Source organism: Oncorhynchus nerka, linkage group LG15 (genome assembly GCF_034236695.1).
Source record: "Oncorhynchus nerka isolate Pitt River linkage group LG15, Oner_Uvic_2.0, whole genome shotgun sequence".
NCBI classification, from domain to species: domain Eukaryota; kingdom Metazoa; phylum Chordata; class Actinopteri; order Salmoniformes; family Salmonidae; genus Oncorhynchus; species Oncorhynchus nerka.
This window is the reverse complement of record NC_088410.1, coordinates 2,614,087-2,686,175: the sequence shown is the minus strand read 5'-3', so window position 1 is coordinate 2,686,175 and position 72,089 is coordinate 2,614,087. Positions and strand designations below refer to the sequence as shown.

The following is a 72,089-nucleotide window of genomic DNA, read 5'->3' as shown; positions in this document are numbered from 1 at the left end:
ACACTGACGATGGCCTGTGACATGTAATTATCACTGAAATAGAAGCCTGGGGCCTATTCACACTGACGATGGCCTGAGATAATGTGACCTGTAATTATCACTGAAATAGAAGCCTGGGTTCTATTCACACTGATGATGGCCCGAGATCATGTGACATGTAATTATCACTGAAATAGAAGCCTGGGGCCTATTCACACTGACGATGGCCTGAGATCATGTGACCTGTAATTATCACTGAAATAGAAGCCTGGGTTCTATTCACACTGATGATGGCCTGAGATCATGTGACATGTAATTATCACTGAAATAGAAGCCTGGGGCCTATTCACACTGACGATGGCCTGAGATCATGTGACCTGTAATTATCATTGAAATAGAAGCCTGGGGCCTATACACACTGATGATGGCCTGAGATCATGTGACATGTAATTATCATTGAAATAGAAGCCTGGGGCCTATTCACACTGACGATGGCCTGAGATCATGTGACATGTAATTATCACTGAAATAGAAGCCTGGGGCCTATTCACACTGATGAGGGCCTGAGATCATGTGACATGGGGCGGCAGAGTAGCCTAGTGGTTAGAGCGTTGGACTAGTAACTGAAAGATTGCAAGTTCGAATCCCCGAGCTGACAAGGTACAAATCTGCCGTTCTGCCCCTGAATAGGCAGTTAACCCACTGTTCCTAGGCCGTCATTGAAAATAAGAATTTGTTCTTAACTGACTTGCCTAGTAAAATAAAGGTAAAATAAATTTTAAAAAATTAAAAAATGTAATTATCATTGAAATAGAAGCCTGGGGCCTATTCACACTGATGATGGCCTGAGATCATGTGACCTGTAATTATCATTGAAATAGAAGCCTGGTGCCTATTCACACTGATGATGGCCTGAGATCATGTGACATGTAATTATCACTGAAATAGAAGCCTGGGGCCTATTCACACTGACGATGGCCTGAGATCATGTAATTATCACTGAAATAGAAGCCTGGGGCCTATTCACACTGATGATGGCCTGAGATCATGTGACATGTAATTATCACTGAAATAGAAGCCTGGTGCCTATTCACACTGATGATGGCCTGAGATCATGTGACATGTATTTATCACTGAAATAGAAGCCTGGGGCCTATTCACAGTGACGGTGGCCTGAGATCATGTATTTATCACTGAAATAGAAGCCTGGGGCCTATTCACACTGACGATGGCCTGAGATCATGTGACCTGTAATTATCACAGAAATAGAAGCCTGGGGCCTATTCACACTGACGGTGGCCTGAGATCATGTAATTATCACTGAAATAGAAGCCTGGGGCCTATTCACACTGACGATGGCCTGAGATCATGTGATTATCACTGAAATAGAAGCCTGGGGCCTATTCACACTGACGATGGCCTGAGATCATGTAATTATCACAGAAATAGAAGCCTGGTGCCTATTCACACTGACGATGGCCTGAGATCATGTAATTATCATTGAAATAGAAGCCTGGGGCCTATTCACACTGACGATAGCCTAGGATCATGTAATTATCACTGAAATAGAAGCCTGGGTTCTATTCACACTGACGGTGGCCTGAGATCATGTAATTATCACTGAAATAGAAGCCTGGGGCCTATTCACAGTGATGATGGCCTGAGATCATGTAATTATCACTGAAATAGAAGCCTGGGGCCCATTCACACTGACGATGGCCTGAGATCATGTGACATGTAATTATCACTGAAATAGAAGCCTGGGGCCTATTCACACTGACGATGGCCTGAGATCATGTAATTATCACTGAAATAGAAACCTGGGGCCTATTCACACTGACGATGGCCTGAGATCATGTGACATGTAATTATCACTGAAATAGAAGCCTGGGGCCTATTCACACTGACGATGGCCTGTGACATGTAATTATCACTGAAATAGAAGCCTGGGGCCTATTCACACTGATGATGGCCTGAGATCATGTAATTATTACTGAAATAGAAGCCTGGGGCCTATTCACAGTCATTCACTGAAATAGAAGCCTGGGATGGCCTGAGATCATGTAATTATCACTGAAATAGAAGCCTGGGGCCTATTCACTGACGATGGCCTGAGATCATGTAATTATCACTGAAATAGAAGCCTGGGGCCTATTCACACTGGCGATGGCCTGAGATCATGTGACATGTAATTATCACTGAATAGAAGCCTGGGTTCTATTCATTCATGGCCTGAGATCATGTAATTATTACTGAAATTAGAAGCCTGGGGCCTATTCACACTGATGATGGCCTGAGATCATGTAATTATCATTGAAATAGAAGCCTGGGTTCTATTTCACACTGATGATGGCCTGAGATCATGTAATTATCACTGAAATAGAAGCCTGGGGCCTATTCACAGTCATTATGGCCTGAGATCATGTAATTATCATTGAAATAGAAGCCTGGGGCCTATTCACACTGACGATGGCCTGAGATCATGTAATTATCACTGAAATAGAAGCCTGGTGCCTATTCACACTGACGATGGCCTGAGATCATGTAATTATCACTGAAATAGAAGCCTGGTGCCTATTCACACTGACGATGGCCTGAGATCATGTAATTATCACAGAAATAGAAGCCTGGGGCCTATTCATACTGACGATGGCCTGAGATCATGTAATTATCACTGAAATAGAAGCCTGGGGCCTATTCACACTGACGATGGCCTGAGATCATGTAATTATCACTGAAATAGAAACCTGGGGCCTATTCACACTGACGATGGCCTGAGATCATGTAATTATCATTGAAATAGAAGCCTGGGGCCTATTCACACTGACGATGGCCTGAGATCATGTGACCTGTAATTATCATTGAAATAGAAGCCTGGTGCCTATTCACACTGACGATGGCCTGAGATCATGTAATTATCACTGAAATAGAAACGTGGGGCCTATTCACACTGACGATGGCCTGAGATCATGTGATTATCAATGAAATAGAAGCCTGGGGCCTATTCACAGTGACGATGGCCTGAGATCATGTAATTATCACTGAAATAGAAGCCTGGGGCCTATTCACACTGACGATGGCCTGAGATCATGTAATTATCACAGAAATAGAAGCCTGGGGCCTATTCACACTGACGATGGCCTGAGATCATGTAATTATCACTGAAATAGAAGCCTGGTGCCTATTCACACTGACGATGGCCTGAGATCATGTAATTATCACAGAAATAGAAGCCTGGTGCCTATTCACACTGACGATGGCCTGAGATCATGTAATTATCACAGAAATAGAAGCCTGGGCCTGAGATCATGTAATTATCACTGAAATAGAAGCCTGGGGCCTATTCACACTGACGATGGCCTGAGATCATGTGACATGTAATTATCACTGAAATAGAAGCCTGGTGCCTATTCACACTGACGATGGCCTGAGATCATGTAATTATCACTGAAATAGAAGCCTGGGGCCTATTCACACTGACGATGGCCTGAGATCATGTGACCTGTAATTATCACTGAAATAGAAGCCTGGGGCCTATTCACACTGACGATGGCCTGAGATCCTGTAATTATCATGTGCCTATTCACACTGACGATGGCCTGAGATATGTGATGTAATTATCACTGAAATAGAAGCCTGGGGCCTATTCACACTGACGATGGCCTGAGATCATGTAATTATCATTGAAATAGAAGCCTGGGGCCTATTCACACTGATGATGGCCTGAGATCATGTGACATGTAATTATCACTGAAATAGAAGCCTGGGGCCTATTCACACTGACGATGGCCTGAGATCATGTAATTATCACTGAAATAGAAGCCTGGGGCCTATTCACACTGACGATGGCCTGAGATCATGTGACCTGTAATTATCCTGAAATAGAAGCCTCATCACAGTGAATGTAATTATAGAAATAGAAGCCTGGTGCCTATTCACACTGACGATGGCCTGAGATCATGTAATTATCAGCCTGAAATAGTAATTATCACTGAAATAGAAGCCTGGGGCCTATTCACACTGACGATGGCCTGAGATCATGTGACCTGTAATTATCACTGAAATAGAAGCCTGGGGCCTATTCACACTGATGATGGCCTGAGATCATGTAATTATCACACTGAAATAGAAGCCTGGGGCCTATTCACACTGACGATGGCCTGAGATCATGTAATTATCACAGAAATAGAAGCCTGGGGCCTATTCACACTGACGATGGCCTGAGATCATGTGACCTGTAATTATCACTGAAATAGAAGCCTGGGGCCTATTCACACTGACGATGGCCTGAGATCATGTAATTATCACTGAAATAGAAGCCTGGTGCCTATTCACACTGACGATGGCCTGAGATCATGTAATTATCACAGAAATAGAAGCCTGGGGCCTATTCACACTGACGATGGCCTGTGATCACTGAAATAGAAATTGACGATGGCCTGAGATCATGTAATTATCACTGAAATAGAAGCCTGGGGCCTATTCACACTGACGATGGCCTGAGATCATGTGACATGTAATTATCACTGAAATAGAAGCCTGGGGCCTATTCACACTGACGATGGCCTGAGATCATGTAATTATCACTGAAATAGAAGCCTGGGGCCTATTCACACTGACGATGGCCTGAGATCATGTGACATGTAATTATCACTGAAATAGAAGCCTGGGGCCTATTCACAGTGACGGTGGCCTGAGATCATGTAATTATCACAGAAATAGAAGCCTGGTGCCTATTCACACTGACGATGGCCTGAGATCATGTAATTATCACTGAAATAGAAGCCTGGGGCCTATCCATACTGATGGCCTGTGACATGTAATTATCACTGAAATAGAAGCCTGGGGCCTATTCACACTGACGATGGCCTGAGATCATGTGACATGTAATTATCACAGAAATAGAAGCCTGGTGCCTATTCACACTAACGATGGCCTGAGATCATGTAATTATCACTGAAATAGAAGCCTGGGGCCTATTCATACTGGCGATGGCCTGAGATCATGTGACATGTAATTATCATTGAAATAGAAGCCTGGGGCCTATTCACACTGACGATGGCCTGAGATCATGTAATTATCACAGAAATAGAAGCCTGGGGCCTATTCACACTGACGATGGCCTGAGATCATGTGACCTGTAATTATCATTGAAATAGAAGCCTGGGGCCTATTCACACTGATGATGGCCTGTGATCATGTGACCTCTAATTATCACAGAAATAGAAGCCTGGTGCCTATTCACACTGACGATGGCCTGAGATCATGTAATTATCACTGAAATAGAAGCCTGGGGCCTATTCACAGTGATGATGGCCTGAGATCATGTGACCTGTAATTATCACAGAAATAGAAGCCTGGGGCCTATTCACACTGATGATGGCCTGAGATCATGTGACCTGTAATTATCACTGAAATAGAAGCCTGGTGCCTATTCACAGTGACGATGATCATGCCTGAAATAGAAGATCATGGCCTGAGTAATTATCACTGAAATAGAAGCCTGGGGCCTATTCACAGTGATGATGGCCTGAGATCATGTGACCTGTAATTATCACAGAAATAGAAGCCTGGGGCCTATTCACACTGATGATGGCCTGAGATCATGTGATGTAATTATCACTGAAATAGAAGCCTGGGGCCTATTCACACTGATGGCCTGAGATCATGTGACCTCTAATTATCACTGAAATAGAAGCCTGGGGCCTATTCACACTCGATGGCCTGAGATCATGTAATTATCACTGAAATAGAAGCCTGGGGCCTATTCACACTGATGATGGCCTGAGATCATGTAATTATCACTGAAATAGAAGCCTGGGGCCTATTCACACTGACGATGGCCTGAGATCATGTGACCTGTAATTATCACTGAAATAGAAGCCTGGGGCCTATTCACACTGACGATGGCCTGAGATCATGTAATTATCACTGAAATAGAAGCCTGGGGCCTATTCACACTGATGATGGCCTGAGATCATGTGACCTGTAATTATCACTGAAATCACAGAGCCTGGGTGCCTATTCAATTGACGATGGCCTGAGATCATGAAATCACTGAAATAGAAGCCTGGGGCCTATTCACACTGACGATGGCCTGAGATCATGTAATTATCACTGAAATAGAAGCCTGGGGCCTATTCACACTGATGATGGCCTGAGATCATGTAATTATCACTGAAATAGAAGCCTGGGGCCTATTCACACTGACGATGGCCTGAGATCATGTAATTATCACTGAAATAGAAGCCTGGGGCCTATTCACACTGACGATGGCCTGAGATCATGTGACATGTAATTATCACTGAAATAGAAGCCTGGGGCCTATTCACACTGACGATGGCCTGAGATCATGTAATTATCACTGAAATAGAAGCCTGGGGCCTATTCACACTGATGATGGCCTGAGATCATGTAATTATTACTGAAATAGAAGCCTGGGGCCTATTCACATTGACGATGGCCTGAGATCATGTAATTATCACTGAAATAGAAGCCTGGGGCCTATTCACAGTGATGATGGCCTGAGATCATGTAATTATCACTGAAATAGAAGCCTGGGGCCCATTCACACTGACGATGGCCTGAGATCATGTGACATGTAATTATCACTGAAATAGAAGCCTGGGGCCTATTCACACTGACGATGGCCTGAGATCATGTAATTATCACTGAAATAGAAACCTGGGGCCTATTCACACTGACGATGGCCTGAGATCATGTGACATGTAATTATCACTGAAATAGAAGCCTGGGGCCTATTCACACTGACGATGGCCTGTGACATGTAATTATCACTGAAATAGAAGCCTGGGGCCTATTCACACTGATGATGGCCTGAGATCATGTAATTATCACTGAAATAGAAGCCTGGGGCCTATTCACACTGACGATGGCCTGAGATCATGTAATTATCACAGAAATAGAAGCCTGGGTTCTATTCACACTGATGATGGCCTGAGATCATGTAATTATCACTGAAATAGAAGCCTGGGGCCTATTCACACTGACGGTGGCCTGAGATCATGTGACCTGTAATTATCATTGAAATAGAAGCCTGGGGCCTATTCACACTGACGATGGCCTGAGATCATGTGACATGTAATTATCACTGAAATAGAAGCCTGGGGCCTATTCACAGTGACGGTGGCCTGAGATCATGTAATTATCACAGAAATAGAAGCCTGGTGCCTATTCACACTGATGATGGCCGGAGATCATGTAATTATCACTGAAATAGAAGCCTGGGGCCTATCCATACTGATGATGGCCTGTGACATGTAATTATCACTGAAATAGAAGCCTGGGGCCTATTCACACTGACGATGGCCTGAGATCATGTGACATGTAATTATCACAGAAATAGAAGCCTGGTGCCTATTCACACTGACGATGGCCTGAGATCATGTAATTATCACTGAAATGAAGCCTGGGGCCTATTCATACTGACGATGGCCTGAGATCATGTGACATGTAATTATCATTGAAATAGAAGCCTGGGGCCTATTCACACTGACGATGGCCTGAGATCATGTAATTATCACAGAAATAGAAGCCTGGGGCCTATTCACACTGACGATGGCCTGAGATCATGTGACCTGTAATTATCATTGAAATAGAAGCCTGGGGCCTATTCACACTGATGATGGCCTGTGATCATGTGACCTCTAATTATCACAGAAATAGAAGCCTGGTGCCTATTCACACTGACGATGGCCTGAGATCATGTAATTATCACTGAAATAGAAGCCTGGGGCCTATTCACAGTGATGATGGCCTGAGATCATGTGACCTGTAATTATCACAGAAATAGAAGCCTGGGGCCTATTCACACTGATGATGGCCTGAGATCATGTGACCTGTAATTATCACTGAAATAGAAGCCTGGTGCCTATTCACACTGACGATGGCCTGAGATCATGTGGCATGTAATTATCACTGAAATAGAAGCCTGGGGCCTATTCACACTGAGGATGGCCTGAGATCATGTAATTATCACTGAAATAGAAGCCTGGGTCCTATTCACACTGACGATGGCCTGTAATTATCACTGAAATAGAAGCCTGGGGCCTATTCACAGTGACGGTGGCCTGAGATCATGTAATTATCACTGAAATAGAAGCCTGGTGCCTATTCACACTGACGATGGCCTGAGATCATGTGAAGCCTCATGTAATTATCACATGTAATTATCACTGAAATAGAAGCCTGGGGCCTATTCACACTGACGATGGCCTGAGATGTGACATGTAATTATCACAGAAATAGAAGCCTGGTGCCTATTCACACTGACGATGGCCTGAGATCATGTAATTATCACTGAAATTGAAGCCTGGGGCCTATTCATACTGACGATGGCCTGAGATCATGTGACATGTAATTATCATTGAAATAGAAGCCTGGGGCCTATTCACACTGACGATGGCCTGAGATCATGTAATTATCACAGAAATAGAAGCCTGGGGCCTATTCACACTGACGATGGCCTGAGATCATGTGACCTGTAATTATCATTGAAATAGAAGCCTGGGGCCTATTCACACTGATGATGGCCTGTGATCATGTGACCTCTAATTATCATTGAAATAGAAGCCTGGTGCCTATTCACACTGACGATGGCCTGAGATCATGTAATTATCACTGAAATAGAAGCCTGGGGCCTATTCACACTGATGATGGCCTGAGATCATGTGACCTGTAATTATCACTGAAATAGAAGCCTGGGGCCTATTCACACTGATGATGGCCTGAGATCATGTGACCTGTAATTATCACTGAAATAGAAGCCTGGTGCCTATTCACACTGACGATGGCCTGAGATCATGTAATTATCACTGAAATAGAAGCCTGGGGCCTATTCACACTGACGATGGCCTGAGATCATGTAATTATCACTGAAATAGAGATGATGCCTGAGCATGTAATTATCACTGAAATAGAAGCCTGGGGCCTATTCACACTGACGATGGCCTGAGATCATGTGACCTGTAATTATCATTGAAATAGAAGCCTGGGGCCTATTCACACTGATGATGGCCTGAGATCATGTGACCTGTAATTATCACTGAAATAGAAGCCTGGTGCCTATTCACACTGACGATGGCCTGAGATCATGTAATTATCACTGAAATAGAAGCCTATTCACACTGACGATGGCCTGAGATCATGTAATTATCACTGAAATAGAAGCCTGGGGCCTATTCACACTGACGATGGCCTGTGCCTATTCACACTGACGATGGCCGGAGATCATGTAATTATCACTGAAATAGAAGCCTGGGGCCTATTCACACTGATGATGGCCTGAGACATGTAATTATCACTGAAATAGAAGCCTGGGGCCTATTCACACTGACGATGGCCTGAGATCATGTGACATGTAATTATCACAGAAATAGAAGCCTGGTGCCTATTCACACTGACGATGGCCTGAGATCATGTAATTATCACTGAAATAGAAGCCTGGGGCCTATTCATACTGACGATGGCCTGAGATCATGTGACATGTAATTATCATTGAAATAGAAGCCTGGGGCCTATTCACACTGACGATGGCCTGAGATCATGTAATTATCACAGAAATAGAAGCCTGGGGCCTATTCACACTGACGATGGCCTGAGATCATGTGACCTGTAATTATCATTGAAATAGAAGCCTGGGGCCTATTCACACTGATGATGGCCTGTGATCATGTGACCTCTAATTATCACAGAAATAGAAGCCTGGTGCCTATTCACACTGACGATGGCCTGAGATCATGTAATTATCACTGAAATAGAAGCCTGGGGCCTATTCACAGTGATGATGGCCTGAGATCATGTGACCTGTAATTATCACAGAAATAGAAGCCTGGGGCCTATTCACACTGATGATGGCCTGAGATCATGTGACCTGTAATTATCACTGAAATAGAAGCCTGGTGCCTATTCACAGTGACGATGGCCTGAGATCATGTAATTATCACTGAAATAGAAGCCTGGGGCCTATTCACACTGACGATGGCCTGAGATCATGTGACATGTAATTATCACTGAAATAGAAGCCTGGGGCCTATTCACACTGAGGATGGCCTGAGATCATGTAATTATCACTGAAATAGAAGCCTGGGGCCTATTCACACTGACGATGGCCTGAGATCATGTAATTATCACTGAAATAGAAGCCTGGGGCCTATTCACACTGACGATGGCCTGAGATCATGTAATTATCACTGAAATAGAAGCCTGGGGCCTATTCACACTGACGATGGCCTGAGATCATGTAATTATCACAGAAATAGAAGCCTGGGGCCTATTCACACTGACGATGGCCTGAGATCATGTGACCTGTAATTATCATTGAAATAGAAGCCTGGGGCCTATTCACACTGATGATGGCCTGTGATCATGTGACCTCTAATTATCACAGAAATAGAAGCCTGGTGCCTATTCACACTGACGATGGCCTGAGATCATGTAATTATCACTGAAATAGAAGCCTGGGGCCTATTCACAGTGATGATGGCCTGAGATCATGTGACCTGTAATTATCACAGAAATAGAAGCCTGGGGCCTATTCACACTGACGATGGCCTGAGATCATGTGACCTGTAATTATCATTGAAATAGAAGCCTGGGGCCTATTCACACTGATGATGGCCTGTGATCATGTGACCTCTAATTATCACTGAAATAGAAGCCTGGTGCCTATTCACACTGACGATGGCCTGAGATCATGTAATTATCACTGAAATAGAAGCCTGGGGCCTATTCACAGTGATGATGGCCTGAGATCATGTGACCTGTAATTATCATTGAAATAGAAGCCTGGGGCCTATTCACACTGATGATGGCCTGAGATCATGTGACCTGTAATTATCACTGAAATAGAAGCCTGGTGCCTATTCACAGTGACGATGGCCTGAGATCATGTAATTATCACTGAAATAGAAGCCTGGGGCCTATTCACACTGACGATGGCCTGAGATCATGTGGCATGTAATTATCACTGAAATAGAAGCCTGGGGCCTATTCACACTGATGATGGCCTGAGATCATGTAATTATCACTGAAATAGAAGCCTGGGGCCTATTCACCTGACGATGGCCTGAGATCATGTAATTATCACTGAAATAGAAGCCTGGGGCCTATTCAGATGACGATGGCCTGAGATCATGTAATTATCACTGAAATAGAAACCTGGGGCCTATTCACACTGACGATGGCCTGAGATCATGTGACATGTAATTATCACTGAAATAGAAGCCTGGGGCCTATTCACACTGACGATGGCCTGTGACATGTAATTATCACTGAAATAGAAGCCTGGGGCCTATTCACACTGATGATGGCCTGAGATCATGTAATTATTACTGAAATAGAAGCCTGGGGCCTATTCACACTGACGGTGGCCTGAGATCATGTGACCTGTAATTATCATTGAAATAGAAGCCTGGGGCCTATTCACACTGACGATGGCCTGAGATCATGTGACATGTAATTATCACTGAAATAGAAGCCTGGGGCCTATTCACAGTGACGGTGGCCTGAGATCATGTAATTATCACAGAAATAGAAGCCTGGTGCCTATTCACACTGACGATGGCCTGAGATCATGTAATTATCACTGAAATAGAAGCCTGGGGCCTATCCATACTGATGATGGCCTGTGACATGTAATTATCACTGAAATAGAAGCCTGGGGCCTATTCACACTGACGATGGCCTGAGATCATGTGACATGTAATTATCACAGAAATAGAAGCCTGGTGCCTATTCACACTGACGATGGCCTGAGATCATGTAATTATCACTGAAATAGAAGCCTGGGGCCTATTCATACTGACGATGGCCTGAGATCATTCATGTAATTATCATTGAAATAGAAGCCTGGGGACTGACGATGGCCTGAGATCATGTAATTATCACAGAAATAGAAGCCTGGGGCCTATTCACACTGACGATGGCCTGAGATCATGTGACCTGTAATTATCATTGAAATAGAAGCCTGGGGCCTATTCACACTGATGATGGCCTGTGATCATGTGACCTCTAATTATCACAGAAATAGAAGCCTGGTGCCTATTCACACTGGATGGCCTGAGATCATGTAATTATCACTGAAATAGAAGCCTGGGGATGATGATGGCCTGAGATCATGTGACCTGTAATTATCATTGAAATAGAAGCCTGGGGCCTATTCACACTGATGATGGCCTGTGATCATGTGACCTCTAATTATCACAGAAATAGAAGCCTGGTGCCTATTCACACTGACGATGGCCTGAGATCATGTGACATGTAATTATCACTGAAATAGAAGCCTGGGGCCTATTCACACTGACGATGGCCTGAGATCATGTAATTATCACTGAAATAGAAACCTGGGGCCTATTCACACTGACGATGGCCTGAGATCATGTGACATGTAATTATCACTGAAATAGAAGCCTGGGGCCTATTCACACTGACGATGGCCTGTGACATGTAATTATCACTGAAATAGAAGCCTGGGGCCTATTCACACTGATGATGGCCTGAGATCATGTAATTATCACTGAAATAGAAGCCTGGGGCCTATTCACACTGACGATGGCCTGAGATCATGTGACATGTAATTATCACTGAAATAGAAGCCTGGGGCCTATTCACACTGACGATGGCCTGTGACATGTAATTATCACTGAAATAGAAGCCTGGGGCCTATTCACACTGATGATGGCCTGAGATCATGTAATTATCACTGAAATAGAAGCCTGGTGCCTATTCACACTGACGATGGCCTGAGATCATGCCAGGGCTGGGTTCTATTCACACTGATGATGGCCTGAGATCATGTAATTATCACTGAAATAGAAGCCTGGGGCCTATTCACACTGACATGGCCTGAGATCATGTGACCTGTAATTATCATTGAAATAGAAGCCTGGGGCCTATTCACACTGACGATGGCCTGAGATCATGTGACATGTAATTATCACTGAAATAGAAGCCTGGGGCCTATTCACAGTGACGGTGGCCTGAGATCATGTAATTATCACAGAAATAGAAGCCTGGTGCCTATTCACACTGACGATGGCCGGAGATCATGTAATTATCACTGAAATAGAAGCCTGGGGCCTATCCATACTGATGATGGCCTGTGACATGTAATTATCACTGAAATAGAAGCCTGGGGCCTATTCACACTCGATGGCCTGAGATCATGTGACATGTAATTATCACAGAAATAGAAGCCTGGTGCCTATTCACACTGACGATGGCCTGAGATCATGTAATTATCACTGAAATTGAAGCCTGGGGCCTATTCATACTGACGATGGCCTGAGATCATGTGACATGTAATTATCATTGAAATAGAAGCCTGGGGCCTATTCACACTGACGATGGCCTGAGATCATGTAATTATCACAGAAATAGAAGCCTGGGGCCTATTCACACTGACGATGGCCTGAGATCATGTGACCTGTAATTATCATTGAAATAGAAGCCTGGGGCCTATTCACACTGATGATGGCCTGTGATCATGTGACCTCTAATTATCACAGAAATAGAAGCCTGGTGCCTATTCACACTGACGATGGCCTGAGATCATGTAATTATCACTGAAATAGAAGCCTGGGGCCTATTCACAGTGATGATGGCCTGAGATCATGTGACCTGTAATTATCACAGAAATAGAAGCCTGGGGCCTATTCACACTGATGATGGCCTGAGATCATGTGACCTGTAATTATCACTGAAATAGAAGCCTGGTGCCATTCACAGTGACGATGGCCTGAGATCATGTAATTATCACTGAAATAGAAGCCTGGGGCCTATTCACACTGACGATGGCCTGAGATCATGTGGCATGTAATTATCACTGAAATAGAAGCCTGGGGCCTATTCACACTGAGGATGGCCTGAGATCATGTAATTATCACTGAAATAGAAGCCTGGGGCCTATTCACACTGACGATGGCCTGAGATCTGAAATAGAAGCCTGGGGCCTATTCACACTGACGATGGCCTGAGATCATGTAATTATCACTGAAATAGAAGCCTGGGGCCTATTCACACTGACGATGGCCTGAGATCATGTAATTATCACAGAAATAGAAGCCTGGGGCCTATTCACAGTGATGATGGCCTGAGATCATGTGACCTGTAATTATCATTGAAATAGAAGCCTGGGGCCTATTCACACTGATGATGGCCTGTGATCATGTGATCTAATTATCACAGAAATAGAAGCCTGGTGCCTATTCACACTGACGATGGCCTGAGATCATGTAATTATCACTGAAATAGAAGCCTGGGGCCTATTCACACTGATGATGGCCTGAGATCATGTGACCTGTAATTATCACTGAAATAGAAGCCTGGGGCCTATTCACACTGACGATGGCCTGAGATCATGTGACCTGTAATTATCATTGAAATAGAAGCCTGGGGCCTATTCACACTGATGATGGCCTGTGATCATGTGACCTCTAATTATCACAGAAATAGAAGCCTGGTGCCTATTCACACTGACGATGGCCTGAGATCACTGAAATAGAAGCCTGTAATTATCACTGTAATTATCACAGAAATAGAAGCCTGGGGCCTATTCACACTGACGATGGCCTGAGATCATGTGACCTGTAATTATCACTGAAATAGAAGCCTGGGGCCTATTCACAGTGATGATGGCCTGAGATCATGTGCCTGTAATTATCACTGAAATAGAAGCCTGGGGCCTATTCACACTGATGATGGCCTGAGATCATGTAATTATTACTGAAATAGAAGCCTGGGGCCTATTCACACTGACGATGGCCTGAGATCATGTGACCTGTAATTATCATTGAAATAGAAGCCTGGGGCCTATTCACACTGACGATGGCCTGAGATCATGTGACATGTAATTATCACTGAAATAGAAGCCTGGGGCCTATTCACAGTGACGGTGGCCTGAGATCATGTAATTATCACAGAAATAGAAGCCTGGTGCCTATTCACACTGACGATGGCCTGAGATCATGTAATTATCACTGAAATAGAAGCCTGGGGCCTATCCATACTGATGATGGCCTGTGACATGTAATTATCACTGAAATAGAAGCCTGGGGCCTATTCACACTGACGATGGCCTGAGATCATGTGACATGTAATTATCACAGAAATAGAAGCCTGGTGCCTATTCACACTGACGATGGCCTGAGATCATGTAATTATCACTGAAATAGAAGCCTGGGGCCTATTCATACTGACGATGGCCTGAGATCATGTGACATGTAATTATCATTGAAATAGAAGCCTGGGGCCTATTCACACTGACGATGGCCTGAGATCATGTAATTATCACAGAAATAGAAGCCTGGGGCCTATTCACACTGACGATGGCCTGAGATCATGTGACCTGTAATTATCATTGAAATAGAAGCCTGGGGCCTATTCACACTGATGATGGCCTGTGATCATGTGTAATTATCACAGAAATAGAAGCCTGGGGCCTATTCACACTGACGATGGCCTGAGATCATGCCTGAAATAGAAGCCTGGGGCCTATTCACATCATGCCTGAGATCATGTAATTATCACTGAAATAGAAGCCTGGGGCCTATTCACACTGACGATGGCCTGAGATCATGTAATTATCACTGAAATAGAAACCTGGGGCCTATTCACACTGACGATGGCCTGAGATCATGTGACATGTAATTATCACTGAAATAGAAACCTGGGGCCTATTCACACTGACGATGGCCTGAGATCATGTAATTATCACAGAAATAGAAGCCTGGGGCCTATTCACACTGACGATGGCCTGAGATCATGTGACCTGTAATTATCATTGAAATAGAAGCCTGGGGCCTATTCACACTGATGATGGCCTGTGATCATGTGACCTCTAATTATCACAGAAATAGAAGCCTGGTGCCTATTCACACTGACGATGGCCTGAGATCATGTAATTATCACTGAAATAGAAGCCTGGGGCCTATTCACAGTGATGATGGCCTGAGATCATGTGACCTGTAATTATCACAGAAATAGAAGCCTGGGGCCTATTCACACTGATGATGGCCTGAGATCATGTGACCTGTAATTATCACTGAAATAGAAGCCTGGTGCCTATTCACAGTGACGATGGCCTGAGATCATGTAATTATCACTGAAATAGAAGCCTGGGGCCTATTCACACTGACGATGGCCTGAGATCATGTGGCATGTAATTATCACTGAAATAGAAGCCTGGGGCCTATTCACACTGACGATGGCCTGAGATCATGTAATTATCACTGAAATAGAAGCCTGGGGCCTATTCACACTGACGATGGCCTGAGATCATGTAATTATCACTGAAATAGAAGCCTGGGGCCTATTCACACTGACGATGGCCTGAGATCATGTAATTATCACTGAAATAGAAACCTGGGGCCTATTCACACTGACGATGGCCTGAGATCATGTGACATGTAATTATCACTGAAATAGAAACCTGGGGCCTATTCACACTGACGATGGCCTGAGATCATGTGACATGTAATTATCACTGAAATAGAAGCCTGGGGCCTATTCACACTGACGATGGCCTGTGACATGTAATTATCACTGAAATAGAAGCCTGGGGCCTATTCACACTGATGATGGCCTGAGATCATGTAATTATTACTGAAATAGAAGCCTGGGGCCTATTCACATTGACGATGGCCTGAGATCATGTAATTATCACTGAAATAGAAGCCTGGGGCCTATTCACACTGACGATGGCCTGAGATGACATGTAATTATCACTGAATAGAAGCCTGGGTTCTATTCATACTGACGATGGCCTGAGATCATGTAATTATTACTGAAATTAGAAGCCTGGGGCCTATTCACACTGATGATGGCCTGAGATCATGTAATTATCATTGAAATAGAAGCCTGGGTTCTATTCACACTGATGATGGCCTGAGATCATGTAATTATCACTGAAATAGAAGCCTGGGGCCTATTCACAGTGATGATGGCCTGAGATCATGTAATTATCACTGAAATAGAAGCCTGGGGCCCATTCACACTGACGATGGCCTGAGATCATGTGACATGTAATTATTACTGAAATAGAAGCCTGGGGCCTATTCACACTGACGATGGCCTGAGATCATGTAATTATCACTGAAATAGAAACCTGGGGCCTATTCACACTGACGATGGCCTGAGATCATGTGACATGTAATTATCACTGAAATAGAAGCCTGGGGCCTATTCACACTGACGATGGCCTGTGACATGTAATTATCACTGAAATAGAAGCCTGGGGCCTATTCACACTGATGATGGCCTGAGATCATGTGACCTGTAATTATCATTGAAATAGAAGCCTGGGGCCTATTCACACTGACGATGGCCTGAGATCATGTGACATGTAATTATCACTGAAATAGAAGCCTGGGGCCTATTCACACTGACGGTGGCCTGAGATCATGTAATTATCACAGAAATAGAAGCCTGGTGCCTATTCACACACGGTGGCCTGAGATCATGTAATTATCACTGAAATAGAAGCCTGGGGCCTATCCCTGATGATGGCCTGTGACATGTAATTATCACAGAAATAGAAGCCTGGTGCCTATTCACACTGACGATGGCCTGAGATCATGTAATTATCACTGAAATAGAAGCCTGGGGCCTATTCATACTGACGATGGCCTGAGATCATGTGACATGTAATTATCATTGAAATAGAAGCCTGGGGCCTATTCACACTGACGATGGCCTGAGATCATGTAATTATCACAGAAATAGAAGCCTGGGGCCTATTCACACTGACGATGGCCTGAGATCATGTGACCTGTAATTATCATTGAAATAGAAGCCTGGGGCCTATTCACACTGATGATGGCCTGTGATCATGTGACCTCTAATTATCACAGAAATAGAAGCCTGGTGCCTATTCACACTGACGATGGCCTGAGATCATGTAATTATCACTGAAATAGAAGCCTGGGGCCTATTCACAGTGATGATGGCCTGAGATCATGTGACCTGTAATTATCACAGAAATAGAAGCCTGGGGCCTATTCACACTGATGATGGCCTGAGATCATGTGACCTGTAATTATCACTGAAATAGAAGCCTGGTGCCTATTCACAGTGACGATGGCCTGAGATCATGTAATTATCACTGAAATAGAAGCCTGGGGCCTATTCACACTGACGATGGCCTGAGATCATGTGGCATGTAATTATCACTGAAATAGAAGCCTGGGGCCTATTCACACTGAGGATGGCCTGAGATCATGTAATTATCACTGAAATAGAAGCCTGGGGCCTATTCACACTGACGATGGCCTGAGATCATGTAATTATCACTGAAATAGAAGCCTGGGGCCTATTCACACTGACGATGGCCTGAGATCATGTAATTATCACTGAAATAGAAGCCTGGGGCCTATTCACACTGACGATGGCCTGAGATCATGTAATTATCACAGAAATAGAAGCCTGGGGCCTATTCACACTGACGATGGCCTGAGATCATGTGACCTGTAATTATCACTGAAATAGAAGCCTGGGGCCTATTCACACTGATGATGGCCTGTGATCATGTAATTATCACTGAAATAGAAGCCTGGGGCCTATTCACATGGCCTGAGATCATGTAATTATCACTGAAATAGAAGCCTGGGGCCTATTCACAGTGATGATGGCCTGAGATCATGTGACCTGTAATTATCACAGAAATAGAAGCCTGGGGCCTATTCACACTGACGATGGCCTGAGATCATGTGATCATGTAATTATCATTGAAATAGAAGCCTGGGGCCTATTCACACTGATGATGGCCTGTGATCATGTGACCTCTAATTATCACAGAAATAGAAGCCTGGTGCCTATTCACACTGACGATGGCCTGAGATCATGTAATTATCACTGAAATAGAAGCCTGGTGCCTATTCACAGTGATGATGGCCTGAGATCATGTGACCTGTAATTATCACTGAAATAGAAGCCTGGGGCCTATTCACACTGATGATGGCCTGAGATCATGTAATTATTACTGAAATAGAAGCCTGGGGCCTATTCACACTGACGGTGGCCTGAGATCATGTGACCTGTAATTATCATTGAAATAGAAGCCTGGGGCCTATTCACACTGACGATGGCCTGAGATCATGTGACATGTAATTATCACTGAAATAGAAGCCTGGGGCCTATTCACAGTGACGGTGGCCTGAGATCATGTAATTATCACAGAAATAGAAGCCTGGTGCCTATTCACACTGACGATGGCCTGAGATCATGTAATTATCACTGAAATAGAAGCCTGGGGCCTATCCATACTGATGATGGCCTCATGTAATTATCACTGAAATAGAAGCCTGGGGCCTATTCACACTGACGATGTGGCCTGAGATCATGTGACATGTAATTATCACAGAAATAGAAGCCTGGTGCCTATTCACACTGACGATGGCCTGAGATCATGTAATTATCACTGAAATAGAAGCCTGGGGCCTATTCATACTGACGATGGCCTGAGATCATGTGACATGTAATTATCATTGAAATAGAAGCCTGGGGCCTATTCACACTGACGATGGCCTGAGATCATGTAATTATCACAGAAATAGAAGCCTGGGGCCTATTCACACTGACGATGGCCTGAGATCATGTGACCTGTAATTATCATTGAAATAGAAGCCTGGGGCCTATTCACACTGATGATGGCCTGTGATCATGTGACCTCTAATTATCACAGAAATAGAAGCCTGGGGCCTATTCACACTGACGATGGCCTGAGATCATGTAATTATCACTGAAATAGAAGCCTGGGGCCTATTCACACTGACGATGGCCTGAGATCATGTAATTATCACTGAAATAGAAGCCTGGGGCCTATTCACACTGACGATGGCCTGAGATCATGTAATTATCACTGAAATAGAAACCTGGGGCCTATTCACACTGACGATGGCCTGAGATCATGTGACATGTAATTATCACTGAAATAGAAACCTGGGGCCTATTCACACTGACGATGGCCTGAGATCATGTAATTATCACAGAAATAGAAGCCTGGGGCCTATTCACACTGACGATGGCCTGAGATCATGTGACCTGTAATTATCATTGAAATAGAAGCCTGGGGCCTATTCACACTGATGATGGCCTGTGATCATGTGACCTCTAATTATCACAGAAATAGAAGCCTGGTGCCTATTCACACTGACGATGGCCTGAGATCATGTAATTATCACTGAAATAGAAGCCTGGGGCCCATTCACACTGACGATGGCCTGAGATCATGTGACATGTAATTATTACTGAAATAGAAGCCTGGGGCCTATTCACACTGACGATGGCCTGAGATCATGTAATTATCACTGAAATAGAAACCTGGGGCCTATTCACACTGACGATGGCCTGAGATCATGTGACATGTAATTATCACTGAAATAGAAGCCTGGGGCCTATTCACACTGACGATGGCCTGTGACATGTAATTATCACTGAAATAGAAGCCTGGGGCCTATTCACACTGATGATGGCCTGAGATCATGTGACCTGTAATTATCATTGAAATAGAAGCCTGGGGCCTATTCACACTGACGATGGCCTGAGATCATGTGACATGTAATTATCACTGAAATAGAAGCCTGGGGCCTATTCACAGTGACGGTGGCCTGAGATCATGTAATTATCACAGAAATAGAAGCCTGGTGCCTATTCACACTGACGGTGGCCTGAGATCATGTAATTATCACTGAAATAGAAGCCTGGGGCCTATCCATACTGATGATGGCCTGTGACATGTAATTATCACAGAAATAGAAGCCTGGTGCCTATTCACACTGACGATGGCCTGAGATCATGTAATTATCACTGAAATAGAAGCCTGGGGCCTATTCATACTGACGATGGCCTGAGATCATGTGACATGTAATTATCATTGAAATAGAAGCCTGGGGCCTATTCACACTGACGATGGCCTGAGATCATGTAATTATCACAGAAATAGAAGCCTGGGGCCTATTCACACTGACGATGGCCTGAGATCATGTGACCTGTAATTATCATTGAAATAGAAGCCTGGGGCCTATTCACACTGATGATGGCCTGTGATCATGTGACCTCTAATTATCACAGAAATAGAAGCCTGGTGCCTATTCACACTGACGATGGCCTGAGATCATGTAATTATCACTGAAATAGAAGCCTGGGGCCTATTCACAGTGATGATGGCCTGAGATCATGTGACCTGTAATTATCACAGAAATAGAAGCCTGGGGCCTATTCACACTGATGATGGCCTGAGATCATGTGACCTGTAATTATCACTGAAATAGAAGCCTGGTGCCTATTCACAGTGACGATGGCCTGAGATCATGTAATTATCACTGAAATAGAAGCCTGGGGCCTATTCACACTGACGATGGCCTGAGATCATGTGGCATGTAATTATCACTGAAATAGAAGCCTGGGGCCTATTCACACTGAGGATGGCCTGAGATCATGTAATTATCACTGAAATAGAAGCCTGGGGCCTATTCACACTGACGATGGCCTGAGATCATGTAATTATCACTGAAATAGAAGCCTGGGGCCTATTCACACTGACGATGGCCTGAGATCATGTAATTATCACTGAAATTAGAAGCCTGGGGCCTATTCACACTGACGATGGCCTGAGATCATGTAATTATCACAGAAATAGAAGCCTGGGGCCTATTCACACTGACGATGGCCTGAGATCATGTGACCTGTAATTATCATTGAAATAGAAGCCTGGGGCCTATTCACACTGATGATGGCCTGTGATCATGTGACCTCTAATTATCACAGAAATAGAAGCCTGGTGCCTATTCACACTGACGATGGCCTGAGATCATGTAATTATCACTGAAATAGAAGCCTGGGGCCTATTCACAGTGATGATGGCCTGAGATCATGTGACCTGTAATTATCACAGAAATAGAAGCCTGGGGCCTATTCACACTGACGATGGCCTGAGATCATGTGACCTGTAATTATCATTGAAATAGAAGCCTGGGGCCTATTCACACTGATGATGGCCTGTGATCATGTGACCTCTAATTATCACAGAAATAGAAGCCTGGTGCCTATTCACACTGACGATGGCCTGAGATCATGTAATTATCACTGAAATAGAAGCCTGGGGCCTATTCACAGTGATGATGGCCTGAGATCATGTGACCTGTAATTATCACAGAAATAGAAGCCTGGGGCCTATTCACACTGATGATGGCCTGAGATCATGTGACCTGTAATTATCACTGAAATAGAAGCCTGGTGCCTATTCACAGTGATGATGGCCTGAGATCATGTGACCTGTAATTATCACTGAAATAGAAGCCTGGGGCCTATTCACACTGATGATGGCCTGAGATCATGTAATTATTACTGAAATAGAAGCCTGGGGCCTATTCACACTGACGGTGGCCTGAGATCATGTGACCTGTAATTATCATTGAAATAGAAGCCTGGGGCCTATTCACACTGACGATGGCCTGAGATCATGTGACATGTAATTATCACTGAAATAGAAGCCTGGGGCCTATTCACAGTGACGGTGGCCTGAGATCATGTAATTATCACAGAAATAGAAGCCTGGTGCCTATTCACACTGACGATGGCCTGAGATCATGTAATTATCACTGAAATAGAAGCCTGGGGCCTATCCATACTGATGATGGCCTGTGACATGTAATTATCACTGAAATAGAAGCCTGGGGCCTATTCACACTGACGATGGCCTGAGATCATGTGACATGTAATTATCACAGAAATAGAAGCCTGGTGCCTATTCACACTGACGATGGCCTGAGATCATGTAATTATCACTGAAATAGAAGCCTGGGGCCTATTCATACTGACGATGGCCTGAGATCATGTGACATGTAATTATCATTGAAATAGAAGCCTGGGGCCTATTCACACTGACGATGGCCTGAGATCATGTAATTATCACAGAAATAGAAGCCTGGGGCCTATTCACACTGACGATGGCCTGAGATCATGTGACCTGTAATTATCATTGAAATAGAAGCCTGGGGCCTATTCACACTGATGATGGCCTGTGATCATGTGACCTCTAATTATCACAGAAATAGAAGCCTGGGGCCTATTCACACTGACGATGGCCTGAGATCATGTAATTATCACTGAAATAGAAGCCTGGGGCCTATTCACACTGACGATGGCCTGAGATCATGTAATTATCACTGAAATAGAAGCCTGGGGCCTATTCACACTGACGATGGCCTGAGATCATGTAATTATCACTGAAATAGAAACCTGGGGCCTATTCACACTGACGATGGCCTGAGATCATGTGACATGTAATTATCACTGAAATAGAAACCTGGGGCCTATTCACACTGACGATGGCCTGAGATCATGTAATTATCACAGAAATAGAAGCCTGGGGCCTATTCACACTGACGATGGCCTGAGATCATGTGACCTGTAATTATCATTGAAATAGAAGCCTGGGGCCTATTCACACTGATGATGGCCTGTGATCATGTGACCTCTAATTATCACAGAAATAGAAGCCTGGTGCCTATTCACACTGACGATGGCCTGAGATCATGTAATTATCACTGAAATAGAAGCCTGGGGCCTATTCACAGTGATGATGGCCTGAGATCATGTGACCTGTAATTATCACAGAAATAGAAGCCTGGGGCCTATTCACACTGATGATGGCCTGAGATCATGTGACCTGTAATTATCACTGAAATAGAAGCCTGGTGCCTATTCACAGTGACGATGGCCTGAGATCATGTAATTATCACTGAAATAGAAGCCTGGGGCCTATTCACACTGACGATGGCCTGAGATCATGTGGCATGTAATTATCACTGAAATAGAAGCCTGGGGCCTATTCACACTGACGATGGCCTGAGATCATGTAATTATCACTGAAATAGAAGCCTGGGGCCTATTCACACTGACGATGGCCTGAGATCATGTAATTATCACTGAAATAGAAGCCTGGGGCCTATTCACACTGACGATGGCCTGAGATCATGTAATTATCACTGAAATAGAAACCTGGGGCCTATTCACACTGACGATGGCCTGAGATCATGTGACATGTAATTATCACTGAAATAGAAACCTGGGGCCTATTCACACTGACGATGGCCTGAGATCATGTGACATGTAATTATCACTGAAATAGAAGCCTGGGGCCTATTCACACTGACGATGGCCTGTGACATGTAATTATCACTGAAATAGAAGCCTGGGGCCTATTCACACTGATGATGGCCTGAGATCATGTAATTATTACTGAAATAGAAGCCTGGGGCCTATTCACATTGACGATGGCCTGAGATCATGTAATTATCACTGAAATAGAAGCCTGGGGCCTATTCACACTGACGATGGCCTGAGATCATGTGACATGTAATTATCACTGAATAGAAGCCTGGGTTCTATTCATACTGACGATGGCCTGAGATCATGTAATTATTACTGAAATTAGAAGCCTGGGGCCTATTCACACTGATGATGGCCTGAGATCATGTAATTATCATTGAAATAGAAGCCTGGGTTCTATTCACACTGATGATGGCCTGAGATCATGTAATTATCACTGAAATAGAAGCCTGGGGCCTATTCACAGTGATGATGGCCTGAGATCATGTAATTATCACTGAAATAGAAGCCTGGGGCCCATTCACACTGACGATGGCCTGAGATCATGTGACATGTAATTATTACTGAAATAGAAGCCTGGGGCCTATTCACACTGACGATGGCCTGAGATCATGTAATTATCACTGAAATAGAAACCTGGGGCCTATTCACACTGACGATGGCCTGAGATCATGTGACATGTAATTATCACTGAAATAGAAGCCTGGGGCCTATTCACACTGACGATGGCCTGTGACATGTAATTATCACTGAAATAGAAGCCTGGGGCCTATTCACACTGATGATGGCCTGAGATCATGTGACCTGTAATTATCATTGAAATAGAAGCCTGGGGCCTATTCACACTGACGATGGCCTGAGATCATGTGACATGTAATTATCACTGAAATAGAAGCCTGGGGCCTATTCACAGTGACGGTGGCCTGAGATCATGTAATTATCACAGAAATAGAAGCCTGGTGCCTATTCACACTGACGGTGGCCTGAGATCATGTAATTATCACTGAAATAGAAGCCTGGGGCCTATCCATACTGATGATGGCCTGTGACATGTAATTATCACAGAAATAGAAGCCTGGTGCCTATTCACACTGACGATGGCCTGAGATCATGTAATTATCACTGAAATAGAAGCCTGGGGCCTATTCATACTGACGATGGCCTGAGATCATGTGACATGTAATTATCATTGAAATAGAAGCCTGGGGCCTATTCACACTGACGATGGCCTGAGATCATGTAATTATCACAGAAATAGAAGCCTGGGGCCTATTCACACTGACGATGGCCTGAGATCATGTGACCTGTAATTATCATTGAAATAGAAGCCTGGGGCCTATTCACACTGATGATGGCCTGTGATCATGTGACCTCTAATTATCACAGAAATAGAAGCCTGGTGCCTATTCACACTGACGATGGCCTGAGATCATGTAATTATCACTGAAATAGAAGCCTGGGGCCTATTCACAGTGATGATGGCCTGAGATCATGTGACCTGTAATTATCACAGAAATAGAAGCCTGGGGCCTATTCACACTGATGATGGCCTGAGATCATGTGACCTGTAATTATCACTGAAATAGAAGCCTGGTGCCTATTCACAGTGACGATGGCCTGAGATCATGTAATTATCACTGAAATAGAAGCCTGGGGCCTATTCACACTGACGATGGCCTGAGATCATGTGGCATGTAATTATCACTGAAATAGAAGCCTGGGGCCTATTCACACTGATGATGGCCTGAGATCATGTAATTATCACTGAAATAGAAGCCTGGGGCCTATTCACACTGACGATGGCCTGAGATCATGTAATTATCACTGAAATAGAAGCCTGGGGCCTATTCACACTGACGATGGCCTGAGATCATGTAATTATCACTGAAATAGAAACCTGGGGCCTATTCACACTGACGATGGCCTGAGATCATGTGACATGTAATTATCACTGAAATAGAAGCCTGGGGCCTATTCACACTGACGATGGCCTGTGACATGTAATTATCACTGAAATAGAAGCCTGGGGCCTATTCACACTGATGATGGCCTGAGATCATGTAATTATTACTGAAATAGAAGCCTGGGGCCTATTCACATTGACGATGGCCTGAGATCATGTAATTATCACTGAAATAGAAGCCTGGGGCCTATTCACACTGACGATGGCCTGAGATCATGTGACATGTAATTATCACTGAATAGAAGCCTGGGTTCTATTCATACTGACGATGGCCTGAGATCATGTAATTATTACTGAAATTAGAAGCCTGGGGCCTATTCACACTGATGATGGCCTGAGATCATGTAATTATCATTGAAATAGAAGCCTGGGTTCTATTCACACTGATGATGGCCTGAGATCATGTAATTATCACTGAAATAGAAGCCTGGGGCCTATTCACAGTGATGATGGCCTGAGATCATGTAATTATCACTGAAATAGAAGCCTGGGGCCCATTCACACTGACGATGGCCTGAGATCATGTGACATGTAATTATTACTGAAATAGAAGCCTGGGGCCTATTCACACTGACGATGGCCTGAGATCATGTAATTATCACTGAAATAGAAACCTGGGGCCTATTCACACTGACGATGGCCTGAGATCATGTGACATGTAATTATCACTGAAATAGAAGCCTGGGGCCTATTCACACTGACGATGGCCTGTGACATGTAATTATCACTGAAATAGAAGCCTGGGGCCTATTCACACTGATGATGGCCTGAGATCATGTGACCTGTAATTATCATTGAAATAGAAGCCTGGGGCCTATTCACACTGACGATGGCCTGAGATCATGTGACATGTAATTATCACTGAAATAGAAGCCTGGGGCCTATTCACAGTGACGGTGGCCTGAGATCATGTAATTATCACAGAAATAGAAGCCTGGTGCCTATTCACACTGACGGTGGCCTGAGATCATGTAATTATCACTGAAATAGAAGCCTGGGGCCTATCCATACTGATGATGGCCTGTGACATGTAATTATCACAGAAATAGAAGCCTGGTGCCTATTCACACTGACGATGGCCTGAGATCATGTAATTATCACTGAAATAGAAGCCTGGGGCCTATTCATACTGACGATGGCCTGAGATCATGTGACATGTAATTATCATTGAAATAGAAGCCTGGGGCCTATTCACACTGACGATGGCCTGAGATCATGTAATTATCACAGAAATAGAAGCCTGGGGCCTATTCACACTGACGATGGCCTGAGATCATGTGACCTGTAATTATCATTGAAATAGAAGCCTGGGGCCTATTCACACTGATGATGGCCTGTGATCATGTGACCTCTAATTATCACAGAAATAGAAGCCTGGTGCCTATTCACACTGACGATGGCCTGAGATCATGTAATTATCACTGAAATAGAAGCCTGGGGCCTATTCACAGTGATGATGGCCTGAGATCATGTGACCTGTAATTATCACAGAAATAGAAGCCTGGGGCCTATTCACACTGATGATGGCCTGAGATCATGTGACCTGTAATTATCACTGAAATAGAAGCCTGGTGCCTATTCACAGTGACGATGGCCTGAGATCATGTAATTATCACTGAAATAGAAGCCTGGGGCCTATTCACACTGACGATGGCCTGAGATCATGTGGCATGTAATTATCACTGAAATAGAAGCCTGGGGCCTATTCACACTGATGATGGCCTGAGATCATGTAATTATCACTGAAATAGAAGCCTGGGGCCTATTCACACTGACGATGGCCTGAGATCATGTAATTATCACTGAAATAGAAGCCTGGGGCCTATTCACACTGACGATGGCCTGAGATCATGTAATTATCACTGAAATAGAAACCTGGGGCCTATTCACACTGACGATGGCCTGAGATCATGTGACATGTAATTATCACTGAAATAGAAGCCTGGGGCCTATTCACACTGACGATGGCCTGTGACATGTAATTATCACTGAAATAGAAGCCTGGGGCCTATTCACACTGATGATGGCCTGAGATCATGTAATTATCACTGAAATAGAAGCCTGGGGCCTATTCACACTGACGATGGCCTGAGATCATGTAATTATCATTGAAATAGAAGCCTGGGGCCTATTCACACTGACGATGGCCTGAGATCATGTGACATGTAATTATCACTGAAATAGAAGCCTGGGGCCTATTCACACTGACGATGGCCTGAGATCATGTGACCTGTAATTATCATTGAAATAGAAGCCTGGTGCCTATTCACACTGACGATGGCCTGAGATCATGTGACATGTAATTATCACTGAAATAGAAGCCTGGGGCCTATTCACACTGATGATGGCCTGAGATCATGTAATTATCACTGAAATAGAAGCCTGGTGCCCATTCACACTGACGATGGCCTGAGATCATATAATTATCACTGAAATAGAAGCCTGGGTTCTATTCACACTGACGATGGCCTGAGATCATATAATTATCACTGAAATAGAAGCCTGGGTTCTATTCACACTGACGATGGCCTGAGATCATGTGACATGTAATTATCACTGAAATAGAAGCCTGGGGCCTATTCACACTGACGATGGCCTGAGATCATGTGACCTGTAATTATCATTGAAATAGAAGCCTGGGGCCTATTCACACTGACGATGGCCTGAGATCATGTGACCTGTAATTATCACTGAAATAGAAGCCTGAGAACCAAACTGTTCTTTTGTTTTCATATTTTATTTAGGCACTTTCTTGTAATTATTATATATTCTTTGGGGCGGTTTCAATAAACCTCTCTGGTGCAAAGTCAGATGGCTAGATCTTTATTTGACCGTTTAGGATCTTTGTTGTGACAGGGTCTCTTATCTCTTCCAACAATGTCGAATTAAAGAGTTACTATTGATGTGATTTAAGAAAAAGTGTTGCGTTTACACTTAACCGCGTTGGTGACCCACTTGAAACAAAAATGCAACACTTCAAAATGTAGCGATCTGTTTTCTACGAGTTGTCCTCTAACCAGTGATGTGCACATTATTCCCAGATTCCATTTACATTTAAGTCATTTAGCAGACGCTCTTATCCAGAGCGACTTACAAATTGGTGCATTCACCTTATGACATCCAGTGGAACAGCCACTTTACAATAGTGCATCTAAATCTTTTAAGGGGGGGGGGTGAGAGGGATTACTTTATCCTATCCTAGGTATTCCTTAAAGAGGTGGGGTTTCAGGTGTCTCCGGAAGGTATTCAGTATTCATTATAAACTGGTATTATAAATACAGAGTTCTGGTCAGTATCAGAATGGGGGGGTGTATAATAAACTGGTATTATAAATACAGAGTTCTGGTCAGTATCAGAATGGGGGGGGGGTGTATAATAAACTGGTATTATAAATACAGAGTTCTGGTCAGTATCAGAATGGGGGGGTGTATAATAAACTGGTATTATAAATACAGAGTTCTGGTCAGTATCAGAATGGGGGGGTGTATAATAAACTGGTATTATAAATACAGAGTTCTGGTCAGTATCAGAATGGGGGGTGTATAATAAACTGGTATTATAAATACAGAGTTCTGGTCAGTATCAGAATGGGGGGTGTATAATAAACTGGTATTATAAATACAGAGTTCTGGTCAGTATCAGAATGGGGGGGGGGTGTATAATAAACTGGTATTATAAATACAGAGTTCTGGTCAGTATCAGAATGGGGGGGGTGTATAATAAACTGGTATTATAAATACAGAGTTCTGGTCAGTATCAGAATGGGGGGGGTGTATAATAAACTGGTATTATAAATACAGAGTTCTGGTCAGTATCAGAATGGGGGTGTATAATAAACTGGTATTATAAATACAGAGTTCTGGTCAGTATCAGAATGGGGGGGTGTATAATAAACTGGTATTATAAATACAGAGTTCTGGTCAGTATCAGAATGGGGGGGGGTGTGTAATAAACTGGTATTATAAATACAGAGTTCTGGTCAGTATCAGAATGGGGGGGGGTGTATAATAAACTGGTATTATAAATACAGAGTTCTGGTCAGTATCAGAATGGGGGGGTGTATAATAAACTGGTATTATAAATACAGAGTTCTGGTCAGTATCAGAATGGGGGGGTGTATAATAAACTGGTATTATAAATACAGAGTTCTGGTCAGTATCAGAATGGGGGGGTGTATAATAAACTGGTATTATAAATACAGAGTTCTGGTCAGTATCAGAATGGGGGGTGGGGGGTGTATAATAAACTGGTATTATAAATACAGAGTTCTGGTCAGTATCAGAATGGGGGGGGGTGTATAATAAACTGGTATTATAAATACAGAGTTCTGGTCAGTATCAGAATGGGGGGGTGTATAATAAACTGGTGTTATAAATACAGAGTTCTGGTCAGTATCAGAATGGGGGTGGGGGGGGGTGTATAATAAACTGGTATTATAAATACAGAGTTCTGGTCAGTATCAGAATGGGGGGGGGGTGTATAATAAACTGGTATTATAAATACAGAGTTCTGGTCAGTATCAGAATGGGGGGGTGTATAATAAACTGGTATTATAAATACAGAGTTCTGGTCAGTATCAGAATGGGGGGGGTGTATAATAAACTGGTATTATAAATACAGAGTTCTGGTCAGTATCAGAATGGGGGTGTATAATAAACTGGTATTATAAATACAGAGTTCTGGTCAGTATCAGAATGGGGGGGTGTATAATAAACTGGTATTATAAATACAGAGTTCTGGTCAGTATCAGAATGGGGGGGGTGTATAATAAACTGGTATTATAAATACAGAGTTCTGGTCAGTATCAGAATGGGGGGGTGTATAATAAACTGGTATTATAAATACAGAGTTCTGGTCAGTATCAGAATGGGGGGGTGTATAATAAACTGGTATTATAAATACAGAGTTCTGGTCAGTATCAGAATGGGGTGTATAATAAACTGGTATTATAAATACAGAGTTCTGGTCAGTATCAGAATGGGGGGTGTATAATAAACTGGTGTTATAAATACAGAGTTCTGGTCAGTATCAGAATGGGGGGGGGTGTATAATAAACTGGTATTATAAATACAGAGTTCTGGTCAGTATCAGAATGGGGGGGGTGTATAATAAACTGGTATTATAAATACAGAGTTCTGGTCAGTATCAGAATGGGGGGTGTATAATAAACTGGTATTATAAATACAGAGTTCTGGTCAGTATCAGAATGGGGGGGGGGGGTGTATAATAAACTGGTATTATAAATACAGAGTTCTGGTCAGTATCAGAATGGGGGGGTGTATAATAAACTGGTATTATAAATACAGAGTTCTGGTCAGTATCAGAATGGGGGGGGTGTATAATAAACTGGTATTATAAATACAGAGTTCTGGTCAGTATCAGAATGGGGGGGGTGTATAATAAACTGGTATTATAAATACAGAGTTCTGGTCAGTATCAGAATGGGGGGGTGTATAATAAACTGGTATTATAAATACAGAGTTCTGGTCAGTATCAGAATGGGGGGGGGGGTGGGGGGGGTATAATAAACTGGTGTTATAAATACAGAGTTCTGGTCAGTATCAGAATGGGGGGGGGGGGTGTATAATAAACTGGTATTATAAATACAGAGTTCTGGTCAGTATCAGAATGGGGGGGGGGTGGGGGGGGGTGTATAATAAACTGGTGTTATAAATACAGAGTTCTGGTCAGTATCAGAATGGGGGTATAATAAACTGGTATTATAAATACAGAGTTCTGGTCAGTATCAGAATGGGGGGGGGGGGTGTATAATAAACTGGTATTATAAATACAGAGTTCTGGTCAGTATCAGAATGGGGGGGTGTATAATAAACTGGTATTATAAATACAGAGTTCTGGTCAGTATCAGAATGGGGGGGTGTATAATAAACTGGTATTATAAATACAGAGTTCTGGTCAGTATCAGAATGGGGGGGTGTATAATAAACTGGTATTATAAATACAGAGTTCTGGTCAGTATCAGAATGGGGGGGTGTATAATAAACTGGTATTATAAATACAGAGTTCTGGTCAGTATCAGAATGGGGGGGTGTATAATAAACTGGTATTATAAATACAGAGTTCTGGTCAGTATCAGAATGGGGGGGGGTGTATAATACACTGGTATTATAAATACAGAGTTCTGGTCAGTATCAGAATGGGGGGTGTATAATAAACTGGTATTATAAATACAGAGTTCTGGTCAGTATCAGAATGGGGGGGTGTATAATAAACTGGTATTATAAATACAGAGTTCTGGTCAGTATCAGAATGGGGGGGGGTGTATAATAAACTGGTATCGGGGGGTGCAGTTAGGTTTGTATGCAGTCTGGTGATATACCAGGGACTGGGGATGCAGTTAGGTTTGTATGCAGTCTGGTGATATACCAGGGACTGGGGATGCAGTTAGGTTTGTATGCAGTCTGGTGATATATCAGGACCTGGGGATGCAGTTAGGTTTGTATGCAGTCTGGTGATATACCAGGGACTGGGGATGCAGTTAGGTTTGTATGCAGTCTGATGATATACCAGGGACTGGGGATGCAGTTAGGTTTGTATGCAGTCTGGTGATATATCAGGACCTGGGGATGCAGTTAGGTTTGTATGCAGTCTGGTGATATACCAGGGCCTGGGGATTCAGTTAGGTTTGTATGCAGTCTGGTGATATACCAGGGACTGGGGATGCAGTTAGGTTTGTATGCAGTCTGGTGATATATCAGGACCTGGGGATGCAGTTAGGTTTGTATGCAGTCTGGTGATATATCAGGACCTGGGGATGCAGTTAGGTTTGTATGCAGTCTGTTGATATACCAGGGCCTGGGGATGCAGTTAGGTTTGTATGCAGTCTGATGATATACCAGGGACTGGGGGTGCAGTTAGGTTTGTATGCAGTCTGGTGATATACCAGGGACTGGGGGTGCAGTTAGGTTTGTATGCAGTCTGGTGATATATCAGGACCTGGGGATGCAGTTAGGTTTGTATGCAGTCTGGTGATATACCAGGGACTGGGGATGCAGTTAGGTTTGTATGCAGTCTGATGATATACCAGGGACTGGGGATGCAGTTAGGTTTGTATGCAGTCTGGTGATATATCAGGACCTGGGGATGCAGTTAGGTTTGTATGCAGTCTGGTGATATACCAGGGACTGGGGATGCAGTTAGGTTTGTATGCAGTCTGGTGATATATCAGGACCTGGGGATGCAGTTAGGTTTGTATGCAGTCTGGTGATATATCAGGACCTGGGGATGCAGTTAGGTTTGTATGCAGTCTGTTGATATACCAGGGCCTGGGGATGCAGTTAGGTTTGTATGCAGTCTGGTGATATACCAGGGACTGGGGATGCAGTTAGGTTTGTATGCAGTCTGGTGATATACCAGGGACTGGGGATGCAGTTAGGTTTGTATGCAGTCTGGTGATATACCAGGGACTGGGGATGCAGTTAGGTTTGTATGCAGTCTGTTGATATACCAGGGCCTGGGGATGCAGTTAGGTTTGTATGCAGTCTGGTGATATACCAGGGACTGGGGATGCAGTTAGGTTTGTATGCAGTCTGATGATATACCAGGGACTGGGGATGCAGTTAGGTTTGTATGCAGTCTGGTGATATACCAGGGACTGGGGATGCAGTTAGGTTTGTATGCAGTCTGATGATATACCAGGGACTGGGGATGCAGTTAGGTTTGTATGCAGTCTGGTGATATACCAGGGACTGGGGATGCAGTTAGGTTTGTATGCAGTCTGATGATATACCAGGGACTGGGGATGCAGTTAGGTTTGTATGCAGTCTGGTGATATACCAGGGACTGGGGATGCAGTTAGGTTTGTATGCAGTCTGATGATATACCAGGGCCTGGGGATTCAGTTAGGTTTGTTTTGCACTATCATCTCACTCATTTCAAATCAGCACAAATCAATCAAACACACACGCTTTTCCTTTGTACGTCTAAATACAATAATATTATTTAATGAAAATAAATCGAAATAAAATAAAACTTCTCTCAACTGCGTTTCTCACTCCAGTCAGCAAATGGCGATGTGCGTCTTTCAGGCGACGCTGCCAGAGTGTGACGTATAATCTAGTGGACGGATCGCGTCATCAACATGAACAGTTCAGCCACTTCGGGAGCTTACTAGCCAACAGGGCCGAATATTGGAGCTCTTTAGAAGCTTTCTGACGTATATATAAGCCACTGTTGTTTTAAAACACACACTTTTTTGTTGTTGTCATCAAGCTGTTATTACATTTAATATAATATTTAACGTTGATAGATTCTCTAGCTAGCTGGTTAACTTAGCAGTAGGACTAGGCTAACGCTAACTAGCCAGCTTGCTAACATCATCGACCATAAAGTCACAAAGCTACTCTCCCCCAGTTGCTAAATAAGAGGTCTGCTAGACGGAGAAAGAGGGTTTCGAGGAGGAAGAGGAGGCTGTTACAGTGAAAGGAGAAGAGGAAGACGCTTTCAGAGTGAAAGAGGAGGATGTTGACTACCGTGAAAGAAGAGGAGAAGGAAGAGAAAGAGGAGGCTGCCGTTTTTGGAATAAAGGAGGGGGAGATGACTGTCACAGTGAAAGAAGAGGAAGACGTTTTTGGAGTGAAGGAGGAAGAGGAGGGGGAGATGACTGTTACAGTGAAAGAAGAGGAAGACGTTTTTGGAGAGGAAGAGGAGGGGGAGATGACTGTTACAGTGAAAGAAGAGGAAGACGTTTTTGGAGAGAAGGAAGAGGGGGAGATTACTGTCACATTGGAGGACGAAGAAGAACTGAAGACTGGAGATCTGATTAACACCAGTGAATACAGTGAGTATTATCTTATAAAACAGGGGCCTTGATCTGATTAACAAGTTGTTGAACTAACGTGTGATTTTAAAAGGATATTGTACTCTAGGATATGTTGTTCTGTACTGTCGGAATTGGAAAAAGCTACAAAAGAGTCAACAAAATGTTAATGGATGAGATGCTTTTATTTATTATTAAACCGTCTCTGAATGTCTCTCTCTGTTGTGCTCTGAATATCTCTGTTGTGCTCTGAATATCTCTGTTGTGCTCTGAATATCTCTGTTGTGCTCTGAATATCTCTGTTGTGCTCTGAATATCTCTGTTGTGCTCTGAATATCTCTGTTGTGCTTTTCGTCAGTCTCTGTACTCGACATCCCATGAGAGAAAAGTTATTATTAAAAAAAAAAACATAATTAACATGATTAAATATCAAATCGGGTTAGTATTAGGTCCGTCGTTGTTCAGTTATAAGACTGATCTGATTTTAAATATCTATGATACTCATGTCACTCATGTCTGATTTCAAACGATGAAGAGGACAGAATCGAGACGAGGAAGGATCATTGTGATCTGGAATGTTCTGTTAATGTTCTAACACACTAAGGGCTGTTCTTAAGGACGACGGGGAGAGGAACGTTCTGTTAGTCAATGTTCTAACACACTAAGGGCTGTTCTTAAGGACGACGTGGAGAGGAACGTTCTGTTAGTTAATGTTCTAACACACTAAGGGCTGTTCTTAAGGACGACGTGGAGAGGAACGTTCTGTTAGTTAATGTTGTAACACACTAAGGGCTGTTCTTAAGGATGATGTGATCTGGAACGTTCTGTTAGTTAATGTTGTAACACACTAAGGGCTGTTCTTAAGGACGACATGGAGAGGAACGTTCTGTTAGTTAATGTTCTAACACACTAAGGGCTGTTCTTAAGGATGATGTGATCTGGAACGTTCTGTTAGTTAATGTTGTAACACACTAAGGGCTGTTCTTAAGGACGACATGGAGAGGAACGTTCTGTTAGTTAATGTTCTAACACACTAAGGGCTGTTCTTAAGGATGATGTGATCTGGAACGTTCTGTTAATGTTCTAACACACTAAGGGCTGTTCTTAATGACGACGTGGAGAGGAACGTTCTGTTAGTTAATGTTCTAACACACTAAGGGCTGTTCTTAAGGATGATGTGATCTGGAACGTTCTGTTAATGTTCTAACACACTAAGGGCTGTTCTTAAGGACGACGTGGAGAGGAACGTTCTGTTAGTTAATGTTCTAACACACTAAGGGCTGTTCTTAAGGACGACGTGGAGAGGAACGTTCTGTTAGTTAATGTTCTAACACACTAAGGGCTGTTCTTAAGGATGATGTGATCTGGAACGTTCTGTTAGTTAATGTTCTAACACACTAAGGGCTGATCTTAAGGATGATGTGATCTGGAACGTTCTGTTAGTTAATGTTCTAACACACTAAGGGCTGTTCTTAAGGACGACGTGGAGAGGAGTGATCTGGAACGTTCTGTTAGTTAATGTTCTAACACACTAAGGGCTGTTCTTAAGGATGATGTAATCTGGAACGTTCTGTTAGTTAATGTTCTAACACACTAAGGGCTGTTCTTAAGGATGATGTGATCTGGAACGTTCTGTTAGTTAATGTTCTAACACACTAAGGGCTGATCTTAAGGACGACGTGGAGAGGAACGTTCTGTTAGTTAATGTTCTAACACACTAAGGGCTGTTCTTAAGGATGATGTGATCTGGAACGTTCTGTTAGTTAATGTTCTAACACATTAAGGGCTGTTCTTAAGGACGACATGGAGAGGAACGTTCTGTTAGTTAATGTTCTAACACACTAAGGGCTGTTCTTAAGGATGATGTGATCTGGAACGTTCTGTTAATGTTCTAACACACTAAGGGCTGTTCTTAAGGACGACGTGGAGAGGAACGTTCTGTTAGTTAATGTTCTAACACACTAAGGGCTGTTCTTAAGGATGATGTGATCTGGAACGTTCTGTTAATGTTCTAACACACTAAGGGCTGTTCTTAAGGACGACGTGGAGAGGAACGTTCTGTTAGTTAATGTTCTAACACACTAAGGGCTGATCTTAAGGACGATGTGATCTGGAACGTTCTGTTAGTTAATGTTCTAACACACTAAGGGCTGTTCTTAAGGACGACGGGGAGAGGAACGTTCTGTTAGTTAATGTTCTAACACACTAAGGGCTGTTCTTAAGGATGATGTGATCTGGAACGTTCTGTTAGTTAATGTTCTAACACACTAAGGGCTGTTCTTAAGGATGATGTGGAGAGGAACGTTCTGTTAGTTAATGTTGTAACACACTAAGGGCTGTTCTTAAGGATGATGTGATCTGGAACGTTCTGTTAGTTAATGTTCTAAGGGCTGTTCTTAAGGACGACGTGGGGAGGAGGGATCTGGAACGTTCTGTTAGTTAATGTTCTAAGGGCTGTTCTTAAGGACGACGTGGAGAGGAGGGATCTGGAACGTTCTGTTAATGAACACGGGTTTGACTGTCTTCTTTCTTTATAAACAGTTATATATATATATATATAAATATATATATATTTTTTTTAAAGATGAACAACATATTTCCATTAACTTTATGGAATAAATGCCTTTTTTGATTTATCCTTCTATGAAGGTGTAGATTGCGTTGCGTTTTGATCGCGGCCAACAGATGGACAAGGGACAGAGCTTCCAGAGGCAGTTGAAATTTTAAACACGGGACAGACTATTTTATTAGAAATTTTATTTTCTATTTTTTTGGTGGCTGCGCACTTTAGGACACTGTTAAGTAATGTTGTAATCAATGTTCATAAATTCTATAAATAAATATATTATAGGTCTGCTAAAGTGAATCTAGGCCTAGACCACCTGTGTGCTGTAGACAACCTGTTCAGTAATGTTGTAATCAATGTTCATACATTCCAATGATCTTTATCTGTCTGATACCCAGAGGTTGTAAAGTTCTGGTCTTAAAATAAAACAGACAGAATTCCCAGCTCACAATTGATCAGATCCAAGTTTATGTGTCTGAGACCCAGAGGTTGTAAAGTTCTGGTCTTAAAATAAAACAGACAGAATTAATTCCCAGCTCACAATTGATCAGATCCAAGTTTATCTGTCTGAGACCCAGAGGTTGTAAAGTTCTGGTCTTAAAATGAAACAGACAGAATTCCCAGCTCACAGTTGATCAGATCCCGATTTACTTGCGAGAGCTCTGCAGTTTTACACACAAATACATTCCTTCTTATACCATCCTGACCTACGCACATACATACACACCAACAGAGGGATTTTCTCATGAGTCTCACCACAGTTTATAACCACTCAGCTGACAGTTCCAGGCTCCCCCAGATACTAGAGTCTCACCACAGTTTATAACCACTCAGCTGACAGTTCCAGGCTCCCCCAGATACTAGAGTCTCACCACAGTTTATAACCACTCAGCTGACAGTTCCAGGCTCCCCCAGATACTAGAGTCTCACCACAGTTTATAACCACTCAGCCGACAGTTCCAGGCTCCCCCCAGATACTAGAGTCTCACCACAGTTTATAACCACTCAGCTGACAGTTCCAGGCTCCCCAGATACTAGAGTCTCACCACAGTTTATAACCACTCAGCCGACAGTTCCAGGCTCCCCAGATACTAGAGTCTCACCACAGTTTATAACCACTCAGCTGACAGTTCCAGGCTCCCCCAGATACTAGAGTCTCACCACAGTTTATAACCACTCAGCCGACAGTTCCAGGCTCCCCCAGATACTAGAGTCTCACCACAGTTTATAACCACTCAGCTGACAGTTCCAGGCTCCCCAGATACTAGAGTCTCACCACAGTTTATAACCACTCAGCCGACAGTTCCAGGCTCCCCCAGATACTAGAGTCTCACCACAGTTTATAACCACTCAGCTGACAGTTCCAGGCTCCCCCAGATACTAGAGTCTCACCACAGTTTATAACCACTCAGCTGACAGTTCCAGGCTCCCCCAGATACTAGAGTCTCACCACAGTTTATAACCACTCAGCCGACAGTTCCAGGCTCCCCCCAGATACTAGAGTCTCACCACAGTTTATAACCACTCAGCTGACAGTTCCAAGCTCCCCCCAGATACTAGAGTCTCACCACAGTTTATAACCAATCAGCCGACAGTTCCAGGCTCCCCCCAGATACTAGAGTCTCACCACAGTTTATAACCACTCAGCCGACAGTTCCAGGCTCCCCCCAGATACTTGAGTCTCACCACAGTTTATAACCACTCAGCTGACAGTTCCAGGCTCCCCCAGATACTAGAGTCTCACCACAGTTTATAACCACTCAGCTGACAGTTCCAGGCTCCCCCCAGATACTAGAGTCTCACCACAGTTTATAACCACTCAGCTGACAGTTCCAGGCTCCCCCAGATACTAGAGTCTCACCACAGTTTATAACCACTCAGCTGACAGTTCCAGGCTCCCCCAGATACTAGAGTCTCACCACAGTTTATAACCACTCAGCTGACAGTTCCAGGCTCCCCCCAGATACTAGAGTCTCACCACAGTTTATAACCACTCAGCCGACAGTTCCAGGCTCCCCCCAGATACTAGAGTCTCACCACAGTTTATAACCACTCAGCCGACAGTTCCAGGCTCCCCCAGATACTAGAGTCTCACCACAGTTTATAACCACTCAGCTGACAGTTCCAGGCTCCCCAGATACTAGAGTCTCACCACAGTTTATCACCACTCAGCCGACAGTTCCAGGCTCCCCCAGATACTAGAGTCTCACCACAGTTTATAACCACTCAGCCGACAGTTCCAGGCTCCCCCAGATACTAGAGTCTCACCACAGTTTATAACCACTCAGCTGACAGTTCCAGGCTCCCCAGATACTAGAGTCTCACCACAGTTTATAACCACTCAGCCGACAGTTCCAGGCTCCCCCAGATACTAGAGTCTCACCACAGTTTATAACCACTCAGCCGACAGTTCCAGGCTCCCCAGATACTAGAGTCTCACCACAGTTTATAACCACTCAGCTGACAGTTCCAGGCTCCCCAGATACTAGAGTCTCACCACAGTTTATAACCACTCAGCTGACAGTTCCAGGCTCCCCAGATACTAGAGTCTCACCACAGTTTATAACCACTCAGCTGACAGTTCCAGGCTCCCCAGATACTAGAGTCTCACCACAGTTTATAACCACTCAGCCGACAGTTCCAGGCTCCCCCCAGATACTAGAGTCTCACCACAGTTTATAACCACTCAGCTGACAGTTCCAGGCTCCCCCAGATACTAGAGTCTCACCACAGTTTATAACCACTCAGCTGACAGTTCCAGGCTCCCCCCAGATACTAGAGTCTCACCACAGTTTATAACCACTCAGCCGACAGTTCCAGGCTCCCCCAGATACTAGAGTCTCACCACAGTTTATAACCACTCAGCCGACAGTTCCAGGCTCCCCCAGATACTAGAGTCTCACCACAGTTTATAACCACTCAGCTGACAGTTCCAGGCTCCCCCAGATACTAGAGTCTCACCACAGTTTATAACCACTCAGCTGACAGTTCCAGGCTCCCCCAGATACTAGAGCTCTGGAGGGGCCTCTCCCTGTCCTCTCTTATCTCCCCAGATACTAGAGTCTCACCACAGTTTATAACCACTCAGCCGACAGTTCCAGGCTCCCCCCAGATACTAGAGTCTCACCACAGTTTATAACCACTCAGCCGACAGTTCCAGGCTCCCCCAGATACTAGAGTCTCACCACAGTTTATAACCACTCAGCCGACAGTTCCAGGCTCCCCAGATACTAGAGTCTCACCACAGTTTATAACCACTCAGCCGACAGTTCCAGGCTCCCCCAGATACTAGAGTCTCACCACAGTTTATAACCACTCAGCTGACAGTTCCAGGCTCCCCCAGATACTAGAGTCTCACCACAGTTTATAACCACTCAGCTGACAGTTCCAGGCTCCCCCCAGATACTAGAGTCTCACCACAGTTTATAACCACTCAGCCGACAGTTCCAGGCTCCCCAGATACTAGAGTCTCACCACAGTTTATAACCACTCAGCTGACAGTTCCAGGCTCCCCCAGATACTAGAGTCTCACCACAGTTTATAACCACTCAGCCGACAGTTCCAGGCTCCCCCAGATACTAGAGTCTCACCACAGTTTATAACCACTCAGCTGACAGTTCCAGGCTCCCCCAGATACTAGAGTCTCACCACAGTTTATAACCACTCAGCTGACAGTTCCAGGCTCCCCAGATACTAGAGTCTCACCACAGTTTATAACCACTCAGCCGACAGTTCCAGGCTCCCCCCAGATACTAGAGTCTCACCACAGTTTATAACCACTCAGCTGACAGTTCCAGGCTCCCCCAGATACTAGAGTCTCACCACAGTTTATAACCACTCAGCCGACAGTTCCAGGCTCCCCCAGATACTAGAGTCTCACCACAGTTTATAACCACTCAGCCGACAGTTCCAGGCTCCCCCCAGATACTTGAGTCTCACCACAGTTTATAACCACTCAGCTGACAGTTCCAGGCTCCCCCAGATACTAGAGTCTCACCACAGTTTATAACCACTCAGCTGACAGTTCCAGGCTCCCCCAGATACTAGAGTCTCACCACAGTTTATAACCACTCAGCTGACAGTTCCAGGCTCCCCCAGATACTAGAGTCTCACCACAGTTTATAACCACTCAGCCGACAGTTCCAGGCTCCCCCAGATACTAGAGTCTCACCACAGTTTATAACCACTCAGCTGACAGTTCCAGGCTCCCCCAGATACTAGAGTCTCACCACAGTTTATAACCACTCAGCCGACAGTTCCAGGCTCCCCCAGATACTAGAGTCTCACCACAGTTTATAACCACTCAGCCGACAGTTCCAGGCTCCCCAGATACTAGAGTCTCACCACAGTTTATAACCACTCAGCTGACAGTTCCAGGCTCCCCCAGATACTAGAGTCTCACCACAGTTTATCACCACTCAGCCGACAGTTCCAGGCTCCCCCCAGATACTAGAGTCTCACCACAGTTTATAACCACTCAGCCGACAGTTCCAGGCTCCCCAGATACTAGAGTCTCACCACAGTTTATAACCACTCAGCTGACAGTTCCAGGCTCCCCCAGATACTAGAGTCTCACCACAGTTTATAACCACTCAGCCGACAGTTCCAGGCTCCCCCAGATACTAGAGTCTCACCACAGTTTATAACCACTCAGCCGACAGTTCCAGGCTCCCCCAGATACTAGAGTCTCACCACAGTTTATAACCACTCAGCTGACAGTTCCAGGCTCCCCCAGATACTAGAGTCTCACCACAGTTTATAACCACTCAGCTGACAGTTCCAGGCTCCCCAGATACTAGAGTCTCACCACAGTTTATAACCACTCAGCTGACAGTTCCAGGCTCCCCAGATACTAGAGTCTCACCACAGTTTATAACCACTCAGCCGACAGTTCCAGGCTCCCCCAGATACTAGAGTCTCACCACAGTTTATAACCACTCAGCTGACAGTTCCAGGCTCCCCCAGATACTAGAGTCTCACCACAGTTTATAACCACTCAGCTGACAGTTCCAGGCTCCCCCAGATACTAGAGTCTCACCACAGTTTATAACCACTCAGCCGACAGTTCCAGGCTCCCCAGATACTAGAGTCTCACCACAGTTTATAACCACTCAGCCGACAGTTCCAGGCTCCCCAGATACTAGAGTCTCACCACAGTTTATAACCACTCAGCTGACAGTTCCAGGCTCCCCCAGATACTAGAGTCTCACCACAGTTTATAACCACTCAGCTGACAGTTCCAGGCTCCCCCAGATACTAGAGCTCTGGAGGGGCCTCTCCCTGTCCTCTCTTATCTCCCCAGATACTAGAGTCTCACCACAGTTTATAACCACTCAGCCGACAGTTCCAGGCTCCCCCCAGATACTAGAGTCTCACCACAGTTTATAACCACTCAGCCGACAGTTCCAGGCTCCCCCACATACTAGAGTCTCACCACAGTTTATAACCACTCAGCCGACAGTTCCAGGCTCCCCAGATACTAGAGTCTCACCACAGTTTATAACCACTCAGCTGACAGTTCCAGGCTCCCCAGATACTAGAGTCTCACCACAGTTTATAACCACTCAGCTGACAGTTCCAGGCTCCCCCAGATACTAGAGTCTCACCACAGTTTATAACCACTCAGCTGACAGTTCCAGGCTCCCCCCAGATACTAGAGTCTCACCACAGTTTATAACCACTCAGCCGACAGTTCCAGGCTCCCCCAGATACTAGAGTCTCACCACAGTTTATAACCACTCAGCTGACAGTTCCAGGCTCCCCCAGATACTAGAGTCTCACCACAGTTTATAACCACTCAGCCGACAGTTCCAGGCTCCCCCAGATACTAGAGTCTCACCACAGTTTATAACCACTCAGCTGACAGTTCCAGGCTCCCCCAGATACTAGAGTCTCACCACAGTTTATAACCACTCAGCTGACAGTTCCAGGCTCCCCCAGATACTAGAGTCTCACCACAGTTTATAACCACTCAGCCGACAGTTCCAGGCTCCCCCAGATACTAGAGTCTCACCACAGTTTATAACCACTCAGCTGACAGTTCCAGGCTCCCCCAGATACTAGAGTCTCACCACAGTTTATAACCACTCAGCCGACAGTTCCAGGCTCCCCCAGATACTAGAGTCTCACCACAGTTTATAACCACTCAGCCGACAGTTCCAGGCTCCCCCAGATACTTGAGTCTCACCACAGTTTATAACCACTCAGCTGACAGTTCCAGGCTCCCCAGATACTAGAGTCTCACCACAGTTTATAACCACTCAGCTGACAGTTCCAGGCTCCCCCAGATACTAGAGTCTCACCACAGTTTATAACCACTCAGCTGACAGTTCCAGGCTCCCCCAGATACTAGAGTCTCACCACAGTTTATAACCACTCAGCTGACAGTTCCAGGCTCCCCAGATACTAGAGTCTCACCACAGTTTATAACCACTCAGCTGACAGTTCCAGGCTCCCCCAGATACTAGAGTCTCACCACAGTTTATAACCACTCAGCCGACAGTTCCAGGCTCCCCCAGATACTAGAGTCTCACCACAGTTTATAACCACTCAGCCGACAGTTCCAGGCTCCCCCAGATACTAGAGTCTCACCACAGTTTATAACCACTCAGCTGACAGTTCCAGGCTCCCCAGATACTAGAGTCTCACCACAGTTTATAACCACTCAGCTGACAGTTCCAGGCTCCCCCAGATACTAGAGTCTCACCACAGTTTATAACCACTCAGCTGACAGTTCCAGGCTCCCCCAGATACTAGAGTCTCACCACAGTTTATAACCACTCAGCTGACAGTTCCAGGCTCCCCCAGATACTAGAGTCTCACCACAGTTTATAACCACTCAGCTGACAGTTCCAGGCTCCCCAGATACTAGAGTCTCACCACAGTTTATAACCACTCAGCCGACAGTTCCAGGCTCCCCCAGATACTAGAGTCTCACCACAGTTTATAACCACTCAGCTGACAGTTCCAGGCTCCCCAGATACTAGAGTCTCACCACAGTTTATAACCACTCAGCTGACAGTTCCAGGCTCCCCCAGATACTAGAGTCTCACCACAGTTTATAACCACTCAGCCGACAGTTCCAGGCTCCCCCAGATACTAGAGTCTCACCACAGTTTATAACCACTCAGCCGACAGTTCCAGGCTCCCCAGATACTAGAGTCTCACCACAGTTTATAACCACTCAGCTGACAGTTCCAGGCTCCCCCAGATACTAGAGTCTCACCACAGTTTATAACCACTCAGCTGACAGTTCCAGGCTCCCCCAGATACTAGAGCTCTGGAGGGGCCTCTCCTGTCCTCTCTTATCTCCCCAGATACTAGAGTCTCACCACAGTTTATAACCACTCAGCCGACAGTTCCAGGCTCCCCCAGATACTAGAGTCTCACCACAGTTTATAACCACTCAGCCGACAGTTCCAGGCTCCCCAGATACTAGAGTCTCACCACAGTTTATAACCACTCAGCCGACAGTTCCAGGCTCCCCCAGATACTAGAGTCTCACCACAGTTTATAACCACTCAGCTGACAGTTCCAGGCTCCCCAGATACTAGAGTCTCACCACAGTTTATAACCACTCAGCTGACAGTTCCAGGCTCCCCCAGATACTAGAGTCTCACCACAGTTTATAACCACTCAGCTGACAGTTCCAGGCTCCCCCAGATACTAGAGTCTCACCACAGTTTATAACCACTCAGCCGACAGTTCCAGGCTCCCCAGATACTAGAGTCTCACCACAGTTTATAACCACTCAGCTGACAGTTCCAGGCTCCCCCAGATACTAGAGTCTCACCACAGTTTATAACCACTCAGCTGACAGTTCCAGGCTCCCCCAGATACTAGAGTCTCACCACAGTTTATAACCACTCAGCCGACAGTTCCAGGCTCCCCCAGATACTAGAGTCTCACCACAGTTTATAACCACTCAGCTGACAGTTCCAGGCTCCCCCAGATACTAGAGTCTCACCACAGTTTATAACCACTCAGCTGACAGTTCCAGGCTCCCCCCAGATACTAGTCTCACCACAGTTTATAACCACTCAGCTGACAGTTCCAGGCTCCCCCCAGATACTAGAGTCTCACCACAGTTTATAACCACTCAGCTGACAGTTCCAGGCTCCCCCAGATACTAGAGTCTCACCACAGTTTATAACCACTCAGCTGACAGTTCCAGGCTCCCCCAGATACTAGAGTCTCACCACAGTTTATAACCACTCAGCTGACAGTTCCAGGCTCCCCCCAGATACTAGAGTCTCACCACAGTTTATAACCACTCATCTGACAGTTCCAGGCTCCCCCAGATACTAGAGTCTCACCACAGTTTATAACCACTCAGCTGACAGTTCCAGGCTCCCCCAGATACTAGAGTCTCACCACAGTTTATAACCACTCAGCCGACAGTTCCAGGCTCCCCCCAGATACTAGAGTCTCACCACAGTTTATAACCACTCAGCTGACAGTTCCAGGCTCCCCCAGATACTAGTCTCACCACAGTTTATAACCACTCAGCTGACAGTTCCAGGCTCCCCCCAGATACTAGAGTCTCACCACAGTTTATAACCACTCAGCCGACAGTTCCAGGCTCCCCCAGATACTAGAGTCTCACCACAGTTTATAACCACTCAGCCGACAGTTCCAGGCTCCCCAGATACTAGAGTCTCACCACAGTTTATAACCACTCAGCCGACAGTTCCAGGCTCCCCCAGATACTAGAGTCTCACCACAGTTTATAACCACTCAGCTGACAGTTCCAGGCTCCCCAGATACTAGAGCTCTGGAGGGGCCTATAACCCCTGTCCTCTCTTATCTCCCCAGATACTAGAGTCTCACCACAGTTTATAACCACTCAGCCGACAGTTCCAGGCTCCCCCCAGATACTAGAGTCTCACCACAGTTTATAACCACTCAGCCGACAGTTCCAGGCTCCCCCAGATACTAGAGTCTCACCACAGTTTATAACCACTCAGCCGACAGTTCCAGGCTCCCCCAGATACTAGAGTCTCACCACAGTTTATAACCACTCAGCTGACAGTTCCAGGCTCCCCCAGATACTAGAGTCTCACCACAGTTTATAACCACTCAGCTGACAGTTCCAGGCTCCCCCAGATACTAGAGTCTCACCACAGTTTATAACCACTCAGCTGACAGTTCCAGGCTCCCCAGATACTAGAGTCTCACCACAGTTTATAACCACTCAGCTGACAGTTCCAGGCTCCCCAGATACTAGAGCTCTGGAGGGGCCTCTCCCTGTCCTCTCTTATCTCCCCAGATACTAGAGTCTCACCACAGTTTATAACCACTCAGCCGACAGTTCCAGGCTCCCCCAGATACTAGAGTCTCACCACAGTTTATAACCACTCAGCCGACAGTTCCAGGCTCCCCCAGATACTAGAGTCTCACCACAGTTTATAACCACTCAGCCGACAGTTCCAGGCTCCCCCAGATACTAGAGTCTCACCACAGTTTATAACCACTCAGCTGACAGTTCCAGGCTCCCCCAGATACTAGAGCTCTGGAGGGGCCTCTCCCTGTCCTCTCTTATCTCCCCAGATACTAGAGTCTCACCACAGTTTATAACCACTCAGCCGACAGTTCCAGGCTCCCCCCAGATACTAGAGTCTCACCACAGTTTATAACCACTCAGCCGACAGTTCCAGGCTCCCCCAGATACTAGAGTCTCACCACAGTTTATAACCACTCAGCCGACAGTTCCAGGCTCCCCCAGATACTAGAGTCTCACCACAGTTTATAACCACTCAGCTGACAGTTCCAGGCTCCCCCAGATACTAGAGTCTCACCACAGTTTATAACCACTCAGCTGACAGTTCCAGGCTCCCCCCAGATACTAGAGTCTCACCACAGTTTATAACCACTCAGCTGACAGTTCCAGGCTCCCCCAGATACTAGAGTCTCACCACAGTTTATAACCACTCAGCCGACAGTTCCAGGCTCCCCCAGATACTAGAGTCTCACCACAGTTTATAACCACTCAGCTGACAGTTCCAGGCTCCCCCAGGTACTAGAGTCTCACCACAGTTTATAACCACTCAGCTGACAGTTCCAGGCTCCCCCAGATACTAGAGTCTCACCACAGTTTATAACCACTCAGCCGACAGTTCCAGGCTCCCCCAGATACTAGAGTCTCACCACAGTTTATAACCACTCAGCTGACAGTTCCAGGCTCCCCCAGATACTAGAGTCTCACCACAGTTTATAACCACTCAGCTGACAGTTCCAGGCTCCCCCAGATACTAGAGTCTCACCACAGTTTATAACCACTCAGCTGACAGTTCCAGGCTCCCCCAGATACTAGAGTCTCACCACAGTTTATAACCACTCAGCTGACAGTTCCAGGCTCCCCAGATACTAGAGTCTCACCACAGTTTATAACCACTCAGCTGACAGTTCCAGGCTCCCCCCAGATACTAGAGTCTCACCACAGTTTATAACCACTCAGCTGACAGTTCCAGGCTCCCCCCAGATACTAGAGTCTCACCACAGTTTATAACCACTCAGCTGACAGTTCCAGGCTCCCCCAGATACTAGAGCTCTGGAGGGGCCTCTCCCTGTCCTCTCTTATCTCCCCAGATATACATCCAGGTCGGTTCCAACAGGTTAATGCTCCTCTCCGTTCTCTTTCTCCACATACACATACATTTCTTCCTAGGTACATGTCATATAACCCTAATGAACACACATTATTTAACAAGAAAGAAGGGTAGAATTCTTACCGTGTAACTCATTTAGTTATTATTCATAAAAAATCCCATAACAGCCAGATTCCCTATATATTATATATATATATTATAACACCCAGACAGATTCCACCTCCTAGAGACACATTATATATATATATATTATAACACCCAGACAGATTCCACCTCCTAGAGACACATTATATATATATATATTATAACACCCAGACAGATTCCACCTCCTAGAGACACATTATATATATATATTATAACACCCAGACAGATTCCACCTCCTAGAGACACATTATATATATATATATTATAACACCCAGACAGATTCCACCTCTAGAGACACATTATATATATATATATTATAACACCCAGACAGATTCCACCTCCTAGAGACACATTATATATATATATTATAACACCCAGACAGATTCCACCTCCTAGAGACACATTATATATATATATTATAACACCCAGACAGATTCCACCTCTAGAGACACATTATATATATATATATATTATAACACCCAGACAGATTCCACCTCCTAGAGACACATTATATATATATATATTATAACACCCAGACAGATTCCACCTCCTAGAGACACATTATATATATATATATTATAACACCCAGACAGATTCCACCTCCTAGAGACACATTATATATATATATATTATAACACCCAGACAGATTCCACCTCCTAGAGACACATTATATATATATATTATAACACCCAGACAGATTCCACTTCTTTGGTGAGAAAAGTGCAAATCAATCCCAGAACAACAGCAAAGGACCTTAGAGGAAACAGGTACAAAAGTATCTACAGTGGGGCAAAAAAAAAAGTATTTAGTCAGCCACCAATTGTGCAAGTTCTCCCACTTAAAAAGATGAGAGAGAGGCCTGTAATGTTCGTCATAGGTACACTTCAACTATGACGGACAAAATGAGGAAGAAAAATCCAGAAAATCACATTGTAGGATTTGAAATGAATTTATTTGCTAATTATGGTGGATAATGTGGACCAACCCAACACAACAGGGTACCAGGTCCAGAGCATGAACACCAAAAAACATACACACGTAACATATGAGTCAGACAGAGGGGTGTGGTTTATGACATACAGAGACAGAGGGGCGTGGTTTATGACATACAGAGACAGAGGGGCGTGGTTTATGACATACAGAGACAGAGGGGCGTGGTTTATGACATACAGAGACAGAGGGGCGTGGTTTATGACATACAGAGACAGAGGGGCGTGGTTTATGACGTACAGAGTCAGAGGGGCGTGGTTTATGACATACAGAGACAGAGGGGCGTGGTTTATGACATACAGAGTCAGAGGGGCGTGGTTTATGACATACAGAGACAGAGGGGCGTGGTTTATGACATACAGAGACAGAGGGGCGTGGTTTATGACATCCCGCACGAAACAAGGGCAGGTAAACGTACTTTAAATAAAGAAGCCCATTAAGCAAAACAAAAAGACACAGGTGCAACTAATAAGACAAAACAAATAGACAACGAAAAAAGGGATCGGTGGCGGCTAGTAGGCCGGTGACGACGACCGCCGAGCACCACCCGGACAGGCAGGAGAGCCAACTTCGGTGGAAGTCGTGACACACTGCAGCTAATGTAGAAGGAAAACTGTGTTCATTTGTAAATACTCTGCCAAATCATATGTAAAGAATGCAACAAAGATGCAGAATCATCTGGCCAAGTGCATGAAGTTCCCTCAGCGCTCACAACAAGCAACCTCTGACTAAAGTCCCTCTACTTCTATTCGAGGTGAAAATGAAGAATCAGACACCTTATCGATAGTCAACCAGCTCATGGTCCTCCTGGAATCAGAAGTATTTTTGACTCAATGGAGGAACATAATCAGAGAAATGCTGATGAATGTCTTGCTCGAGCTGTGTATGCAACTGGTTCACCTCTGATGCTCACAGGCAATGTGTAATGGAAGATATTTCTGAATGTTCTTCGCCCAGCATACACACCTCCAACCAGACATGCTTTATCTACTCATTTACTGGATGTAGAGTTCATCAGAGTTCAAGTGAAAGTCAAGCAAGCACAGACACAAGGGACAACAGACACACCGGTCTCTACATTGCAGATGAGCTGAAGGCAGTCATCAATGACCTTGGACCACAGAAGGTATTTACACTGGCGACAGACAATGCTGCGAACATGAAGGCTGCTTGGTCTAAAGTGGAGGAGTCCAACCCTCACATCACACCCATTGGCTGTGCTGCTCATGCATTTAATATGCTCCTCAGGGACATCATGGCACTGAAAACAATGGATACACTCTACAAGAGAGCCAAGGAAATGGTTAGGTATTTGAAGGGTCATCAAGTTATAGCAACAATCTACCTCACCAAGCGAAGTGAGAAGAATAAGAGCACCACATTGAAGCTACCCATCAACACCCGTTGGGGTGGTGTTATCATGTTTGACAGTCTCCTGGAGGGGAAGGAGTCTCTCCAAGAAATGGCCATATCACAGTCTGCCGATATGGACAACCCCATCAAGAGGATACTCCTGGATTATGTATTTTGAGAGAGTGGTAAGCAGCCTGAAACTCCTGAAACCTATAGCAGTAGCCATTGCACGGATTGAGGGAGACAATGCCATCCTGTCTGATGTTCAGACTTAGCTTGCAGATGTAAGAGAAGAAATCCGTACTGCCCTGCCCACTTCACTGTTGCTCCAAGCAGAGGAAACTACAGTTCTGAAATACCTCAAAAAGCGCAAAGACTTCTGCCTGAAGCCCAGACACGCCGCAGCATGTTGGACCCCAAGTATGCTGGCAAGAGCATCCTGTCTGGTGCAGAGACCAACAATGCCTATGGTGTCATCATACCGTGTCTCACCACCTTGGCCTGGATGAGGGCAAGGTTCTTGGCAGTCTGGCGAAGTTCACTTCCAAGGAAGGGCTTTGGGATGGAGATGCAATATGGCAGTCGTGCCAACATATCTCATCAGCCACCTGGTGGACGGGTGGATCTGAGGCCCTTTCCCCTGTTGCCTCCATCATCCTCCAAATCCCACCAACATCAGCCGCCTCAGGGTGCAACTGGTCCTTGTTTGGGAACACACACACCAAACCATACAACAGGCTGACCAATACAATGGTTGAAAAATTTGTGGCCATTCGGGCAAATTTGAGGCTTTTTGAGCCTGACAATGAGCCATCCTCAACAAGGTTGGAAAGTGACAGTGAAGATGAGGCCTTCAGAGTCTGATGTTCAAGAGGTGGACATTGAGGAGGTCCAGGGAGAAGACATGGAAGCCTGAGAGAAAAACAAACAAAGCTTTAGTTTCTAGACTATCATTTTACAGATGTATGTTGAAAATGTTTTTGGGAGATGCGATGGATCATTGGGGATCATTCCTTTGCTGTTCAGTGAAATCATTCCATGTGATTCCAAGAACACAGGATGAGATGTTACTATCCTTTGTGCAAGCACTTCCAAGAGTTCATGAACAGTGAGCCTGGTGAAATTTGGGGAGCGCATCATCAGTAGTGTACCTTTGGTTCCTTTGAGTCAACTTATTTAATAAAAAGTTAAATTCGGAACTAAATTGTTTTTATTTATTTATATTGGAAGGATTTAATCATTTGTAATTATGTTATGATATAGTAAAAGGTTTATGTTTCTGTCTCCGTATAATATATATATATAATATAACATGGTAAAAGTATCTGATGCAAAAAACATCTACATTTAAATGGTACAGTGCAAAAGTATTCATCCCCCTTGGTGTTTTTCCTATTTTTAACTGAACTACCGGTGAATACCATTCATTCCTCTGGATGACGTATCCAGGAGTTTAATATATAAACATTTAACTGAACTACTGGTGAATACCATTCATTCCTCTGGATGACGTATCCAGGAGTTTAATATATAAACTGTTGGTCCTCAGTCTCATGGTACAGCGTAAAGTATTCATCCCCCTTGGTGTTTTTCCTATTTTGTTGCATTACAACCTGGAATTTAAATGGATTTTTATTTGGATTTCATGTAAGGGACATACACAAAATAGTCCAAATTGGTGAAGTGAAATTTAAAAAATAACATGTTTTGAAATTAAAGAAATGTTAAAAAATATGGAAAAGTGGTGCATGCATATGTTATTCACCCCCAATGCTATGAAGCCCCTAAATAAGATCTGGTGCAACCAATTACCTTCAGAAGTCACATAATTAGTTAGATTGCACACAGGTGGACTTTATTTAAGTGTCACATGATCTCAGGAAATATACACCTCTTCTGAAAGGCCCCAGAGTCTAAGCAAGGGGCACCACCAAGCAAGTGACACCATGAAGACCAAGGGGCACCACCAAGCAAGCGACACCATGAAGACCAAGGGGCACCACCAAGCAAGCGACACTATGAAGACCAAGGGGCACCACCAAGCAAGCGACACCATGAAGACCAAGGAGCTCTCCAAACAGGTCAGGGACACCATGAAGACCAAGGGGCTCTCCAAACAGGTCAGGGACACCATGAAGACCAAGGGGCTCTCCAAACAGGTCAGGGACACCATGAAGACCAAGGAGCTCTCCAAACAGGTCAGGGACACCATGAAGACCAAGGGGCTCTCCAAACAGGTCAGGGACACCATGAAGACCAAGGAGCTCTCCAAACAGGTCAGGGGCACCATGAAGACCAAGGGGCTCTCCAAACAGGTCAGGGACACCATGAAGACCAAGGGGCTCTCCAAACAGGTCAGGGACACCATGAAGACCAAGGAGCTCTCCAAACAGGTCAGGGACACCATGAAGACCAAGGGGCTCTCCAAACAGGTCAGGGACACCATAAAGACCAAGGGGCACCACCAAGCAAGCAACACTATGAAGACCAAGGAGCTCTCCAAACAGGTCAGGGACAAAGTTGTGGATAGGAACAGAATAAGGTTGGTTTATAAAAAATATACAAAACTTTGAACATCCCACGGAGCACCATTAAATCCATTATTGTGAAAAGGAAAGGGTATGGCACCACAACAAACCCGCCAAGAGAGGGCCGCCCATCAAAACTCATGGACCAGGCAAGGAGGACATTAATCAGAGAGGCAACAACGAGACCAAAGATAACCCTGAAGGAGCTGCAAAGCTCCACAGCGGAGACTGGAGTATCTGTCCATAGGACCACTTTAAGCCGTACACTCCACAGAGCTGGGCTTTACGGAAGAGTGGCCAGAAAAAAGCCATTGCTTAAAGAAGAAAATAAGCAAACACTTTTGGAGTTCACCAAAAGGCATATGGGAGACTCCCCAAATATATGGAAGAAGGTACTCTGGTCAGATGAGACTAAAATTGTGCTTTTTGGCCATCAAGGAAAATGTTATGTCTGGCGCAAACCCGACACCTCTCATCACCCCAAGACTACCATCCCCACAGTGAAGCATAGTGGTGGCAGCATCATGCTGATGTTTTTCATCGGCAGGGTCTGGGAAACTGGTCAGGATTGAAGGAATGATGGATGGCGCTAAATACAGGGTAATTCTTGGGGGAACCCTGTTTCAGTCTTCCAGAGATTTGAGACTGGGACGGAGGTTCACCTTCCAGCAGGACAATGACCCTAAGCATACTGCTAAAGCAACAATTGAGTGGTTTAAGGGGAAACATTTACATGTCTTCGAATGGCCTAGTCAAAGCCCAGACCTCAATCCAATTGAGAATCTGTGGTATGACTTAAAGATTGCTGTACACCATCTGAACCCATCCAACTTGAAGGAGCTGGAGCAGTTTTGCCTTGAAGAATGCAAAAAAATCCCAGTGGCTAGATGTGCCAAGCTTATAGAGACATACCCCAAGAGACTTGCAGCTGTAATTGCTGCAAAAGTTGGCTCTACAAAGTACTGACTTTGGGGGGGTGAATAGTTATGCCCGCTCAAGTTTTATTTTTTGTCTTATTTCTTGTTTGTTTCACAATAAAAAATATTTTGCATCTTCAAAGTGGTAGGCGAGTTGTGTAACTCAAATGATACAACCCCCCCCCCCAAAAAAATCTATTTTAATTCCAGGTTGTAAGGCAACAAAATAGGAAAAATGCCAAGGGGGTGAATACTTTCGCAGAGCCACTGTAACGGTTGTCTTCGTCGTCTGACGACGAGTATGAAATGTCGGACCAATGCTTAGCGCGGTATGTGTTCATGATGTTTTATTACTGAACACTAAAATACAAAATAACAACGGGAAAAAAACGAAACAGTCCTGAAAGGTGCAGAAAACACTAAACAGTCCTGAAAGGTGCAGAAAACACTAGACAGTCCTGAAAGGTGCAGAAAACACTAAACAGTCCTGAAAGGTGCAGAAAACACTAGACAGTCCTGAAAGGTGCAGAAAACACTAAACAGTCCTGAAAGGTGCAGAAAACACTAAACAGTCCTGAAAGGTGGGTAAAACACTAAACAGTCCTGAAAGGGAAAACACTAAACAGTCCTGAAAGGTGCAGAAAACACTAAACAGTCCTGAAAGGTGCAGAAAACACTAGACAGTCCTGAAAGGTACAGAAAACACTAGACAGTCCTGAAAGGTGCAGAAAACACTAAACAGTCCTGAAAGGTAAAACACTAGACAGTCCTGAAAGGTAAAACACTAAACAGTCCTGAAAGGTGCAGAAAACACTAGACAGTCCTGAAAGGTAAAACACTAAACAGTCCTGTAAGGTGCAGAAAACACTAGACAGTCCTGAAAGGTGCAGAAAACACTAGACAGTCCTGAAAGGTGCAGAAAACACTAGACAGTCCTGAAAGGTGCAGAAAACACTAAACAGTCCTGTAAGGTGCAGAAAACACTAAACAGTCCTAAAAGCTGCAGAAAACACTAGACAGTCCTGAAAGCTGCAGAAAACACTAGACAGTCCTGAAAGGTGCAGAAAACACTAGACAGTCCTGAAAGCTGCAGAAAACACTAGACAGTCCTGAAAGGTGCAGAAAACACTAGACAGTCCTGAAAGCTGCAGAAAACACTAAACAGTCCTGAAAGGTGCAGAAAACACTAGACAGTCCTGAAAGCTGCAGAAAACACTAGACAGTCCTGAAAGGTGCAGAAAACACTAAACAGTCCTGAAAGGTGCAGAAAACACTAAACAGTCCTGAAAGGTGCAGAAAACACTAAACAGTCCTGAAAGGTGCAGAAAACACTAAACAGTCCTGAAAGGTGCAGAAAACACTAGACAGTCCTGAAAGGTGCAGAAAACACTAAACAGTCCTGAAAGGTGCAGAAAACACTAAACAGAAAATAAACACCCACAAAACACAGGTGGGAAAAGGCTACCTAAGTATGATTCTCAGTCAGAGACAACGAACGACACCTGCCTCTGATTGAGAACCATAGTAGGCCAAACACAGGGAAATATAACATAGACAACCCACCCCAGCTCACGCCCTGACCAACCTAACACAAAGACATAAAAAATAACATAGACAACCCAGCTCACGCCCTGACCAACCTAACACAAAGACATAAAAAAGAACATAGACAACCCAACTCACGCCCTGACCAACAAACACAAAGACATAAAAAATAACATAGACAACCCACCCCAGCTCATGCCCTGACCAACCTAACACAAAGACATAAAAAAGAACATAGACAACCCAACTCACGCCCTGACCAACAAACACAAAGACATAAAAAATAACATAGACAACCCACCCCAGCTCATGCCCTGACCAACCTAACACAAAGACATAAAAAGAACATAGACAACCCAACTCACGCCCTGACCAACCTAACACAAAGACATAAAAAGAACATAGACAACCCACCCCAACTCACGCCCTGACCAACCTAACACAAAGACATAAAAAGAACCTAGACAACCCACCCCAGCTCACGCCTGACCAACAAACACAAAGACATAAAAAGAACATAGACAACCCAACCCAACTCATGCCCTGACCAACCTAACACAAAGACATAAAAAAGAACATAGACAACCCAACCCAACTCATGTCCTGACCAACCTAACACAAAGACATAACGAAGAACATAGACAACCCAACTCACGCCCTGACCAACCTAACACAAAGACATAACGAAGAACATAGACAACCCAACTCACGCCCTCACCAACCTAACACAAAGACATAACGAAGAACATAGACAACCCAACTCACGCCCTGACCAACCTAACACAAAGACATAAAAAAGAACATAGACAACCCACCCCAGCTCATGCCCTGACCAACCTAACACAAAGACATAAAAAAGAACATAGACAACCCACCCCAACTCACGCCCTGACCAACCTAACACAAAGACATAAAAAAGAACATAGACAACCCACCCCAACTCACACCCTGACCAACCTAACACAAAGACATAACGAAGAACATAGACAACCCAACTCACGCCCTGACCAACCTAACACAAAGACATAACGAAGAACATAGACAACCCACCCCAACTCACACCCTGACCAACCTAACACAAAGACATAAAAAAGAGGTCAGAACGTGACAGCCACTGTATTAATATACATTTGCATATATTTCCGCTAATTCCCATATATTCCCACGGAAAGTTTCCACCTCTGAATATTCCCCAATATGCCCTAGTTGTGTGCCTTTCCATATCATGTCCAATCAATTGAAATGACCACAGGTGGACTCCAATCAAGTTGTAGAAACTTCTCAAGGATGATCAATGGAAACAGAATGCATCTGAGCTCAATTTCGAAGTATCATCGCAAAGGGTTCTGAATAATTATGTAAATAAGATATTTCAGTTTTTTATTTGTAATAAATTTGCATAAAAAATAAAAAACTGTTTTTGCTTTGTCATTTTGGGGTTTTGCGTTTAGATTGCTAATGATTTTTATTTATTTAATCAATTTTAAGAATAAGGCTGTAACGTAACAAAATGTGGAACAAGTGAAGAGGTCTGAATACTTTCTGAAGACACTGTATATCGAGGCTCTTGGTGGTAAAACAGGTTGTTGGACTCTTCAAGGTGTCGAAAGCTGCCCCATGAATGCTTCCCACAGTTGTGTCCATTTGTCTGGATGTCCTTTTGGTGTCGGACCATTCTTGATAAACTGTTGAGTTTTAAAAACCCTGCAGCGCTGCAGTTCTTGACACGAACCGGTGTGCTTCGTACCTACTACCATACCCCGTTAAAAGACACTGAAGTATTGTGTCTTGCCCATTCACCCTCTGACATACACAATCCATGTCTCAGTTGTCTCAAGGCTTAAAAATCCTTCTTTAACCTGTTTCCTCCTCTTCATCTACACTGATAATATTGGTGGTAGAACAGGTTGTAAATGATATTGGTGGTAAAACAGGTTGTAATTGATATTGGTGGTAAAACAGGTTGTAATTGATATTGGTGGTAGAACAGGTTGTAAATGATATTGGTGGTAGAACAGGTTGTAATTGATATTGGTGGTAAAACAGGTTGTAATTGATATTGGTGGTAGAACAGGTTGTAATTGATATAAACAGGTTGTAATTGATATTGATGGTAAAACAGGTTGTAATTGATATTGATGGTAGAACAGGTTGTAATTGATATTGGTGGTAAAACAGGTTGTAATTGATATTGGTGGTAGAACAGGTTGTAATTGATATTGGTGGTAGAACAGGTTGTAATTGATATAAACAGGTTGTAATTGATATTGGTGGTAGTACAGGTTGTAATTGATATTGATATAAAACAGGTTGTAAATGATATTGGTGGTAGAACAGGTTGTAATTGATATTGATATAAAACAGGTTGTAATTGATATTGGTGGTAGTACAGGTTGTAATTGATATTGATATAAAACAGGTTGTAATTGATATAAAACAGGTTGTAATTGATATAAAACAGGTTGTAATTGATATTGATATAAAACAGGTTGTAATTGATATTGATGGTAGAACAGGTTGTAAATGATATTGGTGGTAGAACAGGTTGTAATTGATATTGATGGTAGAACAGGTTGTAAATGATATTGGTGGTAGAACAGGTTGTAATTGATATTGGTGGTAGAACAGGTTGTAATTGATATTGGTGGTAGAACAGGTTGTAATTGATATTGATATAAAACAGGTTGTAATTGATATAAAACAGGTTGTAATTGATATTGGTGGTAGAACAGGTTGTAATTGATATTGGTGGTAGAACAGGTTGTAATTGATATTGATGGTAGAACAGGTTGTAATTGATATTGATGGTAGAACAGGTTGTAATTGATATAGAACAGGTTGTAATTGATATTGATATAAAACAGGTTGTAATTGATATAGAACAGGTTGTAATTGATATAAAACAGGTTGTAATTGATATTGATGGTAAAACAGGTTGTAATTGATATAAAACAGGTTGTAATTGATATTGATGGTAGAACAGGTTGTAATTGATATAAAACAGGTTGTAATTGATATTGATATAAAACAGGTTGTAATTGATATTGGTGGTAGAACAGGTTGTAATTGATATTGATGGTAGAACAGGTTGTAATTGATATTGGTGGTAGAACAGGTTGTAATTGATATTGGTGGTAGAACAGGTTGTAATTGATATAAAACAGGTTGTAATTGATATTGATATAAAACAGGTTGTAATAGATATTGATGGTAAAAACAGGTTGTAATTGATATTGGTGGTAGAACAGGTTGTAATTGATATTGATGGTAGAACAGGTTGTAATTGATATTGATATAAAACAGGTTGTAATTGATATAAAACAGGTTGTAATTGATATTGATATAAAACAGGTTGTAATTGATATTGATGGTAGAACAGGTTGTAATTGATATTGGTGGTAGAACAGGTTGTAATTGATATTGGTGGTAGAACAGGTTGTAATTGATATTGATATAAAACAGGTTGTAATTGATGTAAAACAGGTTGTAATTGATATTGATATAAAACAGGTTGTAATTGATATAAAACAGGTTGTAATTGATATTGGTGGTAGAACAGGTTGTAATTGATATATAACAGGTTGTAATTGATATAAAACAGGTTGTAATTGATATTGATGCTAAAACAGGTTGTAATTGATATTGGTGGTAGAACAGGTTGTAATTGATATTGGTGGTAGAACAGGTTGTAAATGATATTGGTGGTAGAACAGGTTGTAATTGATATTGGTGGTAGAACAGGTTGTAATTGATATTGGTGGTAGAACAGGTTGTAATTGATATTGGTGGTAGAACAGGTTGTAATTGATATTGGTGGTAGAACAGGTTGTAATTGATATTGGTGGTAGAACAGGTTGTAATTGATATTGATATAAAACAGGTTATAATTGATATTGGTGGTAGAACAGGTTGTAATTGATATTGGTGGTAGAACAGGTTGTAATTGATATTGGTGGTAGAACAGGTTGTAATTGATATTGGTGGTAGAACAGGTTGTAATTGATATAGAACAGGTTGTAATTGATATTGATATAAAACAGGTTGTAATTGATATAAAACAGGTTGTAATTGATATTGATGGTAGAACAGGTTGTAATTGATATTGATGGTAGAACAGGTTGTAATTGATATAAAACAGGTTGTAATTGATATTGATATAAAACAGGTTGTAATTGATATTGGTGGTAGAACAGGTTGTAATTGATATTGATGGTAGAACAGGTTGTAATTGATATTGGTGGTAGAACAGGTTGTAATTGATATTGATGGTAGAACAGGTTGTAATTGATATTGATATAAAACAGGTTGTAATTGATATAAAACAGGTTGTAATTGATATAAAACCGGTTGTAATTTATATAAAACAGGTTGTAATTGATATTGATGGTAGAACAGGTTGTAATTGATATTGGTGGTAGAACAGGTTGTAATTGATATTGGTGGTAGAACAGGTTGTAATTGATATTGGTGGTAGAACAGGTTGTAATTGATATTGATGGTAGAACAGGTTGTAATTGATATTGGTGGTAGAACAGGTTGTAATTGATATTGGTGGTAGAACAGGTTGTAATTGATATTGGTGGTAGAACAGGTTGTAATTGATATTGGTGGTAGAACAGGTTGTAATTGATATAAAACAGGTTGTAATTGATATTGATGGTAGAACAGGTTGTAATTGATATTGGTGGTAGAACAGGTTGTAATTGATATTGGTGGTAGAACAGGTTGTAATTGATATTGATATAAAACAGGTTGTAATTGATATTGGTGGTAGAACAGGTTGTAATTGATATTGATGGTAAAACAGGTTGTAATTGATATAAAACAGGTTGTAATTGATATTGATATAAAACAGGTTGTAATTGATATTGGTGGTAGAACAGGTTGTAATTGATATTGATATAAAACAGGTTGTAATTGATATAAAACAGGTTGTAATTGATATAAAACAGGTTGTAATTGATATTGATGGTAGATCAGGTTGTAATTGATATAAAACAGGTTGCAATTGATATAAAACAGGTTGTAATTGATATTGATGGTAGAACAGGTTGTAATTGATATTGATGGTAGAACAGGTTGTAATTGATATTGGTGGTAGAACAGGTTGTAATTGATATTGGTGGTAGAACAGGTTGTAATTGATATTGATATAAAACAGGTTGTAATTGATATTGGTATAAAACAGGTTGTAATTGATATTGGTGGTAGAACAGGTTGTAATTGATATTGATGGTAGAACAGGTTGTAATTGATATTGGTGGTAGAACAGGTTGTAATTGATATTGGTGGTAGAACAGGTTGTAATTGATATAAAACAGGTTGTAATTGATATTGATATAAAACAGGTTGTAATAGATATTGATGGTAAAAACAGGTTGTAATTGATATTGATATAAAACAGGTTGTAATTGATATAAAACAGGTTGTAATTGATATAAAACCGGTTGTAATTTATATAAAACAGGTTGTAATTGATATTGATGGTAGAACAGGTTGTAATTGATATTGGTGGTAGAACAGGTTGTAATTGATATTGGTGGTAGAACAGGTTGTAATTGATATTGGTGGTAGAACAGGTTGTAATTGATATTGATGGTAGAACAGGTTGTAATTGATATTGGTGGTAGAACAGGTTGTAATTGATATTGGTGGTAGAACAGGTTGTAATTGATATTGATATAAAACAGGTTGTAATTGATATTGGTGGTAGAACAGGTTGTAATTGATATTGGTGGTAAAACAGGTTGTAATTGATATTGGTGGTAGAACAGGTTGTAATTGATATTGGTGGTAGAACAGGTTGTAATTGATATAAAACAGGTTGTAATTGATATTGATGGTAGAACAGGTTGTAATTGATATTGATATAAAACAGGTTGTAATTGATATTGATGGTAGAACAGGTTGTAATTGATATTGGTGGTAGAACAGGTTGTAATTGATATTGGTGGTAGAACAGGTTGTAATTGATATAAAACAGGTTGTAATTGATATTGGTGGTAGAACAGGTTGTAATTGATATTGATGGTAGAACAGGTTGTAATTGATATAAAACAGGTTGTAATTGATATTGATATAAAACAGGTTGTAATTGATATTGGTGGTAGAACAGGTTGTAATTGATATTGATATAAAACAGGTTGTAATTGATATAAAACAGGTTGTAATTGATATAAAACCGGTTGTAATTTATATAAAACAGGTTGTAATTGATATTGATGGTAGAACAGGTTGTAATTGATATTGGTGGTAGAACAGGTTGTAATTGATATTGGTGGTAGAACAGGTTGTAATTGATATTGGTGGTAGAACAGGTTGTAATTGATATTGATGGTAGAACAGGTTGTAATTGATATTGGTGGTAGAACAGGTTGTAATTGATATTGGTGGTAGAACAGGTTGTAATTGATATTGATATAAAACAGGTTGTAATTGATATTGGTGGTAGAACAGGTTGTAATTGATATTGGTGGTAAAACAGGTTGTAATTGATATTGGTGGTAGAACAGGTTGTAATTGATATAAAACAGGTTGTAATTGATATTGATGGTAGAACAGGTTGTAATTGATATTGATATAAAACAGGTTGTAATTGATATTGATGGTAGAACAGGTTGTAATTGATATTGATATAAAACAGGTTGTAATTGATATTGATGGTAGAACAGGTTGTAATTGATATTGGTGGTAGAACAGGTTGTAATTGATATTGGTGGTAGAACAGGTTGTAATTGATATAAAACAGGTTGTAATTGATATTGGTGGTAGAACAGGTTGTAATTGATATTGGTGGTAGAACAGGTTGTAATTGATATTGATATAAAACAGGTTGTAATTGATATAAAACAGGTTGTAATTGATATTGGTATAAACCAGGTTGTAATTGATATTGGTGGTAGAACAGGTTGTAATTGATATTGATGGTAGAACAGGTTATAATTGATATTGGTGGTAGAACAGGTTGTAATTGATATTGGTGGTAGAACAGGTTGTAATTGATATTGGTGGTAGAACAGGTTGTAATTGATATAAAACAGGTTGTAATTGATATTGGTGGTAGAACAGGTTGTAATTGATATAAAACAGGTTGTAATTGATATTGATGGTAGAACAGGTTGTAATTGATATTTATATAAAACAGGTGGTATTTCATATTGGTATATAATATATATATATATATATATTGGTGTCTATATAAATAATGAGGGTAAAAAGTGTCACAATAAGTTCTAGCCACATTCTATTTTACAGACAAAACAGTTGCAGAGGTTTATTTATTCAAATCCCTTCTGTTGCAAACCAAATGCTGCACTAGAAGCACGGGGGAATTATGTCTAGATTTTTCTGTCCAGTGGAGATTAGTTTATAAATTGCCTGGCTGGGCTGTGGGACAGTGGAGATTAGTTTATAAATTGCCTGGCAGGGCTGTGGGACAGTGGAGATGAGTTTATAAATTGCCTGGCTAGGCTGTGGGACAGTGGATATGAGTTTATAAATTGCCTGGCTGGGCTGTGTGACAGTGGAGATTAGTTTATAAATTGCCTGGCTGGGCTGTGGGACAGTGGATATGAGTTTATAAATTGCCTGGCTGGGCTGTGTGACAGTGGAGATTAGTTTATAAATTGCCTGGCTGGGCTGTGGGACAGTGGAGATTAGTTTATAAATTGCCTGGCTAGGCTGTGGGACAGTGGATATGAGTTTATAAATTGCCTGGCTGGGCTGTGTGACAGTGGAGATTAGTTTATAAATTGCCTGGCTAGGCTGTGGGACAGTGGATATGAGTTTATAAATTGCCTGGCTGGGCTGTGTGACAGTGGAGATGAGTTTATAAATTGCCTGGCTGGGCTGTGGGACAGTGGAGATTAGTTTATAAATTGCCTGGCTGGGCTGTGGGACAGTGGATATGAGTTTATAAATTGCCTGGCAGAGCTGTGGGACAGTGGAGATTAGTTTATAAATTGCCTGGCTGGGCTGTGGGACAGTGGATATGAGTTTATAAATTGCCTGGCAGAGCTGTGGGACAGTGGATGTGTAGGGATAATTCAAATGGAACTGTTAACAGGCATTTCCATTAATTATCTTGAATAACTAAAGCAATCAACCAATCAGCATCCAGGATTCAAATTTGCTATTTTATAATGAGCGATCTAGTCTGGATTAAACCTCAATTTTAAAGTTTTATCATGTGGAGCTTTAATTTAGATCTCTCTGTTTAACCAAATACTCTGTTTGATCTTTGGCAGGAGAGAGACCAGACTCTCACTCTGACAGCGGGAAGAGTCCTTCAGGGGAACCAGACTCAGAGACGCCCAAACCAGCGAGACGACACCACTGGTCCCAGTGTAAAAAGAGTTTTAAGTGGTTATGGAAGCTGAAAAGTCACGATAGAACAGACACAGGAGGGAAGTCTTCACAATGTTCCCAGTGTGGAAAGAGTTTTACCCGGTTAGGGAACCTGAAAAGGCACGAGAGAATACACACAGGAGAGAAACCTTTCCAATGTGCCCAATGTGGAAAGAGTTTTACCCGGTTAGGGAGCCTGAATGAACATAAAATAATACACACAGGAGAGAAACCTTTCCAATGCTCCCGGTGTGGAAAGGGCTTTAGGTGGTTAGGGAACCTGAAAAAGCATGAAAGAACACACACAGGAGAGAAACCTTTCCAATGCTCCCAGTGTGGAAAGAGTTTTCCACAGTTAGGGAGCTTGAAGGAGCATGAAAGGACACACACAGGGGAGACATCTTACCATTGCTCCCTGTGTGGAAAGGATTTTACCAAGCTAAGGAACCTAATAAAACATACAGAATTACACACAGGAGAGAAGCCTTTCCAATGCTCCCAGTGTGGGAAGGGTTTTACACGGCTAGGGAACCTGAAGGACCATAAAAGAGTACACACAGGAGAGAAGCCTTTCCAATGTTCACAGTGTGGAAAGAATTTTACGTGGTTAGGAAACCTGAAAAAGCACGAGAGAACACACACAGGAGAGAAACCGTTCCAATGCTCCAAGTGTGGAAATAGTTTTAAAAGGTTAGGGAGCCTGAAGGAGCATGAAAGAACACACACATGGGAGACAGCTTACCATTGCTCTATGTGTGGAAAGAATTTTACCAAGTTAGGGAACCTAAACAAACATGAAAAATTACACACAGGAAAGAAGACTTTCCAATGCACCCAGTGTGGGAAGGGTTTTACACGATTAGGGAATCTGAAGGACCATAAAAGAACACACACAAGAGAGAAGCCTTTCCAATGTTCCCAGTGTGGAAAGGGTTTTACCCAGATAGGGAACCTGAAAAGGCACGAGAAAATACACACAGGAGAAAAATCTTTCCATTGTCCGCAGTGTGGAAAGGATTTTACCCAGTTAGTGAACCTGAAAAGGCACGAGAGAACACACACAGTTTTAACAACGACCCCAGGAGTCGGAAACAGTTCGAAGAACAGAACGGAAAACCGAACAAAAAAAATGAAGAAACAGAAACCGAACCGGGAAAGAAAATGATCTCTACAGTTTTGAAACAATAACCTTTATTTTAAAAGTAAAATATTAATAACGTTCTTTTACAGTAACTAGACTTTAAAAAGTTAATATTCTGTTAACTCATCGACATAATGTTGAGACATACTATACTATTTGTGGCTAAAGCATAAATTGACACTTCAAAAACACTCAAACTTGTATCTCAAACAGACTGTTTAAAAAAATACTATTTCCTCATAGAACATGTTACCTCCCTGCGGAGGATGAGCTGGCCATTCTGTGGTTGGGATACGACCCACACTATTCTGTGGTTGGGGTACGCCCACACCATTCTGTTGTTGGGGTACGCCCACACCATTCTGTTGTTGGGGTACGACCCACACTATTCTGTGGTTGGGATACGACCCACACTATTCTGTTGTTGGGGTACGACCCACACCATTCTGTTGTTGAGGTACGACCCACACCATTCTGTTGTTGGGGTACGACCCACACTATTCTGTTGTTGGGGTACGCCCACACCATTCTGTTGTTGGGGTACGACCCACACTATTCTGTTGTTGGGGTACGACCCACACCATTCTGTTGTTGGGGTACGACCCACACTATTCTGTGGTTGGGATACGACCCACACTATTCTGTTGTTGGGGTACGACCCACACTATTCTGTTGTTGGGGTACGACCCACACTATTCTGTGGTTGGGATACGACCCACACTATTCTGTTGTTGGGGTACGACCCACACTATTCTGTGGTTGGGATACGACCCACACTATTCTGTTGTTGGGATACGACCCACACTATTCTGTGGTTGGGATACGACCCACACTATTCTGTTGTTGGGGTACGACCCACACCATTCTGTTGTTGGGGTACGACCCACACTATTCTGTTGTTGGGGTACGACCCACACTATTCTGTTGTTGGGGTATGACCCACACTATTCTGTTGTTGGGATACGACCCACACCATTCTGTTGTTGGGGTACGACCCACACCATTCTGTTGTTGGGGTACGACCCACACCATTCTGTTGTTGGGGTATGCCCACACCATTCTGTTGTTGGGGTACGACCCACACTATTCTGTTGTTGGGGTACGCCCACACCATTCTGTTGTTGGGGTACGACCCACACTATTCTGTTGTTGGGGTACGCCCACACCATTCCAACACAGAAAAGATGCTTTTAACATATTTATTAAAGAAAAGATTGGAAGGAAAGTATTTATCAGTAATTATAAGTAATTATAAGTCATATTTCATAGAAATCTAGAAACACTGGGAACTTACTTTAATTAAGTTCCAGGCAGTTACAGGGCCTCTCGAGTGGCGCAGCGGTCTCAAGGCATCGCAGTGCGAGCTGTGCGCCAGAGATCCTGGTTCTAGTCCAGGTTCTGTCTCAGTGGTAGCTGTGTCAATAGAGATCCTTGTTCTAGTCCAGGTTCTGTCTCAGTGCTAGCTGTGCCACTAGAGATCCTGGTTCTAGTCCAGGTTCTGTCTCAGTGCAGGTTCTGTCTCTGTCTCAGTTCTGTCTCAGTAGAGATCCTGGTTCTAGTCCAGGTTCTGTCCCAGTGCTAGCTGTGTCACTAGAGATCCTGGTTCTAGTCCAGGCTCTGTCTCAATGCTAGCTGTGTCACTAGAGATCCTGGTTCTAGTCCAGGCTCTGTCTCAGTGGTAGCTGTGTCACTAGAGATCCGGGTTCTAGTCCAGGCGTGCCACTAGAGATCCTGGTTCTAGTCCAGGTTCTGCCTCAGTGCTAGCTCTGTCACTAGAGATCCTGGTTCTCGTCCAGGCTCTGTCTCAGTGGTAGCTGTGTCACTAGAGATCCTGGTTCTAGACCAGGCGTGCCACTAGAGATCCTGGTTCCAGTCCAGTTTCTGTCTCATTGCGAGCTCTGTCACTAGAGATCCTGGTTCTAGTCCAGGTTCTGCCTCAGTGCTAGCTCTGTCACTAGAGATCCTGGTTCTAGTCCAGGTTCTGTCTCAGTGCTAGCTGTGCCATTAGAGATCCTGGTTCTAGTCCAGGTTATGTCTCAGTGCTAGCTGTGTCACTAGAGATCCTGCTTCTAGTCCAGGTTCTGTCTCAGTGCTAGCTGTGTCACTAAATATCCTGGTTCTAGTCCAGGTTCTGCCTCAGTGCTAGCTCTGTCACTAGAGATCCTGGTTCTAGTCCAGGTTCTGCCTCAGTGCTAGCTCTGTCACTAGAGATCCTGGTTCTAGTCCAGGTTCTGTCTCAGTGCTAGCTGTGTCACTAAAGATCCTGGTTCTAGTCCAGGCTCGCATTCGTCCACGACCGGGACAACAATGAGGTGGTGCACAATTGGCCCAGCATCGTCCGGGTTAGGGGAGGGTTTGGCCCAGCATCGTCCAGGTTAGGGGAGGGTTTGGCTCAGCATCGTCCGGGTTAGGGGAGAGTTTGGCCCAGCATCGCCGGGGTTAGGGGAGGGTTTGGTCCAGCATCGTCCGGGTTAGGGGAGAGTTTGGCCCAGCATCGCCGGGATAGGGGAGGGTTTGGCCCAGCATCGCCGGGATAGGGGAGGGTTTGGCCCAGCATCGTCCGGGTTAGGGGAGGGTTTGGCCCAGCATCGTCCGATTTAGGGGAGGTTTTGGCCCAGCATCGTCCGGGTTAGGGGAGGGTTTGGCTCCGCATCGTCCAGGTTAGGGGAGAGTTTGGCCGGCAGGGATGTTGTTGTCCCATCGTGAACTAGCGACTCCTGTGGCGGGCCGGGCACAATGCACGCTGACACGGTCGCCGGGTGTTAACTGGCACGGTCGCCAGTGTTAACTCCACCACATTGGTGCGGCTGGCTTCCGGGTTAAGCGGGCATTGTGTCAAGAAGCAGTACGGCTTGGCTGGGTTGTGTTTCGGAGGACGCACGGCTCTCGACCTTTGCCTCTCCCGAGTCTGTACTGGAGTTGCAGCGATGGGACAAGGCTGTAACTACCAATTAGATGTCACGAAATTGGGGAGAATTTAATTTTTTTTTTAACAGAATAAAATAAAATAAATATATAGTTTTTAAAGCCAACAAAGGGCAAAGCCCTAATTCTCACTCAGAACTCTCCCAGCTGAAAATGTTTTCCATTGTGTTTTGAGTACCTGCCCCTCCCTCCCACAGAAGCATCATAGCTGTAGCCCCTCCCCTCAGAAGCATCATAGCTGTAGCCCCTCCCCTCAGATGCATCATAGCTGTAGCCCCTCCCCCAAGTTTGATTCAGAAGATAGAGAGATTTTTAATTAGAGAAGAAGGCATTCACTTTTTTCAATGATACTTATAGTTATCACGTTTCACATTGATGTATTAACTACAGAACAGGTAAGATGTGTTTTTAATGCTAATGTTGGTGTCACTCTGAACACACACTGAAGTTCAACGTTCCTCCATAGAAGCCTCCTCCTCCGTAGGTATAATTCTGTGGGTCTAATTCAGATAATGATACGCTATAACGAGATGCCCAGCTCTTCAAGACAAGCTCCTCCCTCCTCTCGCTCTCTCCGCCCACAAAATGTATGTGGCTTCTTCTTCTTCTTTCATGTAAATAACTAGCTCGCCCGCTCCCATAGCAAGCTGCTCTGTCCACACTGATTGGTGCGGAATGAAAGGAGTTCTGGTTCTAGAATTGTGGTTCCAACCCCTGGGGGTGTATTCATTACGAAACGGGGAGGGACTTATCAGAATTTGGTCCAATAGAAAAAGGGGAGGGACTTATCAGAATTGGTCCAATAGAAAAAGGGGAGGGACTTATCAGAATTTGTCCAATAGAAAATCCGCCCAAAATGGCAAAAATGTTCCCGAATCAGCGAATGTTTTACCCAGTTAGGAAATCTGAAAACACATGAGAGGGAACACACAGGAGAAAAACCTTTCCAATGTTCCCAGTGTGGAAAGCATTTTACCCAGTTAGGGAACCTGAAAACACATGAGAGGTAACACACAGGGGAAGATACGACCTTCCACATTTTCCAGGACACCAACAATAAGATCATAAAGGGAGGGCTGTGTTCTGACATGTGTTTGACTGAGAATTTGTGTTTTTGTTGATGTTGCATGAAATCATGTTTGTATGAAATATAACCACAAAAAAAAATAGGCCTACTTGATGTTTTTTTTTCCTCTCGAGACGAGACATTTTAAAACGTGTATTTTATTTTGATTATGGATTTGGATTCATTGAATAGAAATATTTACATTTACATTTAAGTCATTTAGCAGACGCTCTTATATGAACCCTTTAGATGTTAATGATTTGATTTGGAAAGTTGTAGATTTTATTAAATAGATTTGAATGAATGTGTATTTCTTGTTTCTAACCTTGAAAAAAACTCGTCAATTTAGACGTTTTGTTTCATTTAATTAATTTGTGTTGTCGTGTCTGTGACTATCATTAAATGTGAAGACTTATTTATCAAATCAGTTCTCTGTGTGTAATTAATGATTTAAACTAATCATGTCAACTTTAATTAACTAGGAAGTCGAGGCACCACGGGAAGATTTTTGTTTATAGAATGTCAATTTCCCGTATATAACTCTTCAGATATTTTTATATATTTTTATATATTATTTTTTATATATTTTTATATATTATTTTTATATATTTTTATATATTATTTATATATATTTTTATATATTATTTTTATATATATTGTTTATATATTATTTTTATATATTTTTATATATTATTTTTATATATTATTTTTATATATTATTTTTTATATATTATCAAAAACAGTGGCTTATTGTTATTAATTAATTGTTATTATTACCTCATCAGTTCTCATTACTGAACGTCGCAAACCCTTGGATATCTGCACGAAACCCTAAATCACGAATCAACAATATACAAATTGGCTTAATTATTTATTTACTAACTAACTAAATAATCACACAGAATGACATAACAGACAAACAGTGTATATTTGGATTACTACATGATACAAAGAAAAAGTCCCTAGTGGACCAAGCCGATATGACGGCTTGGTAGGCAAAGGAAAGGGGTGGGGACTGAGAAAGAGCGGGAAAGACAACATGGATTCACTACACACAGAGGATAATTGTACTCATGGACATGCTAATGCCGATATGACGGCTTGGTAGACAAAGGAAAGGGGTGGGGACTGAGAAAGAGCGGGAAAGACAACATGGATTCACTACACACAGTGGATAATTGTACTCATGGACATGCTAATGCCGATATGAACATGAACGGCCGCTCATTCTCACACACACACACACATTCTGAAAGAAATTGCGATGTTGTCGTCGTTGTTGTCTCTCCATTGAAAGCACTTGATCGCCCTGTAGAGTTCATCAGAGTCTCTGGTTAACTTTCCCTAGAAGTCACAATGTCTTTCGTGGTTGTAGGCGGTTAGAATGGGTACTTCAGAGTACCATTCAGAAATGTTCTCATAGGCTAGATGCTTCGGCGGTTGTCGGTATTCTCGTTCTAGGTTTACGTCATTTCTAGCTTCAGACTAGTCTTTTTTTTTTTTCTAGAATTTGCTCCTTCTTCTGTAGTTTTTTTAAATTTATTTTTATTTGACCTTTATTTAACTAGGCAAGTGCGTTAAGAACAAATTCTTATTTTCAATGACGGCCTAGGAACAGTGGGTTAACTGCCTGTTCAGGGGCAGAACGGCAGATTTGTACCTTGTCAGCTCGGGGATTTTGAACTTGCAACCTTCCGGTTACTAGTCCAACGCTCTAACCGCCCCTAGCCTAGTGATCGATAGTCTCAGTGATCGATAGTCTCAGTGTAAACCTTTCCAGCTGTGGAGCCAAAACTACAGCTGTATGGTCTATAGAATTGTAGCCATTCCAACGTGGGGACTCTGTCCCGGCGTTCTCTGACTTAATGTAGGAAGTGGGTTTTATACTCTGTGGGAAAAAAGGGGCGGTTCTATGACGCCTGATGTAAAGTCTAGACTCATGGGGGGGGGGGTGTGGCCACTGACCAGTGACACTTTTACTCTGTGGGAAAAAAGGGGCGGTTCTATGACGCCTGATGTAAAGTCTAGACTCATGGGGGGGTGTGGCCACTGACCAGTGACACTTTTACTCTGTGGAAAAAGGGGTGGTTCTATGACGCCTGATGTAAAGTCTAGACTCATGGGGGGGATGTGGCCACTGACCAGTGACACTTTTACTCTGTGGAAAAAAGGGGCGGTTCTATGACGCCTGATGTAAAGTCTAGACTCATGGGGGGGTGTGGCCACTGACCAGTGACACTTTTACTCTGTGGAAAAAAGGGGCGGTTCTATGACGCCTGATGTAAAGTCTAGACTCATGGGGGGTGTGGCTACTGACCAGTGACACTTTTACTCTGTGGAAAAAAAGGGGCGGTTCTATGACGCCTGATGTAAAGTCTAGACTCATGGGGGGTGTGGCCACTGACCAGTGACACTTTTACTCTGTGGAAAAAGGGGCGGTTCTATGACGCCTGATGTAAAGTCTAGACTCATGGGGGGGGGTGTGGCCACTGACCAGTGACACTTTTACTCTGTGGGAAAAAGGGGCGGTTCTATGACGCCTGATGTAAAGTCTAGACTCATGGGGGGGGTGTGGCCACTGACCAGTGACACTTTTACTCTGTGGAAAAAAGGGGCGGTTCTATGACGCCTGATGTAAAGTCTAGACTCATGGGGGGGGGGGGGGGGTGTGGCCACTGACCAGTGACACTTTTACTCTGTGGGAAAAAAGGGGCGGTTCTATGACGCCTGATGTAAAGTCTAGACTCATGGGAGGGGGTGTGGCCACTGACCAGTGACACTTTTACTCTGTGGAAAAAAGGGGCGGTTCTATGACGCCTGATGTAAAGTCTAGACTCATGGGGGGGTGTGGCCACTGACCAGTGACACTTTTACTCTGTGGAAAAAAGGGGCGGTTCTATGACGCCTGATGTAAAGTCTAGACTCATGGGGGGTGTGGCCACTGACCAGTGACACTTTTACTCTGTGGAAAAAAAGGGGCGGTTCTATGACGCCTGATGTAAAGTCTAGACTCATGGGGGTGTGGCCACTGACCAGTGACACTTTTACTCTGTGGAAAAAAGGGGCGGTTCTATGACGCCTGATGTAAAGTCTAGACTCATGGGGGGTGTGGCC

General features: G+C 43.5%; 1 protein-coding gene across 1 annotated transcript; it reads left to right on the top strand.

Moving 5' to 3' along the window:
* Window positions 1–34,169: 34,169 nt before the first annotated feature.
* Window positions 34,170–66,323, top strand: LOC135559953 (gastrula zinc finger protein XlCGF57.1-like). The gene is made up of 2 exons (XM_065000850.1): window positions 34,170–34,868; window positions 63,744–66,323. Exons 1-2 carry the CDS (start codon window positions 34,550–34,552, stop codon window positions 65,006–65,008), a joined length of 1,584 nt encoding a protein of 527 aa, XP_064856922.1. The 5' UTR covers window positions 34,170–34,549; the 3' UTR covers window positions 65,009–66,323.
* The last annotated feature ends 5,766 nt before the right edge of the window (window positions 66,324–72,089 follow it).

What these genes read in the sequence shown, in the direction of transcription:
- LOC135559953 (XM_065000850.1), top strand. Translation starts at nt 34,550, where the DNA reads ATGTTGACTACCGTGAAAGAAGAGGAGAAGGAAGAGAAAGAGGAGGCT. An exon ending in GATTAACACCAGTGAATACA is followed by an intron (nt 34,869 to 63,743) that starts GTGAGTATTATC and finishes GATCTTTGGCAG; the next exon opens with GAGAGAGACCAGACTCTCAC.